The sequence below is a fragment of the Maniola jurtina genome, chromosome 24 (assembly GCF_905333055.1).
Source record: "Maniola jurtina chromosome 24, ilManJurt1.1, whole genome shotgun sequence".
Taxonomy (NCBI): Eukaryota; Metazoa; Arthropoda; class Insecta; order Lepidoptera; family Nymphalidae; genus Maniola; species Maniola jurtina.
Genome location: NC_060052.1, coordinates 3,036,533 through 3,108,621, shown reverse-complemented (window position 1 = coordinate 3,108,621; position 72,089 = coordinate 3,036,533). Strand labels below are relative to the sequence as shown.

The following is a 72,089-nucleotide window of genomic DNA, read 5'->3' as shown; positions in this document are numbered from 1 at the left end:
ACTCACTTTTTTGAGAAAAAATGCGGTGTCGATAAATGACCTGTACCATGAGATTTTCTAAAACTTTGAATGCAGTGTTAATTTTCTATGAAACGACGTGACTCCTTAAATCAAATCGCCTTATAGACCTCAAAAATTGGACGATTTGTTGATGGTATTTCATACAATGTTTGAGGTGAAAAATGTTCCGTCATTAACTTAAAAGCGCCCGTAGGATTGTACCTACACTACTTCGATTTGGAAAATTTATTCCATCATGAATTGAAACCGGGGCCGGTTATTACGACACAGAGGCATACAAACCAATTAAATCACACTAATATTATAAAGGCGAAAGTTTGTATGTGTGTGTGTGTGTGTGTATGTTTGTTACTCCTTCACGCAAAAACTGCTGGACGGATTTGGCTGAAATTTGAAGATAGATAATATCCAGGATTAGCACATAGGCTACTTTTTATTCCGGAAAATCAAAGAGTTCCCACGGGATCTCAAAAAACCTAAATCCACGCGGACGAAGTCGCGGGCATCATCTAGTGCAAAATAAGTACATTACGCGTTGGTTCATTCAAAATTATGAATGAATGACGCGTTACCCACATATTTACAAGCCACGAGTTTCTATACGGATGTGTATATAACATAACTACATAGTTGCGTAATTAATATGAAAGTGCCATAAGAATCTCATGCAGTGGACGTGGAACCTGTTATGGTTTTTATCACGATTATGGCCATTCCCTTCTGACAGACGGAATGTTAATAATCGCCATGGGGAGAGCATGAACTTTCCTCCCAATTTTTTTAGGGTTCCGTACCGCAAAAGGTAAAACGGAACCCTTATAGGATCATTTTGTTGTCTGTCTGTCTGTCTGTCCGTCTGTCGTATCTGTCAAGAAACCCTATAAGGTACGTACTTCCCGTTGACCTAGAATCATGAAATTTTACAGGTAGGTAGCTCTTATAGCGCAAATAAAGTAAAAATCCGAAAACGGTTACCGAAACTTATTAAAACCACTCAATTTATCTATTCTACTTACGGACAATGCAAAACTTATTCTTATGAAATAATAATACCTATCTAAGGCCAAGTTATTTACAATGTATAAAAGATACTAAAATACTACCAATTCTTCTACTATCTACTAAATAATAAATACTACCTTTTTCTATCTGTCTAATTAATTCACTGCCTAAGTCAAATGATTAATTGATCATAGATTAACGATGATTCGCGTTTTTGCAACTCAATCAAAATGCATCGCTTGTGTTTCACTTATACCTAACTAGTGATCTATTAACAGTAACAAAACAGTAATCCGTGATTTTATAATATGTTAGGGTTCCGTACTAAAATGATAAATCCTTTTGATGAAAAGGATTTATCATTTTAGTCTGAGTCTATAGAGCCTACCTTAACTTGGCTTAGACTTTACTTAGGGTTAAAAAGGGACAGAGATAATATGTTAAAGAGGTGAAATGTCTCGTTTCAACTGAAACATTTTGGAATAGGTCTGTCTGTCACACCTGCTTTCAGTAACGACTAATAATGCTATCGTCTTAAACTTTGGAATAGCCCTGCCTAACCTCATTTCAAATGTTTCTTAAAAATATTACAACTACAAGGGGCTTTTATCAAGTTGGGTATCAAATGAAAGGGCTTTTAACTGCACATTTTCAAATAGATTTTTAATTATAACTAGCTGATGCCCGCAGCTTCGCCCGCGTGGATTGGTCAGATCCCCTGCAGCATCAGGATTGAGTTGGACTCCAAATTTTTTATGAAACAATGTCGCCAAGTTCCTCTATCGATTAAAAAAAAAATTACGCAAATCGGTTCAGAAATCTCGGAGATTTCGCTGTACATAGGTTGAAAAACACAACTCCCTTTTTGAAAGTCGGTTAAAAAGTAGCCTATGTTACTCCCTGGTCAATCCTCTACTTGTCTGTGAAAACCCCGTCAAAATCGGTTCAGCCGTTCCGAAGATTAGCCTTTTCAAACAGACAGACAGACAGACAGACAAAAATTTTAAAAACGTGTGATTCAGTGTTGGTATCGTTCAAATAACCATATGAGCTTAATATGAGGTAGTTATTTCGAAATTACAGACAGACACTCCAATTTTATTTATTAGTATAGATGAAAAAGATAAAAAAATCTTCCCTTGTCTCCGAAGATAAAACAAATTATTGGTGATATTATGTGAACTTTACAGGAAAAATAAAACGGACCCTCTGACTAATAGGTACTAATAGGTTCTTAAATACTGTAGTATTTAAGAAATAAACAATATTTTTTACAATCCAACTAAAATTTGCGGTCCCAAATAAAATAGATTTGTTTTTGAGACGTTTATGTTTATTTTCAAGCAACGGAACCCTCAGTGGGCGAGTCTTACTCGCACTTGGCCGGTTTTTTACTCATCATGAGTTGCCCACTGTACGAATTTGCATGAATGAATAATAATGACTGGCCGAATCGAATCCAACAGTTTGGTGAAAGGAATTATTATTATTATGAAGTGCAAATTTTATAAAATAGGTACCAACTGTTCGTAAATGATTGATTGCGCAAATTTTTTCGAGGAAGTAACGGGTTTTTGTCACATTAATTTTTTACTCCCGACCCAAAAAGAGAGGTGTTATAAGTTTGACGTGTGTATCTGTCTGTGGCATCGTAGCTCCTAAACTAATGAACCGATTTTAATTTAGTTTTTTTTGTTTGAAAGGTGGCTTGATCGAGAGTGTTCTTAGTTATAATCCAATTAAATCGGTTCAGCCGTTTGAAAGTTATCAGCTCTTTTCTATTTATTACAGTAACCTTCACTTGTCGGGGGTGTCATTTACGGTTATTCTCAAAGCATAATATGAGTCAATAACTACATAACATATTTTTGATAGAAATCATTATTATCTCTAGATTCTATGCTCTAAAATCTAAATAAAGCTCTGACAAAACCCCTAGACAACTATGAACCACGTTTTTAACCCCCGACCCAAAAAGAGAGGTGTTATAAGTTTGACGTGTGTATCTGTGTATCTGTCTGTGGCATCGTAGTTCCTAAACTAATGAACCGATTTTAATTTAGTCTTTTTGTTTGAAGGGTGGCTTGATCGAGGATTTTCTTAGTTATAATCCAATAAAATCGGTTCAGCCGTTTGAAAGTTATCAGCTCTTTTCTAGTTACTGTAACGTTCACTAGTCGGGGGTGTTATAAATTTTTAATTTACACTCGTTACAGGCAAATGTTTAAATCCCCTTAAAAAAAATGAATTACGGATTGCACTTATATGAAGTTTTGAATAACTGTTCGTAAAGTATTTTTCGCATTACAAATAATCCCATAAACGTTACTCAACTCTCAAAAAATCCTCAAAAAGAAAGCGCTGACACAATAGAGGTCATCACAAACAATTAAACGTGACGTCATCATGTAGCGCACAGTTTCATGTAATGTCACGTCATACATATTTGTGTCAGAGTCGCCCCCACAGCTTCCTTTACCTCTAAACTTAAGTTTCTCTTCACATGCTTCCCTATATCCGGCTTGCGTCCGTCAACTTTTCCTAAAGTAAATACGAAAAACCATAAGTATTAAGCGATCCAAAATCAATTCTATCACAAAGCAATACAAGTGTTAGGAAAGGAAAAATTATTCTAACGCACAAGCTATGTGTGAAAACCTCAAGCAATCCCAAGATAGTACAAAGCGAAAATCAACCTTATTGATATAGGACAAAGAGATTACGATAAAGCGACAAGCAAAAAAGTTGGTAAACGCAAAGAAATTACGATTTACGGATATGTGTGAAATCGTTATCGATCGATTTTAGCCACTAATGTTATTGATATAAGAATTATTAATGAAGGAAATTTAGTTAGTGAAGAGTGAAGCGATGTTGGTGATAATTTGTTGAATGAAAGGGGGGAGGTTGCATAAAACAGAAGAGATTCGAAAAGACATCAGGCCTCCGGCGACAACGGTGAAAGTAGAATGACTAATGTACACATAAGGTCAAGCAATATGGAGGCGGTACGAAAACATATGATTTTGGAAATCATTTTTGCATGGAAAGTTGATGACGATGTAATACAGTCAAGACTCAAGACTTATGAAAAAATATCATAAATGTTAATTTAATATTACTTAGTATTGCAACTGGAAAGGAATTCATAAATACACAAGTAATAACAGTTGATCAAAGTAGATAAATACTATATTTTTTTACCATTGAAGCAAAAAATTATGATTTATGACAAAATCACTGATTCTTTTCATTACTCTAAGCTTAGATTTTTTAACAAATAAATAATTATAAGAACATTACACAAAGTATCTGTTCGTTATCAACTCTTAAATTCTCATCTTAGGGCGACTTACACAAGGACAATTAAACTGATTTAGTCACATTTTGTGACGCTATCACTTTTTGGCAAGAGCATAATGCGATTGGCCTCTCTCTCTCTCTCTCTCTCCCTCTCTCTTATAATCTCTGAATCATCTTATCTATATATAGAATCTTGACTGATAAATCAGATCAACAATCAGTCTAAAAAGAGTTTAATTAGATACTGATAAGGACGGCAACAAGATAGCGTAAACTAAGATTCAAGCAATTGAAATCATAAGGTCATTGACTTCTAAAAACAGATGTAAGTAAAAATCACGAGATGTAAGTAAAAACAAAACATTAACAGGGCTCTCTCCGTCACTCGTTTCATACAATCGTAGTTCCAATTTCATTTGAATATTAAGCAACCAAAGTCCATGAAATTTTGCAGACATATTCTAGAAACTAATATCTGTGTCTGTGGTGTTTTAGATTTTTCTAAAAATATGTAGTTTTAAAATTACAGGGGCTCAAAGATTTGTATGAAAATTTTTAAGACCGCGTAACTTTGAAACCGAATATTTTAACAGAAATCTGGAAAACCACAGACATAGATATTATTTTTTAGAATATGTCTGCAAATTTTCATGGACTTTGGTTGCTTAATATTCAAATGAAATTGGAACTACGATTGTATGAAACGAGTGACGGACAGAGCCCTTTTAAAGTCGATGAAGTAAAAACAATGACACAGTAAAATGCAAAACGAGAAAACATTACGTCATTGAAAATAAACTTTTACTAAAGGCAAACCGGACGCAAGAAAAATAACGTTTTGTCGACTTTCACTTCTCACCTTATTCAAGTATCAAAGGATTTATCGCCGAATATTGCAGCAAACAAATTTTAACTCTAAACGCTTGTAAATAAAGATGAAATTATCGTAAACGAAGATTTAGACAGGTCGGAAGAAGTACTCAAGTTATTAGACAATGGCCAGGTCAAAGGCCTTCCTTACGTCGCGTCGTTCCTAATGGAAGCTTATTAAAGGTTTGTGGAAGTAACTTCATTCGTAGCCTTTATATATAAAACTAAACGTGAATAAGGCTATAAAAAAAATTATGGTTTTCATATATTTTATTTTATTCATACCAACAACTTCCATACAATTAATGTGTGACCGAAAAATATACAATGCAACTTCCATGATATTATGGTTTTTTACTACAGGTAATACCGGTAATACATGTAAAAACATACTAATTAGAAGTTAGTTAACTTAAAGTTACACATAATATTAAGGTACAATATAAACATAAGCATATTATAAAATATGTATAGAACAAAAAAGCGAGTAAGAGAAACAGAGAAGAACAAATGTAAATTAAAAATTTATAACACCCCCGACAAGTGAAGGTTACAGTAATAACTAGAAAAGAGGTGATAACTTTCAAACGGCTGAACCGATTTTCTTGGATTATAGCTAAGAACACTCTTGATCAAGCCACCTTTCAAACAAAAAAACTAAATTAAAATCGGTTCATTAGTTTAGGAGCTACGATGCCACAGACAGATACACAATACACACGTCAAACTTATAACACCCCTCTTTTTTGGTCGGGGGTTAATAAAAATGGTGGATCAATGACCATTCGATTTAGTACAGGATCTGATGTTCTTTTTGGTTTGTTGAAAGTTACTTATTTTTTTACTATGGAAAATAAAGAAAACGAAGTCTTATTAACTTCGAAGTCTTATTAACTTATGAATAAGTATGACAATAACATTTATCCTATGATCTTGAAAGCTTTCCAAGCGTACTTGCTATAATAACTATGCAAAAAAATTGTGTGGGGACTACAGATTTACTTTAAAGTGAAAACCTAAAATTATGAATGAATAGTTTTTTTTGGATTTTCAAATTAATTGTACTGTATGTATCTAGTATCAAAATTTTGAATTTGTTTTTTTTTTTAAATTAAAGTAATTAAGATTAATTTAGTTTTTACACGTATCGGCACTCCGAGCACTATTAACATTAGCATGTCGGTGATGTAATTTTGAACTTTTTACCCGTTCCACAATTGACCAGCCTGCCTAAACTTTTACTTCAATAACTGAGTCTGTTATTTGTAAAGTTTAGAAGTTCAGTATTAGTTCGATACAACTTATGTTTTCAAAACTGCATCAATGAAGCATCTTAAATAAACCATTTTTTATTGATTCATTGCTGACACACGCTTGACCACAATCACTTCTGATGGATAGTGATTAGGTGGGCCGCGTTTACGTAGAAGATACTTAATCACTCTAGTTTTATAGATACCCGGATTTTAATTTGTATAAGACACAGATCGCGGAACAGTGTTCCAAACCATGAGGATTGTTATTGATTTTATGATACAGCTACATTCAAGTGACAACCCTTCTCATTCTGAGAGGAGAGTTCTTAGTAGTGGGGCGGCAATGGGTTGATATGATGATGCTCAAGTACGCATTCATCATTTTTCACAAACAGTTATTCACTTTAGACAAACTACACGTCTAATTACGCCATAGAAATAAAACAATGCTTCCTTACATGCCCTGATTGCATAAGTTGGCGTAACAACTAACATGTAAATTGCACTCTCACTGCAAATCATGGCAAGCAGCTACACCACGAATTTTCACCTTATTGTTATCGTTAGTCCACACGTGGGAACAGCCCGTGACTGGGCCTCGGAAACAATGGCAAAGTTCACTCGAACATAACAAGAAAAGTCTATAAAACAGACCAGGTTTTGTTACAATAAAGTATACGTAATATCTGAATCGAAGGAAACAGTGGTGCTTTAAACTGAAATGCAAATGATCTCTTATTAGCTGGAATTTTTAATTTTCGCAAAATGATTCGTAACTTGCCATTAATATCTCTAATAGTTTTGTCAGTGATTGTCGGGATAATACCTATACAGCATCAATTGCGAAATGATGGGGATATAAAAAGGAATGGGGTAGAGGGATCGCCATTGAATGAGTGTTTGAGTGCGCCTGACAGGGTAGAAGTGGGGGTGTGTTTCGGTAAAGAGTTGCTGTATAAACTAAATGATTACGATGAAACTGATTCCTTCAGTTTGACGACTGGTGTCACGTTTATACGAGATGAGAAGCTGCCCAGGGATATTGGGAGCTTTCTGGATAAGGACCCTTTGGATTTCCGGTAATAAATTACCTATTTTTACAAAAAAAAAAAAACAAATTCATTCAACAGCAATTTGTCTTAATAGAGAGCATCCTGTGTACTCAAAACTATAATACATTATGAACAACTTGTTAATTTTTTAGGATTCCTCACTCAAAGGGTGCCAACGGGGCCGTCCGTCTATTTGCATTGTTAGTATCTCATGAACCGTAAAAGGTAAAGAGTTGGGATTTTTAAAAACGGTGCTATAACAACAAATAGTAAAAAACCAACGGCAAATTTTAAAATCTCTGCCATGCAAATTAGAAAAAATTAAGAAATTCATAGTACGCATTATGTTGTACGATGATATGAGTGTGAGTGTGTGGTTTTTATTTGTGCTTGATCGATATTTCTAGATCGATTATAGAAGATGCCAGTGGCCTGATTTCTAAGCGTTCATTACACTGGGACCTCGGGAAGGTCTACCCAGGTCTGGCGATGAAAGTAGGACCGACGCTAGCCAATGGAGTTCTTGAGTTTGTTCTGGACCCTCGAGTCAAAGACAGATCGTATCAGCTGGGTCAAATGACCACAGGTAAGACAATTATTACTATCAACAAACTAAATGGGGGACGTTGTCCTATAACCATTAAGTGAACAATGTAAAATAATTTGCTCTTAGAAGTAATCTATATAATGCAAAATAATAGGTCATCAAAAGGTAACAGACTAACAGACATTTTCTCATTTAAAAATTAAGTATGGAATAGTCAATAGTATGGATATTATAATGCAGAAAAATCGCATCCCAATCAGTTCAGTAGTTTTTGAAGAAAATTGTAATATAAGTTGACAGAAATGAATATACGACTTATAAGCTGTTATAACACAATAACGTAGTTTTTTTACGACTTTTAAAAAGAGCGAGGTCCAAAATCCTGTCCTAACTTGTAAGTTATAACACAAAACCTAGTTCTTTCGTCTTTTAAAAAGAGCGACCTTCAAAATACTGTATAATTTCTTTTTCTTAGTTTTCTAATGACGGCATCGGTTTACTATTGGAAACGAAATTCACGAAACTTTATAAATCCCAATTTTCCAAACTTGCTTTCGTTTTCCACACAACGCCATCTACTGTGATACATCAAAACTTCTACCTCTGCTGAAAGTCAAGGTGACGCAAGCCTTGACTTTCACGGTTCCCTTGACTTGGCATTGAATGCCATCTATTAAAGATGCTCAGAACTAGCAATGCAATCTCCAATAAGTGCATAAGGCATAACATGCACTTCGAAGCACGGAGGAGAGCTAAAGACCTTTGGATTATCAAAGTTGGTCACCCATCCAGTTATTGATTTGGGTCAAAATACTTTTGGTCAACCACCGTAGTTGACTTTTTCCCATACAAGTGTAAATTAAAAATAACACTCCCGACAAGTGAAGGTTACAGTAACTAGAAAAGAGCTGATAACTTTCAAACGGCAAATTTTCAAAATCCATCGTTTCCCTTTCATTTAATTTATCAAGTTTCTTAGAGAGATTTGATCCTTATAATTGATCCTAACGATCTATGCAATAAAAGTACAGGTTGTAATTTTTACAGATTTTAGTCGGTTCGATTCCCGGGTCTGGCAAGCGAATTTTTGAAAATCTTTAAATGCAGTTTTCTTTTCAAAAATAAAGGGATGTTTTCTTGGAGTAAAATTTTCTATCTACAGTATTAAGAGTACTTTCCCTTCAGGTGGCATTACAAAATTCCACCCTGTCTCTTTAAATGTAGTTGGTAACTAGCTGTGCCCGCGACATCGTTCGCGTGGAATAGTGACTTTTCGGGAAGCATGTACGTTAAAAATGTTCGCCGTGATTCTTTAAATTGACATAACTTTTTTATTTATGAACCGATTGACATGAAATAAACACTAAATGTTAAGTGAAGCTTACTACAATATATTAGTGAAAACCGTATCTAAATCGAATAAGCCGTTTCTGATATTAGCGTGCACAAACACACAGACAAACAGACAAAAAGACAAAAAAAAATTAATTACAATTTCGGGTTCGGCATCGATATAATACAACCCCTGCTACTTTTTTTTTATATATTTCCATTGTACAGACACCACTTTTCGACAATTTTATTATATGTATATGTAGATTACTTTTTGTGCCATAGTAAAATGTCATTATTATATTTTCAGGTCGTCTGCTAACACGAAACCTACTCCTACCATTCCTGTTGGGTATCAAGTTCCATATCGCCACATTACTGCCTATACTACTGGGCCTTGTATTGCTGGCAAGCAAAAAGGCTTTCCTATTGGCTAAAATAGCTCTCTTCGCTGTGACGCTGTTCACAACCAGTGGTTCAAACTATACCGGCGAGCATAGCTTCTTTGAAAGTTATATAAACCCTGAATCATCCTCATCTTCGTCTGCGAGTGAACATAATGGATATCACCATAACTACCATAGTTCTGGTGCAGGAGGTAATTTTTTTTTATATTTTAAAGTACACATAACTCGCAACTCGCAACACACTAAACGCGCGCGTACGCGAGTACGATTTATGTCCTTTTTTCTAAAAATTTGCTTACTACAGGAAGTAGGTACTATATACTATTTATCACTAAAAACATGGGAGTTTAGAAAAACTGATGTTGCTAAATGCTCTCATAATTCAAAATTATTCTTTGCAGTTCGCCGCCCAGTTTCATGACAATTTATACCTCCGTGATTATGGTTAAATATATTTTAGTGATTTTACTGACCGTCAAAGTTTAACGGTAACATAACTTTAACCGCCTGTCATGCAAATGTATCTAAATGGGATTTTTAGATACATTTTTAGAAATAACCTGTGACATAGCACTTTGTGACATGTTTCAAAAAAACGTTCCCCATTCTAAATTACTAATCTATGTTACTCCAGATACTCCCAATTCAGATTCTATGTGTTCAGTGCATAAATTACTGTCTGCATTCCAAAACAAATAGTTAGACTCGTAGACATCTATCAGTAAGAACGTAATTTTCTTCATGACCTAGATTTCAAGTAGGATTTGTTTTGGCTTGTCGATTCCGCATACCTGTAATATTATGAGGGCATGCATATCTTATGAACCTTTAATTTTGAACTTTTTTTTTATCAATAGTTAATAGTTTAGTAATAAAATACGATGAAAAAAGCTTCGACAAAAAAGATATTATTATGTATAAAAATTAATATTTGTCTGTCTGTTCGTCCGTTCATTTCTAATGCGTTTGCGTATCGTTCATCCAATTAAGTTAAAATTTCGTATACCGAGCTGAATCTCATTTTCTGTATCTCATCTTAAAAATAGTTAATAACGCACGTTTTTTCTCATTTTCATGACGTTATCTTCTGAGATTCGGATCGTTTTATGGCCGCAGGTCCTATTACTTCATGCAGATGTAGTATTACAAAACCTACATCTGAATATTTTGGATACACATAACTTTAAAGTTTGATAACAATCACTTAGTGAGTACGAAAAAATTAAAGATATCTTACTACCAGTAATAATAACCAAATAACAATGAATTTATCCTTATAAGTCGAGGGCTTTCCTAAAAGCTTTGCTAATTATTTAATACTGCAATTAATTGTTTACGGATTCTTTAGAGAGTGCCCTATAATTTTTGTGATACTGGTGAAACTAAGCCTATAATAACAGAGATTAGAATAAGCAAAACCAACTTGCTTAAAATATTTTCTAAAACTAATATCTAACTTAAATTAACAATGCTAATTAGAAATAATTGTAGTACAAGTAACTGTTTGTCTGTATTTGTGTCACAAGAGACCAAAGTGATATTTTGTTCCTCAAAGGAGTTATTTTGAATTCAGAATAAAGCGAAGGACTCAATAGTAGAATACTGAGCGAAGCGAGGAACTCAATATACGCCGTCCAAGAACAAAATATTTTGGCCCGTGTACTTAACAAACACTATCTTTCATCACTACGATTCGTCGTTACTTGATTCGTTGTAAAGGTCCGGGTGACATAAGCTAGATTTTATAATTATATATATCGTTATATATGAAAAAAAATTGACCTAACGGATGTTACTTCAAAAAAAGTGGGACCCTCCAAAAAATTTTTTTGCTATTATATCGAGTGGGATGCCAAATGAAAGAGGAGAAAATTATGAGTTCATTAATATAAATGTACTACAACATTAAACTGTACCAAGCGACAGAAAAACAATTTTACTATAATAAACTAGTCTAATCTAGTGTAACTTTTAAGGTATTTTTAACTTCCTCACTTAGGGTTCTTATAATTGTTTTGCCGTGATTTTGGGGTCATCAAAATCCTACCTAACCTACTCTTATTTTTTTTGTAAAAAAATCTTATAGTAAAATTTTTGTAAAAGTATCTTATCTAACTTTATACTTTTATCATATTTTTGCTGTGGAATGTTTCTATTTTCATCTATTTAGGGTTAATAAAGATTCTGTGGTGTTTAATTTTGTAATAAAATATTTAAATATTTCAGCTTTTATTAAGTCAAAGTCAAAGTCAAATATTTTTATTACAGGTTACTACAAACACCACCACCCAACCGAGGATCACAGCGAACGTTACTATTACAAAGAGAAATCTGACGTGTCAGACTCCACAATCTCACCTATAACCCCCGGCGAGCTAAGAGACAGACTAGCGAAATTGTTCATAACCAAAAGCGACAACATTAATTCTCCAAGGGAAGACGTTATAAACGCAAGAAATTATGCGTGGACACCTATCAATGGTGGATGAATAAGGTGCAAGAGACGGTTCTGCCCGCGAAATTCAAATTTAATTTGGTTTTTCGCAAATTTGTAAATAAACACGACAAAGTAGGCTTATGGCATTCTAATTTCGACAATGGCAGTATCATCTTCACAGGATTACATAAAAATCTTTACTTGAAAGTGTTCAGTTTAAGAAATCAGTCAAAATAATGAGTTTGACATGAGTTACTCACAAATTAGTCGTTAATATAGCTAATTTCTTAAACTGGACCATTTAAAGTAAAGATTTTTATATAAATCTGTGAGGATGATACTGCCATTGGTACAATTAAAGTGCTATAAGCCTACTTTGACGTATTAGTTTACAAATTGCGAAAAACCAAATTTAATTTGAATTTCGCTGGTAGGCCCGTCGCATCCACCACAATAAAAACATATTTTGAATTTATTTTAGTATAAGCTTGTTGTCTGATGCTCTAGTGTATATTTTTAATTTAACGTTAACTATTCTTTTTCATTTCTTGTTTGGTGGCTTTTTGTAGTGCCAGACCAACACAATGAACTTCCCCGGTGTTGAGTAGCTTGAGGAAGCGTTAGCTATGCGTATATCTGTCATTTTTAACTTTGGAAAAATTCGTAATTTGACAACGACTCCAAATAAAGCTTACTTACATACAGTTAACGTTAACTTAATAGTTACACTAGAGCGTCTGATTTGACGATGCGTTAGTGATGCGGCATTTGTGTCATCAGAGCAGGATCAAAGTCAAAATCAAAGTCAAATCATTTATTCAACACTTCTTCAATGTCAATTAATATGAGTTAACTTTCATTGACCCTCCGATCCCGTCAATTTAACCATCCCTTGCGTTTAAAACATCTTTTTTTTCCTTCCAAAATAAGAAAAAGATTCTTCTTATTATTTTAGGATTCCATACCTTAAAAGTAAAACGGAACCCTCATTGGATCACTTTATTGTCTGTCTGTCCGTGTACTCGAGTACGGAACCCTCGGTGCGCGAGTCTGACTCGCACTTGGCCGGTTTTTTGTTATTCTTTTGATGCCATGTACTGTAAATATGATAATTAAGCCAACCGTCTACCAATACCGCGCCGCTAACACACCGACAAAATACGTAACAAGGTAATAGTGTTCCACAAAGTACCTACCATAGATCCTTTGCCTTCTACTGCCACACTATCTGAAAGATCTTCTAGTCAACTAGTCAAAAAATGTATTGTACTTCCATAGTACCAAACTCAAAACTTCATATACTTAATATAAATCATTTTGTATTTACTTCTCTTGGAATTTTTGTATGTTCCATAGTTTTATGAATAAACTTTAAATAGTCATCTACTGTGTTTTATTACAAACTAGCTTAAGCCTATGACGTCATCTGAAACCCCTATTCTACCCCCTTAGGGGTTGAAATTTCAGAAATCCTTTCTTAGCAGATGACGTCATAACAGCAATCAGCATGCCTTTCAGCCCGATCTTTCCAGTAGTTTGAGCTGTGCGTTGATTTGATTTTCCGGGATAAAAAGTAGCCTATGTCCGTCCCCGGGATATAAGCTAACCCTATACCTTTCGTCAGAATCGGTTAAACTGTTGGGCCGTGAAAAGGTAGCACTTTCACATTTATAATATTAGTATGGATTATTTAGTATTCTAGTTAAAAACAACAGCTAGAACAAGCATTTTTTATTCCACAAAACAAAAAGTCGTGTACGAAGTTTCAATCAAATAGGTCATTTCGATTTTATTAGCAGTATTTTTATTTATATTCTTAATCTACTCCCACTGCAGTTTTTTATTTCAATGACACTCCATGTGTAAAAGGGGCCACCTGTATATTGCCTATGCGATTTTCCGCTCTGAATAACTTGAAACTTCCATTAATTCACTTATTTCTCACTCGGTCAGTACTCGGATGTATATCCGACGGAAAAGTATGGAAGAATAAGGAAATAAATAAGTAAGATAGATAGATAACATAAGTAAGATAGTAAGATAGATAGAGAACATTTTATTGCACCCAAAAACACATGTAAAGGAACACACACAGAAAGAAGAAAACAGAAAAAACAATTGTGTGCAAAGGCGGCCTTATTGCTTGGAGCAATCTCTACCAGGCAACCTTTGCTGAAAGGAGAAGCTAGTGTTGGATAAGATTGGCTATATTTAGAAATGCTATAGGAATAATACATGAATTTGAACAATAAATATTTTTTTGTTCAATACTTTCGACTGCACCACAAATATTTTCATTCTATCGATTTTTTTAGCCTAATAATTTTTCGAATGCACCACAGATATCTTCATTCTATCGAATTTTTTAGCCAAAAGTTTTAGTTTTCGAAATGAATTGTAGGCCTTAATGGCTTTGGGTGACGTGAAATCATAGAAAAATAGGCTATTTTTAGGCTACCTTGATTTTAATTTAGTTTTTTTTGTTTGAAAGGTGGCTTGATCATAAGTGTTCTTAGCTATAATCGAAGAAAATAGATTCAGCCGTTTGAAAGTTATCAGCTTTTTTCTATGTAGTTCTCTTATAGAGGTTTTTGTGTCGGGGGTTTTTTAAATTTTGAGTTATATTATTACCTACTAGAGGATGCCCGCAACTTCGTCCGCGTGAATTTAGACCTTTAATAGATCCCGTGGGAACTGTTTGATTTTCCGGGATAAAAAGTTCCCTATTTCGATTACAGGGACGCAAGCTACTTCGGTACCAAACACAAATCGGTTGAGTGGATGGGTCTCTAGGAATCCCGGGGGAACTCTTTGATTTTCCGGGATAAAAAGTAGCGTATGTCCGTCCCCGGGATATAAGCTAACCCTGTACCAAATTTCGTCAGAATCGGTAACATTGTTGGACCGTGAAAAGGTAGCAGACAGACAGACACACTTTCGCATTTATAATATTAGTATGGTTATGTTACCTAACAATTAAGAACTGTGTCTCTACCGTATAACTGCAAAGCGTAGATTTATAATCAGCCACCTCTACTGAGCTCGCGGTGTTCTTGACTTTCATCGTTTTTTCATTAGCGTTATCGTCGGAGTCTTGAGCATCGCGTGAGAAGACTACATGCTCAGCTTCATATTCTGCGTGTTTCCAACATTATGCCAAGCTTTCTCGATATTTAGGGATCCGTGTCTCGAGAAAAAAAGGAACCCTTATAGAACCACTTCGTTGTTCGTCTGTCGTGTCTGTCAAGACCCGTCAAGGGAATCAAAACCTATACCTATAGTATAGGGTACTTCCCGTTCACGTAGAATTATGAGAGGTAGGTAGCAATGTCTTATTCCCGCGACTTCGTCCGCGTGGACTACACTAATTTCAAAGTCCTATTTGACCTCCTTAGGAATTGAATTTTCAAAAATCTTTTCCTAGCGGAGGTCTACGTCTTAATAGGTTACATCCCAAAAAAATTAACAGGGCTCTCTCCGTCACGTACTCCATACAATCGTAGTCCCAATTTCATTTGAATATTCAGCAACCATAGTCCATAAAATTTTGCAGACATATTCTAGAAACTAATATCTGTGCCTGTGGTGTTTTAGATTTTTTTTTAAACATGTAGTTTTAAAATAACAGGGGCTCAAAGATTTGTATGTGAATTTTTGAGACCGCGTAACTTTGAAACTGAATATTTAAACCGAAATCTGGGAAACCACAGGCATAGAATATTAGTTCCCGGAACGTTTCTACAAAATTCTATTGAGTATGATTGGTTAGTATTCTGATGTGAGACGAACTACGTTTGTATGGAGCGAGTGACGGAGAGACCCCTCTTAAAAAGCGTTAGTTCTTGTACGATAGTACGGAACCCTTCGTGTGCAAGTAGGTACAGTTCGCACTTGACCGGTTTTCTTATAACAACAGCATTGGCACTGAATTGGGCTGAGTAACTGAACGGATTTGCTCCGATTGGTGTTTGATGAATCTAATTAGTACGATAGGCAGATTTATTATGTTTTAATACTGCACATAATATTAATTTTATTTGTATTTAGAAAACACATCTCGATCATGATTTACATTCTTGATAATACTTTTAATCTCATAGTTTTTCACTGTGCGATATAATAGTAATATATTATGTTATAGTCTAGTCAAAATAGACAGTCAAGGATACAATAATTCGCATAGAGCTAAAAATTGCTACGAATGTTAGACAGACAGACTGACAACAAAGTGATCCTATAAGGGTTCCGTTTTTCCTTTTGAGGTACGGAACCCCAAAAATGGATAAAAATATGTCGGATCACAAACAAAGACAACAAAAATACCACAAATATCATTTCGGAACGTAGATACCTTCCTTTAGTTTCGATTTGATATTTAGATCTATTACGATAGTAATTTTGATGTATTAAGTTTGTAAGTTATCGTACTCGTAAGTATGCTAATATACTAAGTATACTTATATTTGAATCTAATCTAGATCCTAATATTTTGATCGAGTGTCCTAATTGAGGTTCGCGCGACATGTTTGGTTAGTATGAGAATTTACGCCTTACCAACCTTGATAGAATTCGAGCATCAAAACACGTCAGGTAAAATATCGTATGAAGTTTGAGCGATTGCTAATTAGAACAATGTCTTAAGTTTCGGCATAGAATCAACAGTTCCAGCGATGTAAAGCGTCCTACGAAATGCGATCACCCGATCATCACAGATCTGCTTGAATATTGATTGAACTCGCAATCAAATGTACTCATATCGAAGGCATCGTCACTTTTGTGATTTTTGTGACCATCACGTGAAAAAACCATGCGATCCTTGTTTGGCACGTCACTATGATAGCTCGATCCTTGCACTAACTTCAGTTAGGGAACCTGTTCAGCATTAGTTTGTTCAGGGATTCGTACGAACTAATCCGTGCGATCTTATTATCATTAGGATGTTTAACGTTCCAAATTAAAATTCAAAGTATTTTTATCCAAATAAACTTTTACAAGTGTTTTTAAATCGCCAAGTGCAACTACCACTGGCTCGGAATGCGAGAAGAACCAGTAAGAAACTCGGCGGTTGCTCTTTTCAAATATTCGCACGTGCGACTCGCATCGATCATTCGCGTGATAATCGCGACTACTCTTACACCGAGTTTTGAAATTTTTGCAAGACTGACGCGATCATTCGTCGTCATGCATCACGCTGCACACATACTATGCATTTAATTTAAATACATACCATAACTCATACTAAGTAGGAAAATAAATAATTATACATAGGCATTTTAGAGATCGCGGCATCATTTCCTGCCACATTCTTGAGACAATCGGACTGAAGGTCTGAAGAGCTGAAGGCACCAATACGTGGTCCGCTTGCTCTAGCAGCCATCGCCACTATTATTATTTTTAAATATAGGTTGGAGTGCACTTGCCTAGAAGATGACTATTCACTCTTTAATTGACTTAAATAATACCCATCCTACGCCATTGAACGCGATGTTCAACGGCGTTTCCCGTTAAATGTAGATGTGGCCACGATCAACGTTTGGCGTTAGACGATTTTAACCCCAATTGGCATTAGACGTTAGCCGTTCAAGTGTGGCCACTCAGTTTAATTCGTTGATTATCGCGATAATTATGGCGTTGTTGGGCATTGACGTTAACCTTAATATAGCCGCAACATATAAATCACCAGTTTCTTGACTGATATGGCTATAATGTAGGTTTATTAGGTACAGTAAAACCCTAAGGAATCAAAAAATGCCAAATCTTTACCGACCGGTTAAATATTTTAACTATTGAATCCATACTTCCATATACTAATATTATAAATGCGAAAGTGTGTCTGTCTGTCTGCTACCTTTTCACGGCCCAACAATTTAACTGATTCTGACGTTTGGTACAGGGTTAGCTTATATCCCGGGGACGGTCGTATGCTACTTTTTATCCCAGAAAATTAAAGAGTTCCCACGGGATTCCTAAAAACCCATCCGCTTAACCGATTTATATGAAAATTGGTACCGAGGTAGCTTGCGTTCCTGTAATTGACATAGGCATTTTATCCCGGAAAATCAAACAGTTTCCACTAGATCTTTAAAAACCTAAATCCACGCGGACGATGTCGCGGGCATCCTCTAGTGTTATATAATACAGCCCGTGCGAAGTCAAGGGCGCAATATTACGTACCTAATAAATTCATTATCACCACCATGATCAACCCATCGTCGGCTCACTACTGAGAACGGTTCTCCTCTTAGAATGAAAAGGGTTTGGTCATGGTCCACCACGCTGGCCGCCAATAAATACGTAGTAATGAACTCTGTTTGAGATTAAGAAAATCAATTTTACGAATTTTTAACCCCCGACCCAAAAAGAGGGGTGTTATAAGTTTGACGTGTGTCTGTGTATTTGTCTGTGGCATCGTAGCTCCTAAACTAATGAACCGATTTTAATTTAGTTTTTTTTTGTTTGAAAGGTGGCTTGATCGAGAGTGTTCTTAGCTATAATCTAAGAAAATCGGTTCAGCCGTTATGTAAGTTTAATATAATAAATATAAAGTTATCAGCTCTTTTCAAGTTACTATAACCTTCACTTATCGGGGGTGTTCTAAATTTTTTATTCACACTTGTCAATTATAATTATTATACTGACCACGATAAAATTATCAATTTCATTTTTAAAATAAAACAATTTCCGGGTTTAAAATATTTATCGCCTTCCCATCTTCTCTAAGAACATTATTGATATATTTATAATACATTGTAATACATAAAATGATATATACTTATGTATTCATACAACATACATCCAAATAGGTGTAATTATACTGTAATAATAGTAACACTAAATACATCATAATAATATCATCAACATATCAATACATTATTTTGTTAAATAATTATAAATTATACGTAAACAAAAATATAATTATATAAAAGGTACTCGCGTAACCACCTTGTCTTTAATCGACAATTTTATATATTTTATATATAAATACTATAATAAATAAATGTAATAGGACCCGGTATATAAATAAATAAATTAAAAATTGGACTTATGATCTACTAAACAGCACCTCAAAGTACTTACTCACTCGTAAATAATTAAATAACTAACAAATTATTAATAACATATAACTATTACCTTAACCTATTTTTACAAAATTGGACATTTGGAATTATAGGAATGGAAAATGCACAGTACCCGTCGACTAGCCTAATCATTATCAAAATAAAGAATAACCTAAATAAATATTACACAACTAACTAATCTAACACAAACGTAATATTTCATTATTAACGATATTTGGTGCAACTGATTACATTCAAATCATTCAACGGACGTAACATTACATAAAAAACCTTAAACTATTTACATATAACTAGATACACTGGTTATTTACTTGTTCATGCGATTAAATATGTTGGATATGCATACGTATAGCAAAACGTTATAATGTATTAATTAACTCTCGTCTAAAATAAATTAAGTGTCGTATGAATTAAATTACGTAGCTTAAATAAACACTGTCTCCAACTTGCGAGTGCAAAGTAGCCAAAAAAGGCTTCGGAGGTAATAATAACGAGTGGAAATGCCGTGTCGTTGTTTTATTTTGTAAAGGGAGTCGTAAGCGATCTTCTAACGGATTTATTTCTTCACTGGGCTTTGGCGTACGCTCTGTAAGCCCTGTCTTGGGCTGCAGCCTCCTCTTCAACGCTTCGTCTGTAGTGACCTCCTGGACCAGTTGTGTCAAAGTCGTTCCCATAATGGGAGGACGAGTATGTATGACTCTGTGATACCTGAGGATGCTTGACGATCTCGTACGTCGTTTTCTCGTGGGCTTCTCCCCCGGCTACAAGTTTCTTCAATCCAATAATAGCAGACAAAAGAAGAGCGATCTTACCGATTAACAACGCTTTGCCAGCGATCAGAGCGATTGCCTGGAACGCCATAGCCACGAAAGTCCCTTTGATCGCCACACCAGCCATAATTGGACCGATCATTTTCTTCAGTTTGCCTCTCGCCTCGTTAAATGACCTACCGAGATCAACTCCAATGTTCTTCGGGGACAGCACGACTCGATGCGTTTGCAGCAGTTTCGAAGACGCCTGATCGAAGAGTTGGTCCACTTCGTCTGAAGTCAAGGAATTCAAATCGCCTTCTACTACAGAAGAGGGGAATGGTTCTTGTTCAGCATTCCGTACTAAGGAGAGACCGTGGAAGATCGGCAGTTTCTCCATTCTGGCGGCGCGATCCACTAATTTGACCGCTTGGATCTTGAAACACTTGAGGAGTTCTGATGATCTGTCGCATTTGTCGTACACACTTGCGAGGAGCTTTGCCCCGAAGCCTCCGAAGGTGTCGGCTGAGGACGTGGCCAGGATGACACAGAAGCACAGGACTATCCCGCGGGGTAACATCGTGATAAAGACCGCGGATGTCCCGTCGGCGCTCGTGTGCGGTCAATGCGGTTGCGTCTATTGAAATGTGTAGAAAACACATGAGCAGTGGCATTTATCTATTTTCACCGGGAACTGCATTTATCTATAAATCTTTTAGAGCGTGCAATCGTTGCATCGTATCGTCGCTCACTGAGGCGTGCCATGTGCTCGTTGGCTGCTGTGGCAGTGTGCGGGAGGCGGCCATGTGCTGGTCAACCGACCTGAAAGAGGATAATGTTCTCAATGTCAAGGTCGTTGTTACTTTTCAGGATTTCTTTGAAATGCCTAAAATTTGATAAAACACAATTCCTTCATTATGACGTACAAGATAATGCCCGTGACTTCATCCGCGTGGAGTGATGTTTTTTAAAAATCCCGTGGGAACTCTTTGCTATTCCGGGATAAAAAGTTGCCTACGTCGCCTATACGCAAGCTACCTCTATACCTTTCATATAAATCGGTTAAACGGATGGGATTCAAAGAATCCCGTGGGAACTCTTTGATTTTCTAGGATAAATGTCTATGTCCTTGCCCGGGGTGTAAGCTAGCTCTCTACCTTTCATCAAAATCGGTTAAACTGTTGAGCTATGAAAATCTAGCGGACAGACAGACACTCTTTCGCATTTATAATATTAGTATGGATACACAGACCTCTCAGCTGCAATGTGGTCAAAATTATATTTGAGTCTCATAAGACTTAAATAAATTTTTCATTTAATTTCTCTTATTTTTACTTTCAGTTATCTAAAATGTATAGCAACATCTGCAGATATGCATCGATGGATGAAATTGCTTGGCTAAGTAAACTTATTTCATTGCAGAATAACTTTATAGCTCATATCATAGCCATGAAATCAGTATGAAAGTAGAACAGGAATCTCAATCAAATGAAACTTCAATCTTATCTATGAAATAGTAGCTGATTCTGGCGACTCTGTTCGCGTGGATGTAGGTTTTTAAACCTCGTGGGGACCCTTTGATTTTCTGGGATAAAAAGAAACCTTGTGTTAATCCAGGGTATAGGTACTTGTTCTATCTCCATTTCACATTTTAGCCAATTCCATCCAGTAGTTTTTGCGGGAAAGAGTAACGAACATACACACATACACATACATATTATACGCATATAAAATTTCGCCTTTATAATATTAGTGTGATAATCGAATACGTATATATTTTGTGCGGTCAGTGATCTTAAAAATTAATACTCATACATTTATAAATAATGTATTATCACAACTGCAATCTAACCCATATTATCATATAGGTTGTCTGGAAGTGATCACCAAGTGATAGACCTATTTTGTAAATATTGTGTAATTTTTTTTTTCATAATATGTTAGCTCATAGCGGCATATAATTTGTGTTTAATAAAGAATTGTTATTTCATTTACAACTTTAAAAAAAATATGGAAATTTGAAGAATGCCCGGGTATTAAAACTCTAACTGCAGCATATTGCAGGATGCGTAACTAATGATCTTACGATAATACGACGCGATGGCTTGATTGATTTAGTATGCAAACAGTTATTTTTAACCCCCGACCCAAAAAGAGGGGTGTTATAAGTTTGACGTGTATATCTGTGTGTCTGTGTATCTGTGTATCTGTCTGTGGCATCGTAGCGCCTAAACGAATGAACCGATTTTAATTTAGTTTTTTTGAGAGTGTTCTTAGCTATAATCCAAAAAAATTAGTTCAGCCATTTAAAAGTTATCAGCTATTTTCTAGTTTTCTTGTAGAAAAGAAGGTTAACTAACCGTTAGGTTCATAATATTAGGTCAATTGACAAATGTCAAGCTGTCGAGATGGACGTTGCCTACATACATAATTATTTATTTGAAAATTATGTTTTGGAAAACTCAGATACTTTGGATAGCTATAATCCTAGAAAATCATTTCAGCCGGTTCAGCCGTTTGAATGTTAGCAGCTCTTTTCTAGTTACTGTAACCTTCACTTGTCGGGGGTGTTACAAATTTTTAATTTACACTTGTTTAAGATTTAAGCTATGTTTTGATGGTGTCTTTGGTATTAAGCTAATGCTACGAGGGTTCCAAAATCATCATCGCCAACTGATACATTTTTTAATCAGTCCTTTCAACATTGCAAGTTAGCCCTGGACTACAATCTCACCTGGTGGTAAGTGATGGTACAGTCTAAAATGGAAGCAGGCTAACCTGGAAAGGGTATGGCAGTTTTCATGAAACCCATACCCCTTTGGTTTCTACACGGCATCGTGCCGGAACGCTAAATCGCTTGGCGGCACGGCTTTGCCGGTAGGGTGGTAACTAGCCACGGCCGAAGCCTCCCACCAGACTAGACCAGAAATTTAGAAAAACGTCCACTCCTGGACACAGGTCTCTTGTACTGATTTTCACACAAATCTTAGATTGCAGCATCACTTACCACTAAGTGAGATCGCAGTTAAGAGTTTTTATAGTGGAATGGAAAAAAGCATAGAGGTAGTATGAAAAAAAATTATCTTTTTATGCCTGTATATTGATTCATTATTGTTACATGACATCAATACCATAGATCGCTCTGCTAATACTTAAGTGTCAATGTCATGAAAAAAGGTTAGTAACCTTGCGCGTGTTACAGCGACTTATGCAATTATCGCTAATCGTTAATCTAACCAGTTATGTTTAACAGATTGCGGTTAAGCAGGTAATTTTGTTATTCGTCATGCCACTGTATAACTAATGTTTATGCATTGATAATATAATCCATTATCTTCTTAGCATGACTGAAAGACATAAGGTGAGTGTAAATTGAATAAACCAGTCAATTGCGAGTCGGATTCGCGCACCATAGGTTCCGTACTATGGTACAAGAAATAACATTCAACAATTTCGGATTTTTCCCTTTACTTGTGCTATAAGATATTGGCTACCTGCCAAACTTCATGATTTTAGGTCAACGGCAATTAACCTATAGATCTTGACAGACAGACAGACAGACAGACAGACGGACAGACGGACAGACGGACAGACAGACAGACAGACAGGCAACAAAGTGTTCCTTTTTTTATCTGGAGTTCCTAGTTCAGAATTACAAATTTTTGCACTCTTTAATAATAATAATATATTATAAATGTAAAAGTGTCTAGCTGTCTGTCTGCTAACTTTTCACGGGCCATCCCTAAAATCGATTTTGACGAAATTTGGTACTGAGAATTTTCGGGATAAAAAGTAATTTAGGTCAGTCCCTGGGATGCAAGGTATCTCTGTACCAAATAGATTATGTTTGCGATTTCGTCCACATGGATTTAAGTTTCTTAAAAACTATTTGCTTTTTCGGGACCAAAAGTAGCCCATGTCCATCCCTGGGATGCAAGCTATCTCCGTACCAAATGACAAAATCAGTTAAACGGATGGGCCGTTTCAGACTACACAAGAATAGACTTCACAAAAAAAGAAAACTGATTTGACAGGCACACAGACAGGCACACTTTCGCATTAATTTTATTATTAGTATTAATTATAAGTATTGATTAGTATAGTTTTAGTATGGAAGTATGAATAGTTTGGAAGGATGGATTAGTATGGATTTATTATGTACCTACTCGAGGTATGGATAATTCCTCGAGCCCTGAAAGTAAAGTCATGTCATATGCATGTCACTTCGTAACTAAAGTCCGTGCAATAGTGCCAAGTGCAAGGCTACGCGCGCGTTTTATAGCGGCCTTAGCAATGAAAGTCAGTACAGTTACAGGGGCTTCACGCGGTTACCTAAGTCTATTGTTATAGTCAAAGTCAAAGTCAATAATAGGTACCAAAATACAATTGTGGAATTTTTGTACAGGTCATAGATCTACTAAACCGCACATGGCCAGCGTGGTGGGTTTCAAACAAACTCTTCTCATTTTGAGAGGACACCCGTTCTCAGTAGTGGGCCGGCGAATGGGTTGATTAAATGTTTTGAGTCAATTTAGAAACTATTTCCCTCTGTCGTGAATAGTACCTGGGACCAGCGATAAGACATCTCCGCTAATACCTATAATAATACCAATTACAGAAATAAATAGAAAATCTTAACAAACTTATTTTCGAAAATATTATAAGTTTGGGAGTTACGAGGGAGCAAATGAACATACAAACGATGACTACTAAAAATATCTAAAAAATTCCGTTGTATTATTCACAAAATCTGCTGTACCTGTACTCTGTACTATACGGAAGCGTCATAAATCCATTCATGTGTAGCATTTAAATTGTAAATGAATGTGGCTTAGCTTATACAATATGGATAAACTTAACAAGTCGTAATTTAAAAAAAAATTAAATAACGACTACCCTGCCAAAAAACTTCCGCCATTTTCAAATTTTTTACATTTTAAAATGGCGCCATACAAAATAAAACCTTTTTTTCAAATCTATATGTTTTTAATACTCTCCCTTCGTGATATTTTTTAACCGACTTCCAAAAAAGGAGGAGGTTCTCAATTCGTCGGGATCTTTTTTTTTTTTTCACTATGAGTTGGTATGCCGTGCCAAAGTATGTTTGGCTGGCTGGATCTATTGGGTATGTATTTCTTGGGAACAAAAGAAAAGGGGCCTCAATTCGGTCTTATATTAATAAGTCCACGCTACGCTTCTGCTTTCCTTAATCCTAGAGCTTATTTCATAGCCCAGTTTTTTGGTAATTTTAGATGGAAAGTTTTCCGGGAATTTCGCAAATTGGTGGTTTTATAGATTTCGATGTGCTTTTTCCGAATTTTTATTTTGCCACCTCACCTTTTTGAAATTTATAAAACCACCAATTTGTAAAACTCCCGGAAAACTTTCCTGATAAGCCCCTTTTTGAGCACGAAATGACTGGACTATAAGAGGATTTATCATTTATTTATAAACCCATCATATTTATTGTTTATTTATAACTCATAAATATTATATATGTTTAGTGTATATTGTGTATTTTATTATTTATAGTATTACATTATTTAATTGTTTAAATATTTATTTTAATATTATACATTAATGTATATTATACTTGCACCACCTACCTCTAATATCTATAGCTATGTCCTTTGCACCATTTTGGTTGTCTTGAAAACAGCGATAATGCCGCCAAATTGTACCTACCTGCCTATATTTTGTTTTACTTTGTATGTGTTTTTAACCCCCGACCCAAAAAGAGGGGTGTTATAAGTTTGACGTGTGTATCTGTGTATCTGTGTGTCTGTGTATCTGTGTATCTGTGTATCTGTCTGTGGCATCGTAGCGCCTAAACGAATGAACCGATTTTTATTTAGTTTTTTTTTGTTTGAAAGGTGGCTTGATCGAGAGTGTTCTTAGCTATAATCCAAAAAAATTGGTTCAGCCGTTTAAAAGTTATCAGCTATTTTCTAGTTTTCTTGTAGAAAAGAGAAGGTTAGATAACCCTTAGGTTCATAATATTCAAGTGTCAATTGATAAATGTCAAGCTGTCAAGATGGACGTTGCCTAGATATACATAATTATTTATTTGAAAATGATTTGTCGGGGGTGTTGAAAATTTTTAATTTACACTTGTTGCTGTATTAATTTTGTGGTGTATAAAGTATATTCATTTATTCATTATCATTACATTTTACTGATATTTCTTACATAAGTATGTTTGGTTAGTATTCAAATGAGAGCCAAACTACGTATGTCTGGCGCGCACTACGAATACACTCCTCTTAATATCCACTCGACCTTTTAATCTCATTAGGGACACAATGTACCAAGTGGTGAAAGGCCACAATTTTGAGAGATAATTTGTAGTAAGCACCTATCTCTTCCCATGAGAGAATTTAGCGTGACACATAGTTTTTTAATACGATACCAAGCGGTCAAAGCCGAAATAACCGGCCAAGTGCGAGTCAGACTCGAACACCGAGGGTTCCGTACTCAGATATTTTTTTCAACATTTTGCACGATAAAGCAAAAACTATGATGCATAAAAAATTAATTAAAATCTGTTTTAGAATGTACGAATAAAATCCTTTCATGTTATACCCCACTCGGTAATTATCTTACGTTGAAAATTGAAAATACTAATTATTTGTTCATGAACATATTTTAAATTTTTTTTGTGATGCAACCACAAATTCACGATTTTCAGATTTTTCACTTTACTAGTGCTAAAAGACCTGCCTGCCTGCCAAATTATAAATGATTCCGACATTCTGATGACAGACAGACAGACAGACAACAAAGTGATCGTATAACGGTTCCGTTTTTCCTTTTGAGGTACGGAACCCTTACTGTATCTCAAAAGGAAAAACGTTATGCGTTTGTTGTTTGTCATGAAAGTTATGCGTTTTTAGGGAAAAACACATAACTCCAAAAAGTTAGGAGAAGGATGTACCTACTCGTGATCATACCCCATACTTCTCTTAATCAGGAAACCGACGACGTCTTAACTCCTTATTCTGTTTGTAATTTTTAACCCCCGACCCAAAAAGAGGGGTGTAATAAGTTTGACATGTGTATTTGTGTATCTGTCTTCGGCATCGTAGCTGTTAAAATAACGAACCGATTTTAATTTTTTTTTTTGTTTGATAGGTGCCTTGATCGAGAGTGCTCTTAGCTATAATCCAAGAAAATCGGTTCAGCCGTTTGAAAGTTATCAGCTCTTTTCTAGTTACTGTAATCTTCACTTGTCGGGGGTGTTATAAATCTTTAATTTACACTTGTTATTATTATTATTAACCACAAGGTGATAACACTGCTTCTAAATAAATAGCTGTTGAAAATATTAGAACAAAACCGGTTATTATCTACATTATACTGTCACACAAACAATAGGCCGTTTAACGTGTGCATACAAAATCGCAGGAAGCGAGAAAGTAGTGAGTTTGAACCACTATTTACCCATGTGTCAAGGTTACGCACCCGAAAATTGGTGTAACTTATTATACTTGTATCGTTTCTCTTGTTTGATGTTTTTGAAGACATATTAAACTCGTATGTTTCCAGTATATGTATGTATGTATATACTTTATTGCACCACAAAACACAAACGACAGGTTACATAAGTGTAAATTAAAAATTTATAACACCCCAGACAAGTGAAGGTTACAGTAACTAGAAAAGAGCTGATAACTTTCAAACGCCTGAAACTGAAGGTTCGTTTCAACTACAAACCAATTTTCTTGGATTATAGCTAAGAACACTCTCGATCAAGCCACCTTTCAAACAAAAAACTAAATTAAAATCAGTTCATTAGTTTAGGAGCTACGATGCTTTTTGGTTCGGGGGTTAAAAAGATGTATACCTACATAAGTTTCTTATAGATGCACAACGCTCCCGCTATTTGGACATAGAGACCTATGGAAGGAAAGGAAAGAAAGAAACGAAAGAAAGAAACGAAAGAAAAGAAAGAAAGAAAAGCGTATAAATTGTGCAACACATCATATTATAATATACCTAGGAGTTGATTATACCGGCCATTCCCCGGCCCAAAATGCCTCAAGCAGAAGAAGCACCAGAGTTAACTGTTAGAGAGAGAACCAATGTGTGCCAGACCTTCTTTATTTTATACTAGCTGTGCCCGCGACTTCGTTCGCGTGGAATAGTGACATAAATTGACATAACTTTTTTATTTATGAACCGATTGACATGAAATAAACACTAAATGTTAAGTGAAGCTTACTACAATATATTCGTGAAAACCGTATCTAAATCGAATAAGCCGTTTCTGATATTAGCGTGCACAAACACACAGACAAACAGACAAAAAAAAATTAATTACAATTTCGGGTTCGGTATCGATATAATAACAACCCCTGCTACTTTTTTTTTATATATTTCCATTGTACAGACACCACTTTTCTACAATTTTATTATATGTATAGAAAAGCTGAAAGTTTCCCTGCGTATTGTCCCCAACACAGGGAGGAACGATCAGCGACTAAAGTTTGGATCATGGTGGCTTTGGGAGATAACAAATGATAACGATAATAATAATTACAAATGGGAAAATGCATCTGTCTATGTTTTGTACTATGTTTTTACGGTCTATCTGTTAACGAAGTTTTAACCCGATTTTGACGTTTATTATTTGTTGTTGTTAAATAAAAGGTACCTACCTATAGTTTCTTCTTTGTTTTCTGTAAGTGTATGTTGTTTGTGTGTGCAATAACGAATTCAAAAAAAAAGATTCCGTAGGATTTTTGAAAACCTATAGCTACCTACCTACGTAGATAAAGCCACTGGGGTCATTTACTTCCTAATAAAAGCAGATAACGCATTGAAGCTTCCTCTGGTACTGCAAATATTCAACTAGTGCAAATTAAAAATTTATAACACCCCCAACAAGTGAAGGTTACAGTAACTAGAAAGGAGCTGATAACTTTGAAACGATTTTCTTGGATTATAGCTAAGAACACTGTCGATCAAGCCACCTTTGAAACAAAAAAAAAGCTAAATTAAAATCGGTTCATTAGTTTAAGAGCTATGATGCCACAGACAGATACACAGATACACATGTCAAACTTATAACACCCCTCTTTTTGGGTCGGGAGTTAAAAAGATGGTATGTTACCCGTAGGTTAGTAACTACTTAGCCACTGCCGAAATATCCCAACAAGATACAACCTATTCAAACCAAAAAAATGGCGTACGTTTAAAACACTTATCTTTTCACATCTATTACAAGATGCTGTTAACAGCGTAATAATAATTAGCCTCTAACATCACTTAAACAGCGAAAGTTTGATACTTTTACTGGAGAAATTAAATGTTCTTTCATACATAATTCTGCAATTTGGAACCCAAAAGTAGTTACTTTTATGTTTTGTGCAATAGATTTACTCATTGACATACGTGATTATGGTTTTTAGTCAAGGCATAATAAAGTATGTAATTCAGTATAATACGAATCGGTAGAGTGGTGATAGTCCAGTGGTTAAGATGTCAACTTCCTATTTAGGCGGTCCAGGGTTCGACCTCGAAAACGTACCGCTAACTTTTTGGAGTTACCTGCCAACCAAACCAAACTACCAAACTTCCAACCAAACTTTGAAAATATCGGTGTAATTACATCGAAAAAAAACCGGCCAAGTGCGAGTCGCCGACTCGCACACTGAGGGTTCCGTACTCGGGTTTTTTTCCAACATTTTGCACGATAAATCAAAAACTATTATTCATAAAAATAAATAAAAATCTGTTTTAGGATGTACAAGTAAAGCCGCCCTTTCATATGATACCCCACTTTTTTTTATTAACTATAGGTAAGCGCTTGACCACAATCACACCTGATGGAAAGTGATGATGTGGTCTAAGATGGGACGCGTTTACCTAGAAGGTGCCTATTCACTCTTGTTTTAAAGATACCCGGATTGTAATTGGTATAGTTATCTTATTTTGAAAATTGAATCACATTTTAATTTTTTTTTAAGTGATGTCACCACAAATTCGCGGTTTTCAGATTTATTTCTGTACTTGTGCTATAAGACCTACCTACCTACCAAATTTCATGATTCTAGGTCAACGGGAAGTACCCTATAGGTTTCTTGACAGACACGATGGACAGACAGATACACAGAGAGACAGACAGACAAACAGACAGACAACAAAGTGATCCTATAAGGGTTCCGTTTTTCCTTTTGAGGTACGGAACCCTAAAAACGGGTGAATTGAGTTAACTCCTTTTTGTAAGTTGGTTAAAAATACGAATGTCCTGCCAAAAACGAACTAAAAAGACTTTTGTCTTTTTCACATTTGAAAATGCCATTGAGCAGCTATATTTTTTAAAAATTAATTTATAGTCAGTGTCGCTTGGCATGATGTACCTAATCTTGATTCATACATCCAATCTGTTAAGGCATTTAGAAGTAGTGGTGGGATAAGGAAACTCACGAAACATTACACTCTTTTTTGGGCAACAGTGTAAAAATATGACGTCGATCCATTTCTCCGTTGCGGCGTGATTGAAGGATAAACCAACAAACAGCAAACAAACACACTTTCGTATTTGTAATATGGCTAGTGATATTATAATCATGATAGCAATGCACTAATGGTCATAAGATATGCATGCACATTAGAATAAGTAGGTAACTAGAGAATGATGAGTTTTGCGATATGTTCTCATTGAGCGAGGTTTTTTCATCTGAATAAATTATATGTAATTGTACGTATTTACTTACTTCAATAACTCAGTGACCCAATGAGGATCTTGGCCTCTTGGCCTTGTGCAATGAAGCGAGCTATGTGGGTGTTTCTCTGATGGACAAAATCCGTAACGAGGAACCAAAGTAAGCGACATACTTAAGTCAAAGAATCAGCATGCTGAAGTGGGAGTAAGCAGGCCACATCTACCGCAGAATTGGTGGCCAATGGTGCAATCGTTTTCTGGAGTGGAGATCGCGTACCAAAAAGTGCAGTGTGGGAAGACCTCCAACCCACTGGACTTACAAAGCGGAAAGTGGGTGGATGAGGAAGGCGAAGGACCATGTGTGGTGGCGCTCTCTCGGGAAGGCAAATGTCCGGCAATGGACGCAAACGGGCTGATTAATTGACGCCTTCATGAAAACTTGACGTTTTATCTACGAGCATACTCCTTAGGTAATAAATACCTCGCGTTGTCCATTGGGGATGTTTTGAAAACACTCGCTAAATACTCGAAGTCTTGTACGAGTATCTGCACGTCAGATATAATCTCGGAAATTAACGTTTTGAATTTTAGGTGAAATCGCAGATTCCTGAACTTTTCTTGTACTGTAATGATAATAATAGTGATGGTGATTCATTGATTTACAAATTCGCAAGCCCGAGGCCCAAGAGTAATACAAGTTATTCTTAAATGACCAGAAGACCCTGGCGTCAAGCTTTACCAAAAATTACAAAAAAAAACACAAATTCCTGAAAGGCCGGCAACGCATTGGCAGTTCCTCTGGTACTGCAAATGTTCATGGGTAGCGGTAATAACATCAGGTGACCTGCCAGCTCGTTTGCTCGCTATTTTTATTTAAAAAAAAAACTACTTTGCTACCCATATTTTGTGACGGAACTTTATCACTCGTCAGTCAGTTTAAGCATCCAATCGGGACCAAACCGATTACGAAACGGGACTAGGACGCTCCCGCATCTCTCGTTCAAGACGCGCAGGTATGGCCGTAGCTTTATGCAAAACTATTTATTTGAAGAACTTTGTTTGAATGATACAGTCATGCAATCGAAACATTGAAGTAATTTCGTTATATTTCTACTTAAAAAACATTAAGTATTTCCTAATTTCTGGCTAGCAACGTTACGAGTGAACAGGAACAAACAATTAACAATAAACAAACGGTTATTTAATACATGTTTTTAAGTTTACGAGTATTCCGTGTAGTTTGCATGCGAGGTGGTAAATGTATACCTATCACCTATGCGCTACAAAAAATATATTATGGATGCGGCTTATTCGTCCATTACTTGCTACCCATACTATAAATGCGAAGTGCTTGTTTGCTGGTTAGCAATGGATCGACCTGATTTTTTAAATACCTGGAGAGTGACATAGGTCACCTTTTATCCTGGAAAATTAAAGAGTTACTACATCAGGCAGTAATAAAATAAAGTTCAAAAACTGTAACCCGACCATACCTCTTGTATTGCAAAAGTACCACCACAGATGGACGGCATATATTTGAAGCGCATTTCGAACTGCAATGGTAGATTCTTCAGACGGACGATTCAACAAGTGTAAATTAAAAATTTATAACACCCCCGACAAGTGAAGGTTACAGTAACTAGAAAAGAGCTGATAACTTTCAAACGGCTGAACCAATTTTCTTGGATTATAGCTAAGAACACTCTCGATCAAGCCACCTTTCAAACAAAAAAAACTAAATTAAAATCGATTCATTAGTTTAGAAGCTACGATGCCACAGACAGATACACAGATACACAGATACACGGATACACAGATACACAGATACACACGTCAAACTTATAACATCCACCCCTCTTTTTGGGTCGGGGGTTAAAAACACTTGTAAAAGTTTATTAGAATAAAAATGTTTCTGTTTCTATTTCAATGTACCCTAAATGTACCTAAATAAATTATTTATGCTAAATGATGCTCACAACATCGTCAGTTTAGATTTAGGTTTTTAAAAATCCCGTGGGAACTCTTTGCTTTTCTGTTATAAAAAGTCTTAGATATAACTTCACGTCTTTATAACTATTTAGGTACAATCCATGGAAAAAAATCACATCGATTCATCGCACCGTTGCAGCATGCTATACGGAAAACCAACAAACATTTATGATATTATGAACAGTAGCACGCATTGCTTAAAAAAATGATATAGGTAATGATATAATATCATGTATTTAAAATCTATGTACTTAATAAATAAATTATTATTAATACTGCTTCAATTTTTCAGCTTCCTGGACCTTCTCTGAAAGACACATAATAAGAAAAGTTTAATAAAATCCATGCTTAGCACTTTAGAGTCAAACAGAAACACGGTGGGCTTCACTTTACATTTATCAAGTTCTAATTATAGTGCAATCCTAAAATTACCATATCTGCATACTTATTCTAACATCTAACCACGACCTACCAAGACTAGCACAATAATTTTCCATTTCGCTACACGCTCACACAAGCGACTACGTAGAACCCACCTCCACATCGACCGGCAACATCATTTTTCCATACTTTCAACAAGCATTAGGCACGTAGTTACACTAGAGATCCCATTAGTGTGATGGGACCCTCGGAGAGCGTACCCCCGATCTCAGAAGCACAATTCATTTGTAGTGTACATAGCCTATAAATACGCGGTTACTGCAAAGTGTGCAACAGTCTTTTTTATTGTACCATCCCGTGAACATCATAGCCCTTAAAAATATGACCATGTATAAGTTTATTCCCTTAGTTCTTTTAATAGTAGTGGTGAATGCTAAGGATGATTTGGGGATGAAATATATGATGCGGATATATGAGGACTGTCAACGAGCGGACGGGATATTACCTTGTATCAAGAAAAAGGCGATTTTGTTCTTCGACAGAGCAGCTCGGATGGAAGCTATACCTTTAGTGGATGGGATAGATATTGTGAAGACGTCAGAGGTTGAAGTGGTTCCTGTCAGTGAAAACGATATTGAAGCTAGTTTGCCCAGGAATTTGGAGAGCAAGGATGAAGTTCTGTCCGAAATGCTTTGGGATAGGATAGCAACATTTGCCAACTCCAGGACAATCCAGCTTTCGTTGCCGAAGATGTCTGGAGATGAGCTTAACAAAGGGGTTGAAGAAGGTAAGACTTTTCACCCTACTTAACCTTACATTAAGTCAAAACTTTTCCTTAACTATATGAGGCCATAAAGTCATAGAAACTTTGATTTTCTATGACCCCTGAATACGGACAGGGCATCGTGGTAGACTATGGCCAAAACCCTTCTCACTCTGAAATAAGACCCGTGCTCCGTAGTGAGCCGGCGATGGGTTGATCCTGATGACTGAAAGGGTTCTTAAGTTTTAAACAACAACGTCAAAATACAATCTACATTTGAAGTAGTCTCAACAATTAGTTCAAAACTCAGTTAAAACCGTCACATCAGAATATACCAACTTGTTACTACATAGTTTATTGCACCTCCCTTCCTACACAAAAAAAGCTATTCTTTCATTTTGCCATACTTATTATGAAAAACACATGAAATTACAGTAGATATAACTAATAACATTTTTCATAACATAATGCCCTTTTTTACACACCTAGATATCAATTATCGACAGAGCCTTTCATTAGCACACTTTATACTTACACAATCCTAAAGATCAAGTTTTATCTGCAGTACTGCCTTAGCAATAACTAACGCACACAATTTATAGTTTTGTATGAAGAACTCTTCCAATTAATATAATGCAATGCACAATAATTCAATTGCAACTCCATACGAAAAGATAATAACACTAACAACTCACGTCATGTCCTAGAAACTTATCTAGAAACCATTAAATTATGAATTATAGAATCGCAGATCAGCACTGCGAGCTTTCCAACACTAACCTTTTAACATCGTCCTGTATAAAGCGTACTTTCTCTTAGAAAAGGGACTGAAACTATACATTTGATACCGCTATTTGAAACTACCACATTACCAAGGTATCTTTCGCGAATAAGTCTTGAGTTAACCTGAGGCAATAGCTCTGCTCTCCATCTGCAAAATTGATTGACTTTTCAAGCTTTAAATGCATTGATAACCACTATTTGAAAATATCACATTATTGAGGTATCTTTTGTGAATAAAAAAGTCTTGAGTTAACCTGAGGCAATAGCTCTCTGCTCTCCATCTGCAAAATTGATGTAATTTTTGAGTTAATTTAAGCTTTAAATACATTGATAACCACTATTTCAATATATCACATTATTGAAGTATCTTTTGTGAATAAATAAGTCTTGAGTTAATTTGAGGCAATAGCTCTCCACCCGCATAATAGATTGACGTTTTTGAGTTCATTCAAGCGAGCTTTGGTGAGTTCTATAAAATTTGTTTATCTAGCATGTATCTGCGTGGAAATTTTATAAACAGTCATGAGTTAACCCGCGGCAAGATTTTATCAGATGTTATCCCACCCATCCGCATACTTCTTGACGGTGTTGAGTTCATTATAGCTCTAACCATCTTTCTTTCTTTATTCTGGGCTGGTTTCCGCACTTGAACGTTTCCGTCTGTTGCCCCTCCCCGCCGAAGTCTTCACTCCAGTCATCCAAGCTTGCTCTAGAATCCGAGTCAACCATCTATGCTCTTGTTTATCTGCGTGGGAAAAAGACTTGACTTAACTTGAGGCAAAGCATGGAAGGTTGTCTACATGCACAAAAGCTCAGCTTTTATTGAGCACTAGCTGATGCCCGCAGCTTCGCCCGCGTGGATTTAGGGTCTGAAATCCCGTGGGAACTCGTGGGAATCGATTAAAAAAAATTACGCAAATCGGTTCAGAAATCTCGGAGATTTCGGTATACATAGGTAGAAAAACACAACTCCCTTTTTGAAAGTCGGTTAAAAAAGTAGCCTATGTTACCCCCTGGCCAATTCTCTACTTGTCTGTGAAAATCCCGTCAAAATCGGTTCAGCCGTTCCAAAGATTAGCCTTTTCAAACAGACAGACAGACAGACAGACAGACAGACAGACAAAAATTTTAAAAACGTGTGATTCAGTGTTGGAATCGTTCAAATAACCATATGAGCTTAATATGAGGTAGTTATTTCGAAATTACAGACAGACACTCCAATTTTATTTATTAGTATAGATTGCTATGCTATGTGAAGGCTGTTTATCTAACATATTGTAGCAGCGTGAGAACCCAGAATAAACAAAACTTGAGTTTACTTGAGGCAAGTTTTAGTATGATATGCTTCGTCCACGTGCGTGAATGAATAAATTCTCGACTTACATTCAGGTTTTGAACGTTTACACTATTGAGCATTGCTACGCTATATGAAGCTTTTTCATTTGGTCTGCATCTGGATGATGAAAAATTAAGCATGCTGATGACGGAGATCTAGTATAACTTGCCTCAAGTAAACTCAAATTCTGGACTAGAGGATACCTGCGGCTTCGCCCGCTTGGAGTTCGGTTTTTTGAAATCCCGTAGGAACTCTTTGATTTTCCGGGATAAAAAGTAGCCTATGTTCTTCCTCGGGATGTATCCCAAGTCTGTAACATCGGTTCAGCGGTTGGGCCGTGAAAACGTAGCAGACAGACAAACAGACAGACACACTTTCGCATTTATAATATTAGTATAGATTTATCTCCACCTGCCTAATCATGCTTGGTGTTTTAAAGATGAAGTCTAATAAAATGTATACCTAGTGACAAGGTACTCATATAATACGCACAGTAGCTTAATTTAAAAATACTTTGAACCCAATTTTATCAACTTTAGCACAATTCAAATCAATTCCACCCCTTAGGAAGGTAGGTATTTCGTATACCTGTGTAAATAGGTATAATTTACTTAAAATTCTAGTATTTTACAGACTTTAAGACCAATCAACGTTTGTAAAGAATACCTAACCAACGTACACGCATTTTATTAAATAACTAGCTGATGCCCGCAGCTTCGCCCGCGTGGATTGGTCAGATCCCCTGCAGCATCAGGATTGCGGAGTTGGAATCCAAATTTTTTATGAAACAATGTCGCAAAGTTTCTTTATCGATTAAAAAAGAAATGACGCAAATCGGTTCAGAAATCTCGGAGATTTCGGTATACTTAGGTAGAAAAACACAACTCCCTTTTTGAAAGTCGGTTAAAAAAGTAGCCTATGTTACTCCCTGGTTAATTCTCTACTTGTCTGTGAAAATCCCATCAAAATCGGTTCAGCCGTTCCGAAGATTAGCCTTTTCAAACAGACAGACAGACAGACAAAAATTTTAAAAACGTGTGTTTCAGTTATGGTATCGTTCAAATAACCATATGAGCTTAATATAAGGTAGTTATTTCGAAATTACAGACAGACACTCCAACTTTATTTATTAGTATATAGATTATGCGTAAAGTCCGTCGTAAACACAACTCTTCCCACTAAATCTAAAGTCAAGTACTCTGATAAAAATCTTTGATGTGTTCAGTATGCTAATTAAATTGCAGAGTTAAATTTACTGCTGTTCCAATTAAGAACAACATTGAATTCATTTGTTTTAATTTGTCGTAATTAGAGGTGTCAGTTTCAAATGATGCTTAAATTTTTTTTTAATATTTAGTTTTACTAGTCTACCTACACTAATATATTACTTACTAGAGGATGCCCGCGACTTCGTCCGCGTGGATTTAGGTTTTTAAAGATCCCGTAGGAGCTGATTGATTTTCGGGGTTAAAAAGTTGCCTATGTCAATTACAGGGACGCAAGCTACCTCGGTACCAAATTTCATACAAATTGGTTAAGCGGATGGGTCTTTAGGAATCCCGTGGGAACGCTTTGATTTTCCGGAATAAAAAGTATAAGTAAAAGTAAGCCTATGTCTGTCCCCGGGATATAAGCTGACCCTGTACCAAATTTCGTCAGAATCGATTAAACTGTTGGGTCGTGAAAAGGTAGCAGACAGACAGACACATTTTCGCTTTTATAATATTAGTATGGATATGGATTATGAAGAGGTAAAGTTTGTGAGTGCTCTTACATCTAAACTTACACCCCCAGAATTTATAATCGATTACGAAAATTCTCTAGCCTGCGTCCCGGGGAAGGACATAAGTTTTTTTTTATCCCGGGAAATCAAAGAGTTCCCACAGATTTTTACAAACCTAAATCCACGTAGACGATATTGCTGATACTTGGTACAAAGATATCCTGGAGATGGACATAGACTACTTTTTGTCCCGAAAATTCAAAGAGTCCCCACGAGTAAAAACCTAAGTCCACACGGACGTAGTTGCGGGCATCATCTAGTTTAAATAACATTAAGCGTAGAAATGCATTCATTAATAATCACTTTTAAAGGTATTAAATGACAAGCGTAAATTAAAAATTTATAACACCCTCCACAAGTGAAGGTTACAGTAACTAGAAAAGAGTTGATAACTTTCAAACGGCTGAACCGATTTTCTTGGATTATAGCTAACAACACTCTCGATCAAGCCACCTTTCAAACAAAAAGAAACTAAATTAAAATCGGTTTATTAGTTTAGTAGCTACGATGCCACAGACAGATACACTGATACACACGTCAATCTTATAACACCCCTTTTTTTGGTCGAGGGTTAAAAATAGCTTAACATTCATAAAAGCTATCGTCACCAGTGAAAAGCAACGCTGTATAAATCCAGCTTGATAGACCGTTATATTGCTTGTCATTACTTGTCCATCATCATAACATCTTGCTATCCGTTTACCTTGCAAGTGGACCGATTTCTAATGATAATGGGAATCTTTGTAACCCCCTTTTTAACGCAGTACAATGAGCTTTCATCGCTGTCATTTTCCTATTTCCTTATCCGACCAACGAGCTTTTATTGTTTCTACTATAGACTAGGGACGATTTTTCAGTCTAAACATTAAAAAAAAATAGCAAGCTCACGATCACGGTCAGGTGGGTCACCTGATGTTAAGTGATTACCTTCGCAGCACCAGAGTAACCGCCAATGCGTTGCCGGCCTTTCAGGAATTTGTTAGTCTGCCCGGCCCCTTGAATTACCCCGTTTACCCAACCCCAATTATAGCAAATTGGACAAAGTAACGTCTGCTTCTATACAATATTGAGCTTAAGTTGTTATCGGCTACACCTGCACTCCACTCCATTTTTCAGGTGTGCGTTGCACTTTAGGCTTACAGATCACACTTCACACTAATATTATAAAGGCGAAAGTTTGTGTGTATGTGTGTGTGTATGTTTGTTACTCCTTCACGCAAAAACTACTAGATGGATTTGGCTGAAATTTAGAAAGGACATAGATAATATTCTGGATTAGCACATAGGCTACTTTTTATCCCAGAAAATCAAAGAGTTCCCACGGGATTTCGAAAATCTTAATCCACGCGGGCGAAGTTGCGGTCATCAAATTCATATTAAAAATATTTAATTAGACTTTGGCTAGTATCTCTATATTATGACGGATTATTAAATCAAACGATGCGCTGTATGTTTCTCATATTTAAGCCATGAAAAAATCGTGAGCATTTACCACTTAAAACTGTCATAACACTTACAACTAAGTATGATCATTGAGTTTTCGTTTCACGTGGAGATGGTGAAAGCCATCTTTATAAATAAAATCTAGTGATAATATGTTTTTAATTTCGACACTTTCAAATCATTAAAGATGTAACTATGAGGCCTTGCCTTGCCTAATAAAATTCTTAGATGGTAATAGCTTGGAACTGTTTATCTACCAATCCACATTGGGCCAGCGTAACAGACTATAGCCTAAACTCTTTTCATTCTGAGAGGTGATCCGTGCTCAGTAGTGAGCCGGCAATAGGTTGATCATAATGATCATAGCTTGCATCCTAGAGACATAGGCTAATTTGTGTCTCGGTAAATCCAAGACTCCACGCGATTTTTAAAAAACCTAAATCTACTTGATGTACATCTATTTGGTACAGAGATAACTTGCATCCTAGAGAACGGACATAGGATACTTTTATCCCGGAAAATATGGGAACTCTTTCCATGGGATATTTAAAGAAACCTGAATCCATGCGGACGAAGCCACAGGCATCATCTAGTAATCATATAAATCTTAAGTATTTGTATCGTATCATAGTTAACCTAAAGCCTGATTTTTTAATCGTCAAATAACTTTTTTAACCCCCGACCCAAAAAGAGGGGTGTTATAAGTTTGACCTGTGTATCTGTGTATCTGTCTGTGGCATCGTAGCGCCTAAACGAATGAACCGATTTTAATTTAGTTTTTTTTGTTTGAAAGGTGGCTTGATCGAGAGTGTTCTTAGCTATAATCCAAGAAAATCGGTTCAGCCGTTTGAAAGTTATCAGCTCTTTTCTAGTTACTGTAACCTTCAATTGTCGGGGGTGTTTAAATTTTTAATTTACACTTGTTTTTCTCTTTTGTCTGGCTTTACAAAGATTAGCCAATGTCAAGTTTGTAGTTATTTGTAACAAGTTAGTTAAACTATACAAGTATGGACCCCATCTGTGCCGGCGCTCGCCGACACACGCACGGCACCCCCTTAGAGCGCTTTCCAGTCAATTTTAACAAAAAAAAAAACACTCCAAAAAGGCAGAGCACGCCCGACAGCTAACACCAACACAGACGAAGTCCTCAAATAACTTTTGTCTAAGAAATAAGTTTAGGGTTTGACAGTTTTAATAAAGGAAGCCTGTCAAGACGTCAAATTAATTCATCAGAAGTTTATTCAGCGATCGAAAAATCAACCATATGTGCCATAGGTATGTAGCCAATTTGCATATGGATTATACACATTAGGCATACTTAGTACCTACTTAAGAGGGCTCTCTCCGTCACTCGTTTCATACAATCGTAGTTCCAATTTCATTTGAATATTAAGCAACCAAAGTCCATGAAATGCAGACATTTTTTAGAAACTAATACTAAAACTAGGACATATTATCTATGTCTGTGGTTTTCCAGATTTCTATTAAAATATTCGGTTTCAAAGTTACGCGGTCTTAAAAATTTACATACAAATCTTTGAGCCCCTGTAATTTTAAAACTAGGTACATATTTTTAGAAAAATCCAAAACACCACACACACAGATATTAGTTTCTAGAATATGTCTGCAAAATTTCATGGGCTTTGGTTGCTTAATATTCAAATGAAATTGGAACTACGATTGTATGAAACGAGTGACGGAGAGAGCTCTGTTAAAAACATTATTTTACACCCACATAATATTAGCATAAATCTGACATGTTATGATGTCGGAACCATTTTAATTTATAGCAAAATTTTTAAACACGATAGTAAATTATGTAGTAGGTAATATGTTTGAACGCACTATGATTTGCGTGTACAGAAAATTTGTGAGGAAATTGTAATGCAATGTTTTCATTTTAGGTTTTATTTGTAAAATAATGACGCTTCATGCCTAATAGGTAAATGTAATGATACGGTCTAGGTCGGTCTGGTGGGAGGCTTCGGCCGTGGCTAGATACCACCCTACTGGCAAAGCTGTTAAGCAACTCATTCCCAATCTTTCTTATAATTTAAATAATCCTTTAAATATTGTATTAGGATTTATACCCGACATCCTAAAAGATGGAGGTTTTCAACTTAAGCGGTCTAGGACCTAGGTCGGTCTGGTGGTAGGCTTCGGCCGTGGCTAGATACCACCCTACTGGCAAAGCTGTTAAGCAACTCATTCCCAAGCTTTCTTATAATTTAAATAATCCTTTAAATATTGTATTAGGATTTATACCCGACATCCTAAAAGATGGAGGTTTTCAACCTAAACGGTCTAGGTCGGTCTGGTGGTAGGCTTCGGCCGTGGCTAGATACCGCCCTACTGCCAAAGCTGTTAAGCAACTTATTCCCAAGCTTTCTTATAATTTAAATAATCCTTTAAAATATTGTATTAGGATTTTTACCCTATATCCAAAAAGGCGGAGATTTTCAACACGAGGAATTTACACGAAACTTTTATTAATTGTTCTGTAAATGGTGATTCCAGGTCGAGGGAAGATGAAGAAGATGATGGGGATGATGATGATGGGTGCAGCTGGCAAGATGGCCGCGATGATTCCACTCGCAATCGCCGGCCTCTTCGTCTTAGCTGGGAAGGCGTTGATCGTTTCAAAGGTACTTATTTTTTAACCCCCAACCCAAAAAGAGGGGTGTTATAAGTTTGACATTTGTATCTGTGTATCTGTCTGTGGCATCGTAGCTCCTAAACTAATGAACCGTTTTTAATTTAGTTTTTTTTGTTTGAAAGTGGCTTGATCGAGAGTGTTCTGGGCTACAATCCAAGAAAATCGGTTCAGCCGTTTGAAAGTTATCAGCTCTTTTCTAGTTACTGTAACCTTCACTTATCGGGGTTGTTATAAATTTTGTTGATGCCCGCGACTTGTTCTCGTGGATATAGGTTTTATAAATCTCTTTAAAGACTCTTTGATTTTTCGGGATAAAAAGTACCCTATATGTTAATCCAGGGTGTAATCTATTTCCATTCTAAATTTCAACCAAATCCGTCCAGTAGTTTTGGTCGAAAGAGTAACAAACATACACACATACTTTTCACCTTTATTTAAGCGTGATATTATGTATGGAGGTGAACAACACTGCCACTCCACTATTTTAATTCAATTCAATACATTCTAGAAATGACACATTTATCACACCCCATGTCTTTTGTTTACGAGTTTTCTTTGTATGTGAATCGCAACATACAATTGAATTCCATTTAAAACCATTTTCCATACAAAAGCTCGTATCTTGCCCCGGATTCCCCGCCTTGTCATCAAAGTGAAAATATGCAATTAGTGATTTAATTGTCACATCATGTACTTATAGACTATTTTTTCTACCTTTTGTCATAACCGTGGGAACTTAGAGATGATGCACGACACAGATCTTTGTGCTACTTAGATTAATTGTTTCAAGATTATGAACGTGATGGGATGTCGCGGTTATTGCACTTGAATAGTGACATATTTTTCTTAGGTTTTAATAAAAGGGTTTAATTTTAATAGAAGTACAGGTTTCTTGACAGACATAACAAAGTGATCCTATAAGGGTTCCTTTTGACCCATGGGACCCTAAAAATACCTCGCTATATTGTAGAAAACCCGTGGAACTAATTTATACAAGACCATAATAAATATTTAGTGACCATAGACATACTAGTGGCGCCCCCAAAGCAAGTTTTTATTATATTTTTGGTCAGGCTTTATTTAAATACTTTTACATCTACTACCATTAACTCTAACATATTCAACAATTAATCATGAAAAAGTGTACAATGGTACCTAATTTGAATAAATAATAATTTGACTTTGACTTTACTAATTTTTACTTACCATTTGCTTACCATCAATGACTTTTAACAAAGACATGTTACGTTCATAATTACGTATGGTGTACGAAATCCGTTCACTTAATCATTAAAACAATTATTATTAGAAATAAAATAAAATAATAGATTACTATATAGAATATTTATTTAATAGCATACTATATTATTAGGTAGATTTTATACACAAACTTCAATGAGCGAGTTTTTGAGACTTCGAAGGTGTAAAAACGCTTGGCAGTACTTTGCATACAGTTTGGTATTTTATTAATAAAGTTACAAGTGTAAATTAAAAATTTATAACACCCCCGACAAGTGAAGGTTACAGTAACTAGAAAAGAGCTGATAACTTTCAAACGGCTTAACCGATTTTCTTGGATTATAGCTAAGAACACTCTCGATCAAGCCACCTTTAAAACAAAAAAAAACTAAATTAAAATCGGTTCATCAGTTTAGGAGTTACGATGCCACAGACAGATACACAGATACACAAATCGAACTTATAACACCCCTCTTTTAGGGTCCGGGGTTAAAAACATTGTATTATAAATTATGTGGCACAGTGTGAAAATGATTAGTTCGCCACGACATTGCGGTTTAAGTGTCAATGTACTTAGTAGCATTTGCAAAAAAAACGCATTTTAAAAATTAATAAAACATTATTGGATCAAAACTGTGACAACAAGGTCCTATAAGGCTCCTTTGTTTCTCGGATTACGGAACCTTAAAATTCGATTCGATCCCGGGCACGCAATTCTAACTTTTCGGAGTTGCATTACGTTCGTTTTGAGCAATTAAATATCACTTGCTTTAGGAAGGAAAAGATGAGGAAACCTGCATGCCTGAGAGCTCTTCATAATGTTCTCAAAGGTGTGTGAATACTGCCAATCCACACTGGGCCACCGTAGTACGAATATGGCCGAAGCCTTCTCATATTCTGATAGATCCAAGAATTTTATTAAGAAACTAGGATATGCCCGCGTGGATTCAGTTTTTTAAAGTCCCGTGGGATCTCTTTGATTTTCTGGGCTAAAAAGTCGCTTTTGTCATTTTGCGGGACGCAAGCTACCTTTATACTAATTTTCATATAAATCGAATAAGCGATCTTTAAGAAACCAGAGTTAACTCTGATTATCCGGGATTATTACGTATACTACAAAAGTACCCTTTGTCCGTCCCCGGGATGTAAGCTAACTCTGTACCAAATTTTATCAAAATCGGATAAACTGTTGGGCTGTGAAAAGCTAGCTGGCATACATACAGACAGACACACTTTCGGATTTATAATTTTATAGTATGGATGAATATTTTGTTACGTAGGCACCTACGAACATATTTTTACTTGCTGACGCTACTGAGAATCATAACAACTATGTAATAAATACTCCTATTTCTTGGTGAGTTGGTAGAGTCATGATCATGACATGAACTAGACACAGATATAACACTTTAAAGAAAACAAAAACTATAGAGTTGGTTTAAACAACAAAACAGAATTAAAGTTTTAAATAACCTACGACAAACAGTGCTTTTTGGTGCTATTATTACCTTAAAACATAAATCTAAGGAGATTTTGTACCCTTGCAGAATAAGGTTGAAAAGTGACTATGCATTAGGTATCTGTATAAATTTGGTACAAATAAATCCAGAAATTTCACCCGACCAAAATATGTAACCTAGCTGTTGTTAGCGACAGAAAAATCAATTTTGTGAAAAAGGTTTCGTCACAAAATAATTTTTTGTCGCTTGGTAATATACCTATTGTAATTTTTTATATTTGTATATTTTAATAGGTACATTTATATTTATGAATTTGGAATTTTCTCCTCTTTTATTTGAGAATCCACTGGATACAATAGCAACAAGTGTAAATAAAAAATTTATAACACCCCCGACAAGTGAAGGTTACAGTAACTAGAAAAGAGCTGATAACTTTCAAACGGCTGAACCGATTTTCTTGAATTATAGCTAAGAACACTCTCGATCAAACCACCTTTCAAACAAAAAAAAAAATTAAAATCGGTTCATTAGTTTAGGAGTTACGATGCCACAGACAGATACACAGATACACACGTCAAACTTATAACACCCCTCTTTAAAAAATCAGAGATCCCCACTTCTTTGGATGACATCCATCATATTGATTTTGTTCAAAATCATAACCCTTCCTTTTGGTTTTGCCGTATAGTCGAATAGTAGTCAAATAAAAACATACTGAAGTATCAAATCATACTTATGCGGTATGCTAACGATTTTCTTACGATTTTCTTCATATCGTTCCGTATACATAATGGCGTTCTCTATGATCGTGACATTGATTTCCCTATAAGACACAGTTTCAAAGCAACAAGAAACAGGAACTAGCCTGAGAATTATTGTTGCATACATAATTGCGAAAATACATGGAAACACATTAATGGAATCTCTCTATAATTGACCTAGTACTGATTTATCTCTTAGACATCGAATGTTCTTTAGTTTGCCTTGTTGATAGTGCAGGGTCTTCAAACTTTTTAGCTTAAGGATAAAACTGGTCCCTCCACTAAATCTTTAAGTTTCTTACACCTACTGATACTCTAGTCCAAGAAAATGGGTTCAGCCGTTTGAAAGTTATCAGCTCTTTCCTAGTTACTGTCACCTTCACTTGTCGGGGGTGTTATAAATTTTTAATTTGCACTTGTGAATCGTCAAATGCATCTACCATTGGTCCGGCGGTTACCGATCCGCATTTGTCCAGCGTGGTGGACTCTGGCATCAAATTTAGTCCACCAAACTGGGTCTCCTCTCAGAATAAGAGGCTTTATAGGTCCTTCTCATTCTGAGAGGAGACCCTTGCTCAGTAGTGCGCCGATAATAGATTGATGATAGTGATGATAACCCATCTAGTTACCGACTTGAGAAAAAGTTACAACAGGCGCAATGACCTGATATACCTAATTATGTTGTTGCAACTACACGATCTTAGGCCCGAGGTAGTTTTAGAGAAAGCAGTAAAAGTTCCGTGTTTGCGATTTCAGCGTAATTGCAATCATCTTAGAGGTCACGTAACGTACGTGATGGTAAGTGGTAACCTACTTGAACTCGTGATATACGAGACGATAGAAAATATACTTTAAATGCGTATAAATATACCTCTACCTACCTATAGATTGAACTTCGCATTTCCTCTCAAGTGTTTCTTTAGGGTCTGTGTATCTGCCTGTCTGTCAAAAAAGCTATAGGGTACTTCCCGTTGACCTAGAATCGTGAAATTTGACAGGTACGTAGGTATTATAGCACACGTGCGGGGAAAAATCCGAAAACGGTGAATTTGTGGCTACATCACCAAAAAAAATTAAAATGACATGTTCATGAACAAATAATGAATTAGTATTTTCAACTTTCAATTGGGTATCATATGAAAGAGCTTTACCTGTACATTCTAAAACAGATTTTTATTTATTTTATGCGTAATAGTTTTTGATTTATCGTGGAAAATGTCCAAAAAATACGACATAGTACGACATAGAACGACTCGGTGCGTGAGTCTGACTCGCACTTGGCCGGTTTTTTTACTGTTTCTCTTGATTATTAAATCCTAAAATAGGTAGGCGCTTTCTTAAAGCCCATACTCGTTCATAACCTTTGCCCTTATACTTGCATTTCATTGTGAACCTCTGATGATTCCCACGATTTATCTATTTTCTCTGTGCTATGGGAAAGTTCAATGAATGAATGGCTATTATCACTAAGTACCTACTCAACCAGCCAGCTATTACCATCTTCGGTGCGAGTCAAAATTGGTGGTGGTGGTGACGTAGTCCGTATCCATACTTCCATTACTTCCATCGTCATCATCATCATCATCATCAAAAAATAGATGCCCACTGCTGGACAGAGGTTTCTTTTAAGGACTTCGACACGCCACAGTCTTGCGCCGCCTGAATCCAGCGGCTCCCGGTGACTCGTTTGATTTCGTCTTAGTGTCCACTTTTTTTTTAAATTATATGTATATAGACTAGCGCTTGGCTGCAATCAGACCTGCTAGCAAGTGATGATGCAGCCTAAGATGGAGCGCGCTTGCCTAGAAGTTGCCTATTCACTCTTTTTTTTTTATTTATTTATTTATTTATTTACTTGATTATTAAACTTATTAAAAGTAGGAGGGAAAACTGATGGCGGAAGGGTGTTCCATATCCTAGCGGTTCGGATTAGAAACGAGGAAGCAAATCACTTACTTACCTACTTAGTGAGGGGGTCTTTCAACACTGTGCCTTTCGGTCACACCTTGGGACTGTCTGTCTGTCTACTACTTTATCACGGCCTATAGGTACGTTGACGATTTTGATGTATCAGCATCAGTATAAATTGAATTGACTTGAATTGACTGTCTGTCTACTACTTTATCACGACCCATACGTTTAAGGATGTTGACGATTTTGATGTAGGTATCAGCAAATAAATAAAATTGAATTGAATTGAATTGACTGTCTGTCTACTACTTTATCACGGCCTATACGTTTAAAGATGTTGACGATTTTTATGTAGGTATCAGCAAATAAATAAAATTGAATTAAATTAAATTGAATTGACGAAATTAGGTACAAAGACAGCACTAGTTTGCATCCTGACAGATATTTTAGACAATTATGTTTCACCCATACAGGAATACCTACTCGTAATTCATTAGCACATAATATCCCTATTTAATGCTATTAAATAGAAATAAGTACCTACTTCTGTTTTAACCAACTATGACAAAGTCATAAAACATGGATTTTATTTTGTTAAGGGGGTCTCTTCCTCACTCGATCCATACAAACGTAGTTCCAATTTTATTTGAATATTAAGCAACCAAAGTCCATAAAGTTTTGCAGACATATTCTAGAAACTAATATCTATGCCTGGGGTTTTCCAGATTTCTGTTAAAATATTCGGTTTCAAAGTTACGCGGTCTTAAAAATTCACATACAAATCTTTGAGCCCCTGTAATTTTAAAACTACATATTTTTAGAAAAATCTAAAACACCCACAGGCACAGATATTAGTTTCTAGAATATTTCTGCAAAATTTGATGGACTTTGGTTGCATAATATTCAAATGAAATTGGAACTGCGATTGTATGGAGTGAGTGACGGAGAGAGCCCTGTTAAAATAACGTTCACTAATGTGCGTGGTTACAATCTTATGCTCCTTTACCACTTTCAAACTTAATTACTTATTGTATATCGTGGCTATTACTTAATGTTATCAAGTTAATTCGAATAAAACCTGCTCGCAATGGTCATTGACACCAGCCAGCCAGCATTTAAAACTTTATTATCATAACAAATAAATAATAACTTATTTTCAACTTTAAAATGCTTTACATAAAGTTTATATTGGCTCTTGATGAAAGGGTAAAACAGGAATTACCAAACATCGTCTGTATTATTCGTGACCTTCGATGGACCATTTACTGTTTCACTCGAGTAGGTTAATGTTGCCAGGATAAGCAAGACCTCCCTGTAAATGGGTAATCACTGATCACACTAATATTGTAAAGTTTTTATGTGAGTGTGTGTATGTGTTTATGTTCGTTATTTTTTAACACAAATTTACTGGACGAATTCAGCTGATATTTGGAATATAGATAGATTACAATATTATCCTGGATTAACACAAATAAATAAATAAATAAAGCCTTTATTTCCAAATCTCACATCATTAATTTATTTATTTATTTATTTATTGAAAAAGGTACACAAAAATTAATTACCTAATTATAAAAGCTCACAACACCTAGTAAAATTGATTGGCAGATATAAGGTACATAGCAATTAGAAACATTACAATTGTTGACAAAACAAAAAAAAAGTCTAAATAAAAGTTTTTGTTTAATTTTATGATAAGTACGTACGTACATAAATAAAAGTGAAATAAACATTTTATAATTTATCTTGGGCATAATATTTATGCTAAAATATTTCGCAATTTATAAAAGTTATGAATACCGGTCTTATACTAAACATTTTAATATTGTTACAGTTATTTACAGTTAAATAAAAATATATCATGTTTCAAATAAAAAGGGGTAATTCTTTTCTTGATAACAAAACACCGCTCTGTATTACATCACTCTAATTGTAATTCTATTACGGGTAACCTGTTTTCCGAAGCAGGTAACACTCGCATTCTGCTAGTTCACTTCAGTACAAACTGTAAACCGACATCCACGCGAAGCTTACAGCAAGTAAATACATTATAATGGAAACGAAAAATTCAAGAAAATCCAAGAAAAGTTAAGGATTAAACACATTTTCTTGTCGTTTAAAGTAAATCTCGTGCGGCTTGTGTTTATTTCACGCCGTAAGAGATTTACTTAAATCGATGATTAAGTATTCTTCTGAAAATAACTCAAGAAAATCGGATAACCTCAAACACCTTAAGCGTTTAAACTATCGTGAGTGATTTCCGTTGTAAATGTCGCAGGTATATTGTCAAAGCCGTGATATTACAATCTCGCTAGTGATATTATAATTGAACGGTAGATTGTCAATTGACTTCATTACTTACAATTTATCGGTCTGGTTTTAGTGACATTGTAATGTCACGGGGACACTACAGTGATATTGTAAGGCAACGATATTTTCACAATTTCACTGGTCGTTAGATTATGACGCTTCTGATTGGTCCGTTTGCCTGGTCCTCACAGGTTTATATGAAAAAATTATATTCTATATATTCTAATATATAGAATATCATTGCGAAATCTATTGTTGGAAAAATAAATATGGCGCTGAGATAATTTTGTTTGATTGTTCTTTTATGTTTGGTACTTTTGGTGCATTTTTTGTTATTTCTTCACGTTTGTTACCTATTTCTAAACAGCTATAGTTTTTTATGGTTTACAAAAAAATTGTATAACCGCAGTAATAACCACTAATTAGTTTAGTAATGTGGTTACTCTTATTAAGTTAAAAAAATATGTATTTAAATGGTATTTGAGTACTGTTACGAAACGTTCGCATTCTATATCGATAAAACTTAAGTAAATAGTTTCTTTATCTATCTCTAATCCTCGTCATTAGATATTAAAGTAAAATCTTCAAGTGTTATCAACACGTTATCATTTTATTGTTGTGCTGTTACTTAACTAGTAACTTATCAATACCCTTTTTGCCATCACTATCACTATTATAGTGACCACCTACGGCTTGCATAAAAATTTCTAAAAATCCTGCGTCATTATTTGTCTATACTATAATTAGGTATTTAGGAAAATTTCACCACGTTAAAGGTGCCCTCGCACTTGAACTGAACTGCAGCTGAACTGCGCGTCGCGACAGCGCCCCGCACGATATTCTCTCCAGCCGCGACGCGCGTACGTCACTGCCGCGTGGCGCGGCTGGAGAGAATATCGTGCGGGGCGCTGTCGCGACGCGCAGTTCAGCTGCAGTTCAGTTCAAGCGCGTGGGCACCTCTGTTATGTATTTTGAGACTACCTGTCCATGATTATATGTCAATGGAAATTACCTACCCTATAGGTTTTCTTAACAGACACGACAGATGGACCAATAGACAGACAGACAATGAAGTGATCCTATAAGGGTTCCGTTTTTCTTTTGAGCTACGGAATCCTAAAAACAATAAATCTTAGAATCTTAGAATTCATAGTAGGTATTTCTGCTGCATATTGCAGGCTTCACTGCAGTTATACAATAAGCTGAGCTGATAGGCTTAAAGATATGCTAATGTTGTGCAGGTAATCTAAAGGGCTTCACCTACAATATCCATACTTATACTTAATACTATAAATGCGAAAGTGTGTCTGTCTGTTGTTTGACGAAAGGTCACGGATAGTTTGTATCTAGGATCCCAGAAACTAAAACAGTACTTGGTACAGAGATACTTTGAGATACTTTGCAACCAGCCCCCCCCCCCCCCCCCCCCCCCCCAACAGTGTAAGAAAAACGTAATCATCTTTAATAGTTAAGAGGGGTCTCTCCGTCACTCGCTCCATCCAAAGCCGTGCCACCAAGCGATTTAGCATTCCGGTACGATGCCGTGTAGAATCCAAAGGGGTTAATTTAATAAAAACTGTCATACCCCTTCCAGGTTAGCCCACTTCCATCTTAGACTGCATCATCACTTACCACTCGGTGAGATTGCAGTAAAGGCCTAACTTGTATCTGCATTGAAAAAAAAACACTTGGACAGCGTGGTGGGTTATAACCAAATTCCTCTCCTTCTATAGAAACCCGTGCTCAGTAGTGATATGACTATGGGTTAATCATCATCATCATCAAATTGGACTACTTGTATGAGAAAGTATATTTAAGGACTTCGTCTGTGTTGGCGTTAGCTGGCGGGCGCGCTCTGCCTCATGGGAGTGTTTTTTTTTTGTTAAAACTGAGTGGAAAGCACTCGAAGGGGGTGCCGTGCATATATGTCGGCGAGCGCCGGCACAGACGGGGTCCATACTTGTATAGTTTAACTAACTTGTTACAAATAACTACAAACTTGACATTGTGGCTAATCTTTGTAAAGCCAGACGAGAGAGAAAAAAAAAAGTATATTTAAAAAAACTTTTTTCCTTTTCAGATTGCGCTACTTCTGGCCGGCATCATCGCACTGAAGAAGATCATCGCACAGAAGAATGGTGGTGGTGGCGGTGGTCATGAGAGCCACGGATGGTCATCCGGTGGTGGTGGTGGCGGCGGCGGATGGGATAAGAGATCCTATGCCAACGACTTAGCTTACAAGGCTTATAAGAATAATCAGTAGGATAAGACCACAGAACTCCAAATATATATATACTAAGGCAAAAATCTTCTTCTAAATCTTTGGATAAGACTTAAAGAGATTAGTATCAGTAAGGGTTTGGACAGAAATAGCGCGCGACGGTAATATCAGGGCAGGACATTGAAGTGGAAAGTGGGTGCATCACTTTCCGCCACGTTTTTGAAGTCGTTTTGAAGGCAGTGGACTGTGTGTAGTGACTGGTTGCACACTTTCCATAAAGTCGAAAGCGAAAGCGAGTACAGGATGGATGGTTGAATGGATGGATGGATACACAAGGAACTGGCCGGACCAAATGCGTAGGATGACAGCTTCCTCTGCGATATAAACGTCTTAACGGAAGAAACGTTAAGAAAGAAAGAAATAAATGTTAATTTTGAAATTGTGCTACACGTCACCAGTTATACCTACATAAGGGTTTGATTATCCCAGCGCCTCTAACACTTGAGCCAGGGGGCCTCAAGCAAAAGAAGCGTTAACTTCCTTGTATTAGATACAAGTTAAAAGAACCACGTTGGCGCGCGTTCGCGCGTTATGTTTGTCCAAACCTTTACAATGGACTGAAACTACGGTCAAATAACTGTAAAGTACTCTTTGCCAAAACTTGAAAGCCGCTACCTGTTAGGTTCACAACCCGTCACAATTCTTCTAACTTCTAATTTTCTCTGAAGAAGATCCTCGCTCAGAAGAATTGTGGAAGAAGAATGGTAATCATTAGAGGATTCCAGACTTTCCACGTTAAACTCGACTAAGAATTCCTTAGAATAATTACGATATAATACGGTCAATGATTAGAATAATTATGATAAGAAGTGATAGTAACTACCGGTGCCGTCGGCAATCTTAAGGCTGTTTTACACTGGAGAAACAACATGCGAAAATGTGGCATGCTATAATTAGAAACATCAATTTTGCGACCGCAGTCTATTTTGTGTTAGTTGAATAGATTTTTATTCAAATAAACTTTTACAAGTGCCTTTGAATCGTCAAATAATAATTTACCACTGGTTCGGAATGCCGTGATGGTAAGGTGATTCGTATGATGATAAGGTGTGCATGTTATTATTGGAAAGGGGTCACAACCCTCAGCAATACATTGTGGAATGAAAGAAAGAGACGTAGGTATAACCTTGTAGCATGCCACAATGTCACACTATTTTGCTCTGGCGTAAATGAGGCTTAAGAATAACTGATTTAGTAATGTAGATACAGCACAAGCAACAAAAGTTTATAACTTGTGACATGATCTGGAGGCACCTTTATAGGATTGGAAATTATGGTATTAAATAATGTTGTTTAAACATTTTAAGCATATTGTTTCATGCCACTGTACCTAATCATAAAAAAACTTAGAACTTAATAACTTATTCTAGCTTTTAATTTATTAATTCATGCATAATTTGTTATTATTAAGCCGATTACACACATTATGTTGGTACATGCGAGTATACGAAATAATTAATAATCAGTAATATAAAATTATGTGCATACATAATATTAATAATATTGATTTCTACATTGTTTTAACATTTCATTAGCAGCTTTAATCATAGCTATTTACATAACTACCTATAATTGTTAATATTACGTACACGTATATTTTTTTAATATGGATGATCCAAATTACGCTACATAAACTAACATATTATAACATTATGCTATCTATAATCCATATGATGGTTGATGATGAGAATTTAAAAAAAAGAGTAATAATAATATTAATTAATCTTGAATAATGATTGTTATTATACGGTATAAGCTTTAAGTATCTTCTTTTTAAGTTACTATGTGTATATAAATAAAAATTGATAAGTCATGACTGCCGGAGCAATATATTATTAATCTATGATCTATGATCTATGAATTTATAAAAATATTAAGTATCAAACTTAATACCAACAGTTGTTGTAAGCCAAAAACACTACAAATAAAGGAAATAGGCAATTTTAAATTCAGAAGATAATATGAATGAAAAAACTGAATTTCTGAGGTGTTCAATATTTATTTTTTACTGCTTAAGTATTAATTTAATTAGCAGGTATAAAATATTATATGCTCAATAAAAAAAGGAATTTTGAAATATATCATGGTATTTGTGGAATTTTACTAAAAAACAATAAATCCAAAATTTTAAAATAATTATAAATAGAATATTATGTAAATGATAATTATTTTTTGTCTTAAAATCAATTATATTTTCCAAAAATATTTAATATAGTTTGGTATTATTGTAGCAATTCAATATTTATATTCAAATAAAACTCAATTACTTATGTTCCATTCTTAGTTAATATTTTTTTTTAATAATTGTTCTTATAAAAAGAACGATTTTTTTGTATTTTTTATAAAAACACTTTGTATACTTACTAGCCTTAAGGACTTGCTGTGTATAATTTATTTAAGTTTATTTATTAAATTATTGTAACTAATTGACAATTTAATAAATTATACTAAACTTTATTTATTTTATTCTAACTTGTTAATATCCAAAAGCTGCACTGGATAGACAGCACAATATAGTTCTAATAAATAATCTAATATTCTATCTCTTTGATGGATAGAATAACTGCGAACCAAAAGCCATTGGATTGAAAAACTTTGTTTTATTTTTATTCAGATACAAGTTAGCCCTTGAATGCAATCTCACGTGGTGGTAAGTGATGATGCAGTCTAAAATGGAAGCGGGTTAACCTGGCAGATGTATGACAGTTTTTATTCCCTCCTCCTTTGGTTTCTGCCCGGCATCGTACCGGAACGCTAAATCGTTTGGCGGCACATGCTTTTCCAGTAAAGTGGTACTTACTACTACTAAATACTAACTAGCCATGACGGTAGCCTCTCACCAGCGAGACCAGAAAAGAAATTTTTGAATTCCAATGCCCTGCCAGGGATCGAACCTGAAACCTCCCACTAGTATGACCACTGTGCCAGGGAGGTCTTCAAAAGCTGTAGACTGAAAAGCTCTTTTCAGTCTACAGCTTTTAGCTCCATCATCCCTAAGACAAGTATCAGACACACATGCCATGTTGATAATGATGATGATGGCCCATCGAGTGTGTAGTACATAAAAGTTATTATGTTTACTAAAAAAATGTGTTTATTGGAAGGTTATGAATTATGATGGTTAATAATGGGTTTATGGATACTTTGGTAAAAGTCCTGAAGAGTGACAAAGGCTTTGCAAAGCGCAAGCCTATCCCTATCATAAACCTATTATAAGCCATTCTGTCAGAGAACCAATGGCCGCTGGGGCAGACGTGTTCTGGAGTGGAGACCGTGTAGCAGCAAGCACAGCCCCCTGGACTGACGACCTTACCCCCCGTACACACACTGCCCGTGTGGCATGGGAAGATGCGAGGAACGGAGGCAGAGACGTAGTGTGGCCGCGCTACTCGCATGTTCCTCGTTCACGCCCATCGCTCCCTATTTTTTCGGTAAGTATGCAATAGCGCGCACGCTGCCACAGTTTCGACGTCCATCGCGTTGCAAAGGCAAGCGACCTAGTGCGGCGCATCGCGATTAATTGCGCGAGTAGAGCAGTATGTGGACGCACTTTAGGAAGGTAACGGGATGTAGGTGGATGAGGAAGGCGGAGGACCGCGTGTGGTGGCTCGCTCTTGGGAAGGTCTATGTCCAGCAGTGGACGCAAACAGAATGATCAAGGAGCCCGCTTCATTAAAGCAATAACCCGTTGGCGGGTGGAACCTAAAATTGTTCTGTTTCCACAGATATTATTCCACAGTTTCTCTATATAGATAAAAAGTACCCTACGTGCTAATCCAGGATATTATCTATCTCCATTCTGAATTTCAGCCAAATCCGTCCAGTAGTTTTCGCGTGAAGGAGTAACAAACATACACACACACACATACACACATACGTACACATGTGAGACATACATACAAACTTTCGCCTTTATAATATTAGTAGTGTGAAGTGTGATTAGTGTGATTTACGCACGAAGTTGCCTCAAAAGCCCTAAAGCAGAAATTTTTCAAGGGCCCAAAAAAATTTTACGATATTAATTGTTTTAAGGCATAGATAAAAGAGATAAATCGATAAAAGGCTTAGTTATAGATCTAGATTCTAGAAAAACAAAGAATAGAATAATAGGCGTATACGTTTGTATGGAGAAACACGTAAGAAGTGTAGATACACTTAATTGATGCAACTTCTACAATATTTATGGCAACTCACAGAAATGAGGAATCAGCTTATAACTAATTATTCATTTTGTTTTGTATGGCAACTAGATGCAAATTGTGTACACGCGTTGCCTTCTCTAGCATGTAACGCAGTGAACTATAGATATTACTAGCTGATGCCCGCGACTTCGTTCGCGTGGATGTAGGTTTTTAAAAATCCCGTGGGAACTCTTCGATTTTCCGGGATAAAAAGTAGCCTATGTGCTAATCCAGGATATAATCTATGTCCATTCTAAATTGCAGCCCAATCCGTTCAGTAGTTTTTGCGTGAAGGAGTAACAAACACACACACACACACACACACACACACACACACACACACAAACTTTCGCCTTTATAATATTATTAGTGTGACATAAATAAATGTGTGATTATAGCAATTTCATAGCAAGATGCAACTTTTATAGCCCGTTTACTAGACACTTTTCATGACACGTTGATTAATTAAACGATAAAACATAGTAATTCACTTTTGCTGCCAATTAGATATTCATTATCAAAGATCCACTCTACAAAAACTTTGTACTATTCCGTAATTGAATAATGACACACACATAGCTTGTACACTAGCGCACGAAACAGCCTAACTACATAAACATGCGTATTGCGTATTATAAAAAGTATCGTATGTCCCCGTCTCCAGAATGCAACATATCTCTATACTAAATAAATGAAATCCACGACTTCATCCATGTGGATTTAGTTTTATTAGAATCCGTGCAAACTCTTTAGTTTGTTTTCTACACGTCATCGTACCGGAACGCTAATTCACTTGGTCTTACGGCTTTGCCAGTAAGATGGTAACTAGCCACGGACGAAGCCTCTTACCAGGCCAGACCAGAAATTTAGAAATTATAAAATTCCTAACCCCTGCCGGGAATCGAACCCTGGAGCTCCCACTAATAATACACAGCGCCTACCACTGCGCTAGGGAACGCCACCGGCGTTTCAAAGCGCTAGCGTCACTAACTACTAGCCGAAGACCATAATGGTTCTGAGCATTCCAATGCTAGTTCCCATAAATAAATAATAAAATAATAAAAATTTGCGGAGCACCGAGTCGTCGATAGTAAAGAAGTCCACTAGGGCCATAAGCCAAGATGGCAGGCCCTAGCCGGTGAAATCCCGGCTAAAAGCTCGTCACCAGGGCACAAAGTTGCCCTGCGCCTCACCCGGGTAAGGAGGCCATGCCTTGAGGCCCGTACCCCCGCTTGGCCGTTCCGACCAAACGGAGAAGACCCGCACTACTGAGTTGTCGCTCGCGTCAAAGCCGCGCGTGGCGCACGCATGCATGTGTGCATGTGTTTAATGGAAGTGTGTATAAACAATAAACATACACACTTCCATTAAACTCACACTCGTTTGTTTTCTGCACCTCATCGTACCGGAACGCTAAATCGCTTGGCGGTACGCCTTTGCCAGTAGGACCGTAACTAGCCACGGCCAAGTCTCCCACTAGACCAGACCAGACCAAGAAATTCCAAACCCCTGCTGAGAATCGAACCCGGGACCTCCTACTAATAAGACCTTGTGGTCTTATTAGTAGGAGGTCCCGGGTTCGATACGCTCACCACTGCACCAAGGAGGGCGACGTGTTAAAGAGCTAGTGTAATAAGCTATCCTCAGATTTGCGGAACATGGAGTCGTCGCTCGCGTCCAAATCGCGCGTGGCGCACGCATGCGCTCGGAAACACACACTTCCATACTTAAATAACTACCTAGCCTATAACAATAGGAAGACGATATATGTGTCATGCAATCCTTAATTAGATTAATTAATTAAGATCTATAAATAATGATTGATCAATTAAAATGAATTCAATTAGATAGGTATCGATCCATGAAACAGTGTACCAAATATTGCATTGTAGAGTCAGCATCAATGAAAGCAAATTCATTATCACCATCATATCATTGTCTATCCATCGCCGACACACTACTGAGGACGGGTCTCCTCTCAGAATGAGAAGGATTTAGGCCAGAGTCCGCTGGCCAAGTGGGGATGACAGACTTCACACACATTTGAGAACATTACATGAAGAACTTCCAGACAGGCAGGTTTCCTCACGATGTTTTCCTTCACCATTCCAATCCAAGTGATATATTTAATTGCTTAAAACGCACACATTTCCGAAAAATTTTAGGGGCAGGGTCGGATCCCCTACCGTCCGAATAGGAGTCAAAGTCAAAGTCAAAATCATTTATTCAAATTTTTTCAATTGTACTCTTTTTGATGGTCGAAATTGTTAAATTTGTACGATATAGTGGTGATAATTAATTACGTAACTTAAAACTGAAGCTACGAGGGTTCCAAACGCGCCCAAGTCTGAGAGGCACACGTCTTAACCACTGGACTATGGCAGCTTACTTAATCAAATTTATTATCTGTGCCGATATGATACGCTATTTTAGAAATGGAAACAGAAAATTTTTTATTCAGATAAACTTTTACAAGTGCTTTGAATGTTCGGAATGTCCTTCCTACCGAGAAGACCCAGCAAGAAACGTGGCGGTTTCTCTTTTCAGTCATTCGATATACAATTTATTATGCCAGTAGCTGATGCTCTCGACGCCGTCTGCGTAAATATTTCAAAAAATTGCGCGGGGAGTCTTGGATTTTCCGGGATAAAAAGTAATAACTATAATAATATGTCCGTCTTCGGGATGCAAGAAGCTTGCATCTCTGTACCAAAGTCTAAATTGGTTAAATAGAATGATGGATCGTGAAAAGCTACAAGGACTAGATACACTTTCGCTTTTTAGGGTTCCCTACCTCAAAAAGAAAAATGGAACCCTAATCACTTTGTTGTCTGTCTGTCTGTCTGTCTGTCCGTCTGTCGTGTCTATCAAGAAAACCTACATGGTACTTCCCGTTGACCTAGAATCGTGAAATTTGGCAGGTAGGTAGGTCTTATAGCTCACGTTAGGGGAAAAATCCTAAAACCGTGAATTTGTGGTTACATCACAAAACAAAATTATAATATGTTCATGAACAAAATAATAATTAGTATTTTCAATTTTCAAAGTGAGATAACTCTATCATTTGAAAGGGCTTTACCTGTACATTCTAAAACAGATTATTGTTTATTTTTATGCATAATAGTTTTTGGTCTAGCGTGCAAAATATCGAAAAAAATATCCAAGGGTTCCGTCCCTCGGTGCGCGAGTCTGAATCCCGTTTGCCGGTTTTTTAATATTAGTATGGATAGTAGGTATGAATAGATAATTTATTAGTTGAATCATTCATGCAATAATTATATTGTGTGTAATAATTACAAATGTTACGATTGTAATCATGTTCAATTTATAAATATTTATTGTATAACTAGCTAACTTCGTTCACGTTGACTACACAAATTTCAAACCCCTATATTATATTGTAGCCCTGGGGTTGAATTTTCAAAAATCCTCTCTTAGCTGATGTCTACGTCACAATTCACGAAATCATCGTGTATCAAGTGGGTATAATATCATCCAATTTGCACGATACAACGGCTTATCGTCCATTATCATCATCATCACTAACCCATCGCCCGCGCCGCCGCCGGCCGCCGCTCGCACGGATTTATTAATAAAGATCTATAAATAACTAGCTGATGCCCGTGACTTCGTTCGCGTGGATGTAGGTTTTTTAAAAATCCCGTGGGAACTCTTTGATTTTTCGGGATAAAAAGTATAGCTTATGTGCTAATCCAGGGTATAATCTATCTCCATTCTAAATTTCAGCCCAATCCGTCCATAGTTTTTGCGTGAAGGAGTAACAAACATACACATACACACAAACTTTTGCCTTTATAATATCAGTGTGAAGTGGGATGATTGATCAAAAGTGTATTAAATTAGATAAGTGCCGATCCATGAAACAGTGTACCAAATATTGCATTGTAGACTCAGCATCAATGAAAGCAATACATAATCGCCATCATTGTCAACCGATCATCAGCCCACAACTGTGCACGGGTCTACTCTCACAACCAGAAGAATTCCGACCATAGTTCACCACACTGGTCAAGTGTACATTGACAGATTTCACACACCTTTGATAACTCTCAGTTATGCACATTTCCTCACGATGTTTTCCTTCACCTTTAAAACAAGTGATATTTGATTGCTTGAAACGCACATAAGTACCACCTCTATCAGAGTTTAGTTCTAATTAAAAGGAATATGTTGGGGCGGACTTCGTCTGTGTTGGCGTTGGCTGACAGACAGGACGGACGGACGGACGGACTGACGGACGGATGGACGGTCAACATAGTGATCCTATAAGGGTTCCGTTTTTCCTTTTGAGGTACGGAGACTAAAAAGAACCAAAAAGGTCAACATTTAGGTTACAGTCAATTAAGCTTGCGCTAAGATTTTAGGTATCGTCTCTTCTTGCAACATCTTATTTTGAATTTTGAAGCATCCCATCCGTTCCGAAGACTTATTGTTGACATGAAAATTATGTCGAAATAATGACAAAATTGTAACGACATCACAAATTAGATAGCGGGGTCTCTATCTCGAGAAAATTGATACAGAAGCCATTACGAGAACAAGCGACGCGTGCGCAGCCATGGCAGGAGATGTCTTGTTATATTTCGGTTGACTCTACTTTTCGCCCATATCGGAATTACAGCCAGCCAACTTAGGTTCCGCGAGTCCGTCCGACCGTGAATAGTCTGGAAAAACGCAAGTTTATAGTTACACATGTATAAATATAACGTCTTTCAACGATAGTGATTCAGTTTTGCGCGATCGCTTGGTACAAAATGGTGGATCGAGGAGGGGTGAGGCAGTAGGCATAAATTTAGTAGAAAGTGAAGTGAGGGCTGTTGTGTAACCAGTGACGCGTTGCTAATCAACCGGTGGATCCCTTATCGATCAACATGAAGCTCCAAACGAGGCTGAGGTGTCAAACGATAGTGGTATTGTGCTACGCTGTACTAACATCAGCCGATCAGGACTATGACAATAAGCTTACGAAACTTTGGTCATTATCAAGTGCTTCGAATAGTGACGGGTCATCAGTTGTAAATGTGACCAGTGCCTCAATTGTGATACCTTCAAGTTACAGTAACCCAAATTCAGCTAGGACATCTAGAGTTACGAAGAACTTCACCCCTTACGCATTTCGACCGCGAGCGATACCCTTGAAGAGAGTTCAGGAAACGCCACAAGAAAAGAACGTCTATTACACACAAGATAACAAATACAAGACGGAGATACTTTTCCCTGGCAATTATTTTGCAATTCCCAAAGAGAAAAGTACGGAGAGGAAGGAACCTGTATATAACCCTCTCAGAGGTGGATCGTTTGAACCTCAGGCGATACCTTTGATAAGAAGCCAGGGACTGGAGAAGAGATCGCTGGATGCTAATATAGATCCAATCACAGAAGAGCCTGAAGAGTTGCCAGAGCCACAATCTGCTTCTAGAAGATCATTGTCGTGTACGTTACATTACAATTCATTTGTCAGCACATCCCTATCTCGCTTTAAAATTTCAATTCATTTTCTTTGTTAGTTTACCTCACTTTTCTACATGATAATGCACTTTTGATTTCTAAACTATTTTCATCGTCCTCTTCGTCTTACTTTTATTATCTTAATTACTCTTGGCACACACTAAAATCTCACGAAGTTCATTATTCATAGTGAGCAAATCATACTAATTTTATGGCATTATTCTTCTTTTAAATATAAATATGTTAATTAGGTTAATTTTCACACACACAAATATAAAATTTTGATATAAGTACCTACATAATGTGCAGAATTTAATATTCAAAAAAAAATTTGGAATATCATTAAATTTTACTTTTATAGGTAAACCATTCATAATAATAGGAAAGCGATCAATTTAATCAAACCTGTAGATCAAGATAACAGAAAGTTGCTAGAAGAGGTTTAATTTTGAAAATGCCCTAGTACCTCCCTATCATTACCTTCCATTATAGCTTCGCCGTCAAACGCTGTTCTCTGAACCAAAGAGGCTTTAGGCGCAACGCACACTAACAGAGTGGAGTGGAACCGAGGCGTAGTGTGTTTTTATAAAAACATAAACTCAACTTTATTTTATTTTGGAACAGCGGAAGCGACTTCAAGCACACGCTCTTAGTCTCCTCTGTTTTGTTTCAATTTTACCAATCTGAACTGTATGTAAAAAAAGTTAAAGCTCGATTTAAGTTCAAATGTATTTTAGCTAATGGATTTTGTCATCAAAAAAGACTGAATTTCCCTAATTTCTTTTTCGTTAATATAAACAATTTCACATTTACATGCATTCTTAGCGATGCTTTGGTGACTTGTCTTCTGCACATTTTGCTAGTATGTATATAATTCACAAAATTACACACATCATCACCCATCGCTGGCTCACTACTGAGGACGAGTTTCCTATTAGAATGAAAATGGTTTGGCCATAGTCTACCACCCTAGCCTAGTTCGGATTGGCAGATGTCACACATCTTTCAGTACCTTTTGGAGAACTTTAAAACATGCATGCCTAGTGCACATCGTCCGTTGTGTCAGATCCTTTTTTCCACGCACATGCAAACTGTGGAACGAACTCCCATCGGCGGTGTTCCCACTAGATAACATGGGGTTATTCAAGGGGCGGACCAATAAATTCCTGAAAAGTCGGCAACGCATCGGCGGTACCTCTGGTGTTGCAAATGTTCATGGGCGGCGGTAATCACTTAGCATCAGGTGACCAAAAGCGTCCCTATTTTGTATAAAAAAATTAATAAAACGCAGCAGCTCAGTTGCACTCCACTCCACAGTGCAGGTGTGCGTGCGGCTTAAGTTTCATCGATTCCAAGCTGTAATCTTTTCCGCTTGTGGACAGTAAAATGTAAATATCCATTATGACTTCTAACAGTATCGCGTGTAGTTTTGGTCGTCACGCGACAATGCAACGAACCTTACTATAACCATTTATGAAATGCTGTCAACTTCGGTTCCTCATTATAGTTGAACTGATTTATACATTTTGTACATTTAGTTACAATTCAGTGAGCAATGTTAAACATTTACATAGCAGTCATCAATCGTCTATTTCAGTTCCTCGTTGTAGTAAAACACATTTCGAATATTAATTACTATTCAGTGAGCAATATACATACAAGTGTAAATTAAAAATTTATAACACCCCCGGCAAGTGAAGGTTACAGTAACTAGAAAAGAGTTGATAACTTTCAAACGGCTGAACCGATTTTCTTGGATTATAGCTAAGAACACTCCCGATCAAGCCACCTTAGCAACAAAAAAAAACTAAATTAGAATCGGTTCCTTAGTTTAGGAGCTACGATGCCACATACAGATACACACGTCAAACTTATAACACCCCTCTTTTTGGGTCGGGGATTAAAAATGGCAGAATTCACACACCTTTGAGAACATTATATAGAACTGTCAGCCATATTTTCCTTGGTTAGCTCCGAAAAATTAAAGGTGCTTGCTCGGGATTTAACCCCTGACCTGTCGAATTGGAGGTGGTCGTTTTAACCGCTAGGCTATCACGGTTTACCATTTGCAATAATGCATTTTTATTGCAATAATGCATATGAATTGCGTGTTTTAAATGCACTGATAGTTAATAAGTCTTGTTGCATGTGATTGAATTGTAGGTTGATAAACTTAGTGATTGTACTTGATTACAATATTACAACTTAGTTTACACTCTATTAGTTTTTTATATCACGACTGATTTTTAATTGATCTGTAGGTCGATTGCGGAAAACCTGCATCAATTATTATTACAATCGCAATTGTTGTGATTGGCTGAATTTATGGTGTTATTGTTGCAGCAATCCATTGTAGCCACTAGTGAGCGAGCATCAACCAATCAGAGGTGATTGTGATCCTGACACTGTGTAGCTTTCATTTTTATTAGTTACTAGCTGAAGCCCGCGACTTCGACCGCGTGGATTTAGGTTTTTCGAAATCCCGTGGAAACTCTTTGGTTTTCCGGGATAAAAAGTAACCTATGTGCTAATCCAGGATATTATCTATCTCCATTCCGAATTTCAGCCAAATCCGTCCAGCAGTTTTTGCGTGAAGGAGTAACAAACATACACACACACACATACATACAAACTTTCGCCTTTATAATATTAAGTGTGATTAGGCCAGAGAATAGACTATCTACTCATATGCTTAGGTACTCACTAATAAAGAAGTTTTGGTCACTTGTTTCATTTTTAACCGACTCCCAAAAAGGAGGATGTTCTCAATTCGTCGGAATCTTTTTTTTTCACCATTATTTTGTAGGTACATTTAGTAACTATTCAGTGGGCAATACTATACATCTAAATTGCAATCATTATCATCATCTTCATGATCAATCCATCGCCTATTTTATTCTCTTAGGGTGGCATTTCCAAAACCCCTTTATTAGTAAGTGTCTAAGTGGTTATAAAACGAAGCTACTACCAAAATTTCAAGTATCTAGCCCCAGCGGTTTAGTCTGTCAGTCAGTTAGGACAAGTCTTAGGTAAATGTTCGAACTTCGTCTGGGCACATTTAGGCCTGTAACAATACCCTGAGAACTTTTTGGATCCCTAAAATAAAAAGTAGCATATAATCACTCTTGGTCCTTAACTATATCCATGGACAAGTGTAAATTAAAAATTTATAACACCCCCGACAAGTGAAGGTTACAGTAACTAGAAAAGAGCTGATAACTTTCAAACGGCTGAACAGATTTGCTTGGATTATAGCTAAGAACACTCGATCAAACCAAACCACCTTTCAAACAAAAAAACTAAATTAAAATCGGTTCATTCGTTTAGGCACTACGATGCCACAGAGACACACAGATACACACGTCAAACTTATAACACCCCTCTTTTTGGGTTGGGGGTTAAAAACAGTACGTTCACCCGTTGCTCCGTTGCGTGGTTGAAGGCCAATCCAACAAACTAACACACTTTCGCATTTATAATATTAGCGATGATGGATGTATTTAAGTAATTAAACAGAGTATAAATTATAAAATAAATATACTCAAACAACGGCTAAAATTCAAATCAACTGATAATATCAGAGTAGCTCTATCCTTATATAAATCAGAGACATAAAAAATATAATCTCTGATATTATGAACGCATGCTACAAAAACGCAAAATAATTAACAGGGCTCTCTCCGTCACTCGCTTCATACAATCGTAGTTCCAATTTCATTTGAATATTAAGCAACCAAAGTCCATGAAATTTTGCAGACATATTCTAGAAACTAATATCTGTGTCTGTGGTGTTTTAGATTTTTCAAAAAATATGTAGTTTTAAAATTACAGGGGCTCAAAGATTTGTATGTAAATTTTTAAGACCGCGTAACTTTGAAACCGAACATTTTAACAGAAATCTGGAAAACCACAGACATAGATATTAGTTTCTAGAATATGTCTGCAAAATTTTATGGACTTTGGTTGCTTAATATTCAAATGAAATTGGAATTACGTTTGTATGAAGCGAGTGACGGAGAGACCCCTCTTAAGTGTAGAAATGCGTTTTTAATGATTTTAAACGAGCATTCTCTTGTAATTATTATTATTATCGTTAATAGTGTCGTAATTTAAACTTTTTTCAGTGCACGGACAGATTTTAATTTTAATCATTATTCGCTATAAGTGAAACTATGAAGTATGCGTGAATTAATTGCGTGTACTAACTACATAAATAAAATAGTTTGGGTGGCATTAGGATTACGTGATAGTCTATTCAAATTATGTACAACTAGAGGATACCCGCGGCATCGCCCGCGTGGATTTCGGTTTTTTTTAATCCGGTAGGAACTCTTTGATTTTCTGGGATAAAAAGTAGCCTATGTCCTTCCCCGGGATGTATCCCAAGTCTGTACCAAACATTAAAATCGGTTCAGCGGTTGGGCCGTGAAAACGTAGCAGACAGACAGACACACTTTCGCATTTATAATATTAAGTATATACTATGGATAATCACGAAATATCACACTAATATTATAAAGGCGAAAGTATGTGTGTATGTTTGTAACTCCTTCACGCAAAAACTACTGAACGGACTGAAATTCGGAATGGATATAAATTATACCCTGGATTAAAAACATAGGCTACTTTTTATCGCGGAAAATCAATCCTACGGGATTTTGAAAAACCTGAATCCACGCGGACGAAGTCGCGGGCGTCTGCTAGTTTTGTATTATTTATATTTTAATGTTCTGTTGGTTCAGTCACGTTAGTAGCTGTAGGTATAGGGCATGGATTACTACGCATATTAACACGCAAAAATGTGTTTGTTTGTTGGTTTGTTGGCTTGTCTATCACACTGCAACGGAGCTCGGATCGGCGTGGATGTAGTTAAAAAGTTGGAAAGGGGCATAGGCTACTTTTTAGTCAGAGAGTTCCCACAGGATTTCAAAAACCTAAATCTACGCGGATGAAGCTGCGGATATCAGCTTGTAAGTGTGGGTGATAAAACATCGTGTGGAAATCTGCATTCCTTAGGTTGAAATCTGTAGCACTTTGACTTTGCTTAGACTTAAGTTTCAGTTAAAACGAGACAGATTTATGGCAGCAGTATAAAGCTGTCTCGTTTTAACAGTGTCTTAAATCTGAGCAAAGCCAAAGATCTCAGCCTGAGAGTTCTCGATAAGGTTCGCAAACCCCAACTTACGTATACTAGACCAATATGCAACAAACATAACCAAAACGACAATGGGTAATAGAATTTCATGGTTAAAAAGATCCTAGACTCTGAATAAGTAGTTGACAAGTGTAAATTAAAAATTTATAACACTCCCGACAAGTGAAGGTTACAGTAACTAGAAAAGAGCTGATAACTTTCAAACGGCTGAACCGATTCTCTTGGAGTATAGCTAAGAACACTCTCGAGCATGCCACCTTTCAAACAAAAAAAACTAAATTAAAATCGGCCCATTAGTTTAGGAGCTACGATGCCACAGACAGATACACTTGTCAAACTTATAACACCCCTCTTTTTGATTTAAAAAAAATAATGAGTTTAATTTTCAAATTTCAGATATCTTAGGAGCCGAAGAAGAAGAAGACAATGAGGACGACGAAGATGGTGAATACGAAACTGAAGAAGATTCTGCAAAAGGAGGACTGCATCCCCACAGGATCAAGCACAAACTGAAGAGAGCGAAGAAATATTCAAAGTACATGATGCCTTTATTGCTAGCGTACAAATTGAAATATTTTGCCCTAGTTCCGGTGATGATGGGCGGTTTAATACTGTTAGTAGGCGCGACAGGAATGGCTGGGTTTTTCTTTGCCTTGTTCGCAGCCGTTATGGGTCTGCAAAAAGGCGGGTATTAGATGTAAGATTACAAGTCGACGTTCTCGCAGATGCCATCAGATTTAGATAGAGAAATGAGGAGTTGATGAACAAAACGGTGTAACTGCATGGAATAATTTACAGGAGGAACAATAGAATGAAAGCTATTGACACTTTACCGTAATTGTACCGTTTTGATCGAAATTACGAACTTTGGTCTCAATTTTTTCACAGTTTTAGAATGTTATGCTGGAAAATGAGTTCAGATTTGTATTCAGTGGCCCATAAAAGCCGGATGAAAGCAAAAAGTATTTTGATCAGAAATGTAATTACACCATTATGTTTGCCAACTCGTCAAATAATAATTTAACAAATTTTCTGTTTTTCGTTTTTAATAATTGTAATTTTGTACTGTCCTTTAAACTTTTTTTAATTTCATAGACTTTTGTATCTTTACTAAAGTATTCAGTATTGTTGATCCACCGATTATTTTTATTTTCAAAATACAACACTATTTTTTAGTTTATTTTATCTATATTTTTTATTTCAGTCTTAAAACTTTTGTAAATAGGTTTCGATAAATAAATGATAGATATTATAATTTTAAGTTATTTATTAATAATTTATTATTAGATGATTTTTATAAACCGAAATAAGCGATTCAAAAATCGATTGATTTATCTGTATAGTTACCAATAAACGATGTCCACGAATCGTTTTATTTTTAAACACCACAATTAAATATATAGTTACTTTGATGGGTTGGTTGTTTCAAATCACAAATAGTTTTGATCCTTCAGGCCCAAAATGTACAATTCCTAAAATGTTGAATTCTCACAATCTTTTCATACTGAAGATCCTATAATATTGTTATGTACATCTAACAAAAGCCTTTTCGACAATTTCGACTAAATCAAGTAAGTATAGAGATGATCACGCCATGAAACTAGAATCTCAATGACTTAACATTACATCATGATTGTTGCAATAATTGTATTTAAATCCATACTATTATAATAATAGCGAAAGTATGTCTGTTAAACCGATTTTGATGAGGCAAATAGTTAGCTTAAAACCCGGGGAAGGACATAGGTTACTTTTTATCCCGGAAAAGCAAAGAGTTCCCACGGGATTATAAATGACCCATCTGTTAAACCGATTTAAATAGGAAATTTTTAACAGAGGTAGGCGTCTCGGCAATTGAGATGGGGCAAATTTTTATCCCGGAAAATTAAAAAGTTCCCACTGGATTTTAAAATAAACCTAAATCCACGCGGACGAAGTCGCATGCATCATCTAGTATTTTATACAACAGCATATTATTGACAAAGATACCTATCATAAAACTGCAGATACGTAAAGCTCATAGAATTGTAATTATACCCCCGACCCAAAAAGAAGGGTGTTATAAGTTTGACGTGTGTATCTGTGTATCTGTCTGTGGCATCGTAGCTCCTAAACTAATGAACCGATTTTAATTTAGTTTCTTTTGTTTGAAAGATGGCTTGATCGAGAGTGTTCTTAGCTATAATCCAAGAAAATCGATTCAGCCATTTGAAATTTATCAGCTCTTTTATAGTTACTGTAACCTTCAATTGTCAGGGGTGTTATAAACTTTTAATTTACACTTGTAAAAAGTGAAGACACATTCGTACGCTTGTGTGAGCGACAAATACGCGTAGCTACTAGCGACACGTTCTATTGTACATAGGTATTAGCACGAGGTTTACGCATTTTTGACACCTTCAAGCGTGCTTCAAAAAAAAAGCGGTCCGTTATCAGGGTTGGTCACTGATAAGTGATAACAATAAATAATGATATACTCTGAGAATAACGTTATTTTGGTTATAAAAACTGTAAGTAATCGGAAATAGCGTAATTCATCAGACGAAACGAATTATTGTGATGATTGATTGTAATTAGGTGTTTATTGCATCAAAATCACGTAATTATGTGTGTTTAAAGTTTGAACATGCCAATTAACAGGGCTCTCTCTGTCAGTCGTTTCATACAATCGTAGTTCCAATTTCATTTGAATATTAAGCAACCAAGGTACATGCAATTTTGCAGACATATTCTAGAAACTAATATCTGTGTCTGTGGTGTTTTAGATTTTTCTAAAAATATGTAGTTTTGAAATTACTGGGGCTCAAAGATTTGTATGAAAATTTTAAAGACCGCGTAACTTTGAAACCGAATATTTTAACAGAAATCTGGAAAACCACAGACATATCTAGATATTAGTTTCTAGAATATGTCTGCAAAATTTCATGGACTTTGGTTGCTTAATATTCAAATGAAATTGGAACTACGATTGTACGAAACGAGTGACGGAGAGAGCCCTCTTAAAAGAAACCAGTAAGTGGATATAGAATAAAATTACTTACAAACTTCCCTATCAATTGCTAACAAAAATTAGCACTTTTATACTCGGAAATAAGTATAAGCAATTGAAGAACAATTAATCAAGTAAACATAGGGAAGTCACGGGGAAGTTAATTACTCTATAATTATAGTAAATTATAATTTGCTATTTGTTGCTATGCAAATAAAACCAACCAATGACCGTGAAAAGAACGTAACCGCCAATACTCCACGCTCCAGTTCCCCGAACGATGACATTTTCCAATCATTTCCTTGATTTGTGAGAAAATGGTCATGAAAATGTTGAATGGAATGAATGGAAATGAAAATGTTAGCATCGAAGTTGTTCAAGAATATAACTACCTCGGCCAGATTATACAACTCGGCAGGAACAACTTCGACAAGGAGGCTGACAGAAGAATTCAGCTGGGCTGGGCAGCATTTTCAAAGCTACGTCAGGTCTTCGAATCGTCGATACCGCAAAGCCTTAAGACTAAGGTCTTCAATCAGTGCGTCCTACCTGTGATGACGTATGGAGCAGAAACGTGGACACTGACAGTTGGCCTCGTCCCCAAACTAAAGGTCGCTCAGCGCGCTATGGAGCGAGCTATGTTGGGTATCACTCTCAGGGATAAAATCCGGAACGAGGAAATTCGCAAAAGAACAAAAGCGACCGACATAGCTCAAAGGATTAGCGAGCTGAAGTGGCAATGGGCAGGTCATGTCTGTCGTAGAACCGACGGCCGATGGGGCAGACGTGTTCTGGAGTGGAGACCGCGTACCGGTAAGCGCAGTGTGGGACGACCTCCTGCCCGCTGGACCGATGACCTGAAGAAGGTGGCGGGGAGCGGGTGATGAGGAAGGCGGAGGACCGTGTTTGGTGGCGCGCTCTTGGAAAGGCCTATGTCCAGCAGTGGACGCATACAGGCTGATGGATGGATGGATGGATGGATGGTCATGAAAATGGGTCATTATGATCATTATGATGAGATGATTTGAATGATCATCTCATCTAAACGACCTGCCCTCTACTGAATATGGAACTCCTCTCAGAATAAGAAGGGCTTAGGGCGAATAGGCTGACTTCACACACCTTTGAGAACATGGAGAACTTTCATGCATCCAGGTTTCCTCACGATGTTTTCCCTGGCCTTTAAAACAGAGAGAATCATTTTAATATTTAACAAGTGTAAATTATTAATTTATTAACACCCCCGACAAGTGAAGGTTACAGTAACTAGAAAAGAGCTTGTAACTTTCAAACGGCTGAACCGATTTTCTTGGATTGTAGTTAAGAACACTTTCGATCAAGCCACCTTTCAAACAAAAAAAACTAAATTAAAATCGGTGCATAAGTTTAGGAGCTACGATGCCACAGACAGATACACAGATACACACGTCAAACTTTAACCCCCTCTTTTTGGATCGGGGGTTAAAAAAGGTGCGCAGATGATGTTACTGTAGCACTAAAAGAACAAAAAATATTTTAGAATTTTTCAGATTAATAGATTTTAGAAGTTCGCTTTATGATTAATTCTAAGATTTCAGTGGTAGAAAAAAACTCTAATGAATTAACCTTGACCTTCATAAAGCATTTTAACAATTAACTTTCGCTTATGCGACAGTTAAGAGTTATAAGTACCTGGTTATGGTGAAAACATTACTAACAATTAAAATGCAATGCTCCATACGCTTTGAACTCATTAAGTACTATAAAAGTAACAAGAAATGACAAATATCTCCATATCATTTTGAACGTTGCTACACTTATGTGCAGTTTAGTAATAATAATTCCAAAAACACAAAAAAAAATTAAAATTTTTAATATCGCGATGCAGAAATGATATCACCCGGAATCATATTCGATGACACAAACAATTATAGTATAGTTAAAACTGAAACAGTTATTGGATTTGGTCAAAAACGGAATGGTTTTATGAATATAAACTCCTCAGAACCCTTAGAGTGGTTAATTACTCATGGAGACTTCGGAAGATCATTTAAAGGTAAAAAAATACATTTTTTTAGTAGGTTTTCTCTTAGATCTCCTCATTTCTGATCGTATCAGGCATGGGGGAATCGGTAGGAAAACCAGAGTAATCGAAGCTAAATGAGTTGTGAAACTGAAGTGGCAATAGGCAGATATAGTTTTATTCAGATACAAGTTAGCCCTTGACTGCGATCTCAAAGCACCTGGTGGTAAGTGATGATGGAGTCTAAGATGGAAGTGGGCTAACCTGGACGGGGTATGGTAGTTTTTATTAAACCCATACTCCTATGGTTTCTACACGGCATCGTACCGGAACGCAAAAACGCTGGGCGGTATGCCTTTGCCGGTAGGGTGGTAACTAACCACGGCCGTATCCTCCCACCAGATCAGACCAGAAAATAAATTACAAAGTTCCAAATCCCTGCCGAGAATCGAACCCGGGACCTCCCACTAATAAGA

General features: G+C 36.3%; 4 protein-coding genes and 1 long non-coding RNA gene across 6 annotated transcripts; 3 read left to right on the top strand and 2 right to left on the bottom strand.

Moving 5' to 3' along the window:
• Window positions 1–7,217: 7,217 nt before the first annotated feature.
• On the top strand, window positions 7,218–12,415 carry LOC123877518. Its single transcript, XM_045924321.1, has 4 exons — window positions 7,218–7,531; window positions 7,912–8,090; window positions 9,694–9,981; window positions 12,059–12,415. The coding sequence occupies exons 1-4, from the start codon at window positions 7,218–7,220 to the stop codon at window positions 12,277–12,279; spliced, it is 1,002 nt and encodes a 333-aa protein (XP_045780277.1). The 3' UTR covers window positions 12,280–12,415.
• Window positions 12,416–19,042: 6,627 nt separating this feature from the next.
• Window positions 19,043–20,785, bottom strand: LOC123877562. Its single transcript, XM_045924379.1, has one exon. It carries the CDS (start codon window positions 20,633–20,635, stop codon window positions 19,871–19,873), a length of 765 nt encoding a protein of 254 aa, XP_045780335.1. The 5' UTR covers window positions 20,636–20,785; the 3' UTR covers window positions 19,043–19,870.
• A 12,623-nt stretch (window positions 20,786–33,408) lies between these two features.
• LOC123877570 lies at window positions 33,409–51,875 on the top strand. 2 transcript variants are annotated; one of them, XM_045924386.1, is made up of 3 exons: window positions 33,409–33,878; window positions 41,717–41,844; window positions 51,617–51,875. In XM_045924386.1, exons 1-3 carry the CDS (start codon window positions 33,473–33,475, stop codon window positions 51,797–51,799), a joined length of 717 nt encoding a protein of 238 aa, XP_045780342.1. In that variant the 5' UTR covers window positions 33,409–33,472; the 3' UTR covers window positions 51,800–51,875. The 2 variants fall into 2 exon arrangements, 1 of the variants encoding a protein (XP_045780342.1); XR_006798615.1 differs by lacking the exons at window positions 33,409–33,878; window positions 41,717–41,844 and adding an exon at window positions 49,112–49,475 and having other exon boundaries at window positions 51,617–51,716.
• On the bottom strand, window positions 42,809–67,140 carry LOC123877594. The gene is made up of 3 exons (XR_006798625.1): window positions 67,129–67,140; window positions 65,226–65,237; window positions 42,809–42,942 (listed from the first exon to the last, which is right to left on the bottom strand). It is a non-coding gene; the product is annotated as an uncharacterized LOC123877594 (long non-coding RNA).
• On the top strand, window positions 60,782–67,417 carry LOC123877558. The gene is made up of 2 exons (XM_045924376.1): window positions 60,782–61,452; window positions 67,019–67,417. Exons 1-2 carry the CDS (start codon window positions 60,891–60,893, stop codon window positions 67,315–67,317), a joined length of 861 nt encoding a protein of 286 aa, XP_045780332.1. The 5' UTR covers window positions 60,782–60,890; the 3' UTR covers window positions 67,318–67,417.
• The last annotated feature ends 4,672 nt before the right edge of the window (window positions 67,418–72,089 follow it).

What these genes read in the sequence shown, in the direction of transcription:
- LOC123877518 (XM_045924321.1), top strand. Translation starts at nt 7,218, where the DNA reads ATGATTCGTAACTTGCCATTAATATCTCTAATAGTTTTGTCAGTGATT. An exon ending in AAGGACCCTTTGGATTTCCG is followed by an intron (nt 7,532 to 7,911) that starts GTAATAAATTAC and finishes CGATATTTCTAG; the next exon opens with ATCGATTATAGAAGATGCCA. An exon ending in GCTGGGTCAAATGACCACAG is followed by an intron (nt 8,091 to 9,693) that starts GTAAGACAATTA and finishes TTATATTTTCAG; the next exon opens with GTCGTCTGCTAACACGAAAC.
- LOC123877562 (XM_045924379.1), bottom strand. Translation starts at nt 20,635, where the DNA reads ATGTTACCCCGCGGGATAGTCCTGTGCTTCTGTGTCATCCTGGCCACG.
- LOC123877570 (XM_045924386.1), top strand. Translation starts at nt 33,473, where the DNA reads ATGACCATGTATAAGTTTATTCCCTTAGTTCTTTTAATAGTAGTGGTG. An exon ending in TAACAAAGGGGTTGAAGAAG is followed by an intron (nt 33,879 to 41,716) that starts GTAAGACTTTTC and finishes TGGTGATTCCAG; the next exon opens with GTCGAGGGAAGATGAAGAAG. An exon ending in AGGCGTTGATCGTTTCAAAG is followed by an intron (nt 41,845 to 51,616) that starts GTACTTATTTTT and finishes TTTCCTTTTCAG; the next exon opens with ATTGCGCTACTTCTGGCCGG.
- LOC123877558 (XM_045924376.1), top strand. Translation starts at nt 60,891, where the DNA reads ATGAAGCTCCAAACGAGGCTGAGGTGTCAAACGATAGTGGTATTGTGC. An exon ending in TTCTAGAAGATCATTGTCGT is followed by an intron (nt 61,453 to 67,018) that starts GTACGTTACATT and finishes TTCAAATTTCAG; the next exon opens with ATATCTTAGGAGCCGAAGAA.